Source organism: Podarcis muralis, chromosome 13 (assembly GCF_964188315.1).
Source record: "Podarcis muralis chromosome 13, rPodMur119.hap1.1, whole genome shotgun sequence".
NCBI lineage: Eukaryota > Metazoa > Chordata > Lepidosauria > Squamata > Lacertidae > Podarcis > Podarcis muralis.
The window spans coordinates 51,718,522-51,790,610 of NC_135667.1; positions in this window are offsets into that span (position 1 = coordinate 51,718,522).

Consider the following 72,089-nt stretch of genomic DNA (forward strand, 5'->3'; position numbering starts at 1 on the left):
TGAGAAATGATTGATGCCAGCAGACCAGTTCTATGTATGGGATTAAGAAAATTGTACTTCTTTGATGTTTGGAACATTTGTGGATTGGAAGATAAGAAGCCTAATAACTAGCTAGCTTCTTGCAATGGCATTCAGATCAGGGAGGATCTTGGGGGAAAAGATCATACACCATGTTGGCAGCTGAAGGGAGAGCTGCAAATCTGAAGTAAGATCCTTGAATTTTACTGTTAGGAACCATTTATTTAGAACTAAAATGAATATATTTATCCTACTTTATTATCTGTACTCTGTTGCACCTTTGGGGATTGGTTTGTGTGCATGTAACCATTCATTTGTTAACACATTCTTTTCCTTTTTTTTTAATCTGTTTAAGCAAATTTTAAATCTTGGTTCATAAAACCATGTGGTCTCTATTATTTTACCTGCCCCACACTTAAGAGCCAAACCCCACACTACCTCAAGGAAAACCCAAGGGAGTTTAGACCATTTGGTGACAAAACAAAAACATTCACCTGGTGGCAGTGAGACTTCCATGGGAAAGGAAAGAAAAGCAGAGGGGAACACTCTGTTTGGCCTGGAGCCCCTTCCTCCTATGGGCCAGGTTGTAGCTGGGGTGCCATGACACTTACAAATGGAGAGCCTTCACTCAATGGACTGTGTACATCACCAATCCTTATGACAGGCTCTTTGCTTATGCAATACCACTGTTGATCAATTGGTTCTCTATCTCCAGGGGCGTACAAAGTGGGGGACAGAGGGGGCGGGTCACCCTGGATGCCACTCGGGGGGGGGGGTGACAAGATGGCCCCTGCTTTCCCCCAACTGTAGAGCAGCTGAGGGCACATGCAGTCCATATGGGCTGCCTCTCGCACAGCGACCGTTTGGGATGCTGCACATGTGCACTCCGTACAGGCTGCTGCTTGCACGGCGTCCGTACGGGCTGCCCCACCCCGGGTGCCAGAGAGGGTTCCTCCACCACTGTCTATCTCAGCCACATTCTGTCCCAGACATACAGTATGCGTATATTTTAAAGTATACTAAAGGGGGAAAAACCTTTCAGGAAAATACCCATGACCACAGCAACAACAAAAAACTACACTAGACTTGGTTATTGGGGTATAAAATGGCACAGAGGATACTATTAAAATGTGATGGCCTGGGATTCGGACTCTGAGGCTGAACCTGAGGAATCCCAGCCTGCACAGGATTCCCCGCCTCCAGAACCAGCTGAGCTGGAGCTGGGGCATCAGCCTGAAGGGTCCTCACCTGTGCTGGATCCTCAGGTGCAGGCACCAGCTGAGTCTGCTCGGGCTCCTGAGCTGATGGAGGACCCATTGCCTGCAGGTGCTCCACTCTCAGCCCCGTCAGGGGGAGCTGAGGTTGCCTCTGGGTCCGGTAACCCTCCAGCCTCTCCTGAGCTGCAGAGGCTCAGGGCAGAGAGGCGGAGGGAACTAAGTTCCTGCAGGAGGAGTGCTCACCTCCAGGCCAGGAGAGGCGAGTCACCTGTGGACCGGGGCCGCCCTATGCCTCGGGGCAGATAAAAACCAGTCAGCCCCAGTCCCAAGTTGCGGGAGCAACATTGTTGGAAGCCAGTTCCTGCCTGAACCCTGTCCTGCTTTCCTGCCGGTGCTCCTGACCTCACCCGACTCCCTGCCCTGCACTCAGCTTTGACGGACTGCCTCCATCCTGCACCTTCGACCTTGGACTGGACTCAGACCTCGCCTCACGGTTAACCCATGGGACCAGCAGATAAAATGACCTTCAAAATGTATCAGCATTGTTATTATCACCACTGCTTTATTAATTGTCTTGTGAACACGTATCTCAAGGCCACTTACACATACAGTGGTACCTCTGGTTACGAACGCTTCGGGTTACGAACTCTGCCAACCCGGAAGTAGCTCTGGTTGCAAACTTTGCCCCAAGATGCGAGTGAAAATCAGGCCAGAGGCGTCTGTGCAGCAGGAGGCCCCATTAGCAAAAGTGCACCTCAGGATAAGAACGGTTTCAGCTTAAGAACGGACCTCCGGAACAAAATAAGTTCTTAATCAGAAGTACCACTGTATTAGGTCTATAAATTACCATATAGCATATATTCAACACAAAAAACAATTTGTTGTTGACAAAGGACAGCTGGACATATAAAGGGCCCCATTACCTTCGTAACCAGAAGTACCGCTGTAAAGATGATGAAAAGCAGCTAAAAACATACAGTGGTACTTCAAGTTACAAATGCCACAGGTTACAAACGCTTCAGGTTACAAACTCTGCTAATCTGGAAGAGTTACCTCGAGTTGAGAACTTTGCCTCAGGATGAGAACGGAAATCGTGTGCCAGCGGCACAGCAGCAGCAAGAGGCCTCATTAGCGAAAGCACGCCTCTAGTTAAGAACAGTTTCAGGTTAAGAACGGACCTCCGAAATGAATTAAGTTCGTAACTAGAGGTACCACTGTACATATAAAACATCTGTCTGTTAAACAGAACCACACAAAGGAGAGAAGAACATGCAACAAATAATACAAATATCAAACAATCCAGTCATTTACCTTTATTGAGAAGTTAATTAAAGGACAAATGAACAGGATGCTGTGACTTTTAATTAACTTGGTCTGTGCAATTTTGTACCCTAGCTCCTGAGTGCATTGTAAAATTAAAAGGCTGCCTAATTAGTTTTGCCCCTGCTGTGTATGGGCCCAAACATCAGAAATGTCAGGATAATCTCGAAGATCTGGTGTGAATTTGGGACATCCTTCCAAAATCAGTAAAACATACCTAGAGTTTGACCTGGTACATTGTCTGATTAGATTTGACACTGAACTTTAACCAGTTATATATACAGGGCAGGCATGGATCAAGGCCAATATGACCTGAGAGCAGTGTTGGTGAGTGTATTCCTGTTCGCAAAATTCCCTCCTCCCAAATCTCTGAAATGCCTGGTTCACTTTAGGCTTTTTAATTTTTCTCAGTGCTTTCTCTCTCCGTTTTTTAGGAGAAAAAGGTACCGGTACTCACCATGAAGTTGTTGAAATAAGTGTCACGCTTTTAACGTTTGAAGAGAAAGAAAGTGCCCCCAGGGAAGAAAAGCATTGTTTATACCCCAAATGATCTCCTGGTTAGACTACTGTAATGTGCTCTACATGAAGCTGCTCTTGAAAAACATTCAGAAATTTGAACCGCTGTAAAATGTTGCTGTCAGGTTAGTGGCTGGGGTCAGGCATTCAATATCACACTTGTCTTGTTAGATCTGCAGTAGTTGCTGGTTATTTCCTGGCTTTAATTCAAAGTGTTGCTTTCGACCTTTAAAGCCCTAAATGGATTGGGTAACTTCAGGGCCACCTCTCTTCATGTCTTCCTCCCTGCATATTCTGCTCAACACCTGAGGTCTTGCTCCAGATACCTTGGTGAAATGAGATGGGCCTGGGAAAAGCACCTTTTCAGTAGCAGAACTCACTTTGCAAATGCCCTCCTTATTCTTTGAGACATCAAAGGATTAGGCTGTTCCAGAAGGCTTTTAATTGACTATGGCTTTGCTATTTTACAGAAACTATATCCATAACTGATGCTTATTTTATCTTCATTTTCCTCTTTTTGTACTTTTGGAAAGTGGATCTTTTGGACTGGATCTATCATTATTGTGTGGTGTTTTTCTTTAATAGTTTTTTTTTTTTTTGCAAGGTACATGGAATTCACTTGGGGGGGTACATTTTCAAGAATTCATATTTATTTTCCATTTTTGTACATAAACTTGAGCACCTTTCGGCTGGAAATCAGCTTGATGGTAATGTCCCCAATTCCGAATTACTAACATTTCAATCTCATTGGTAACAATATACTTGCTGGAATATAGTCTTGCCATAAGGCTATTTTTGGCATGCTATTAAGAAAATGTCATCTCTGATGCAGCTGATAAGGACTGTGCAGCTGGATTCCGATATTGATTGTAACGGATAATTGGTTTTTAAGATCAGAGGGATGTTGCTTCCCCTAGTAAACCTTCTCCTGGCCTTCCTCCAACCACTGAAGCTCAGGTAGGAAGAGAATTTGCACAAAGCGGAGATATCCTGGAATGCTTCTGCCTTCTCCCATGTTTGGCACGGCGTTAGAAAGACTGGGTGGGAGCAGAGTTCTGTCACAGAAGTAGTGGTGATGAGGCATCTGATCAAGACCTGCATTTTAAAATGAGCTTAAAAAATATATTTGCAAATGCTTGTTTCATGCCAGGCATAAAGCAGCTGGCTGGGTGCTTTGGCAGTTGTTTGTCTTCCTGCTCAGGGGCCCCACTGATTTATAGCAGTACTTCAAAGTTGTAAAAGGAAATTACAGGCTGGGAGCAAAGGTCATACTGACCATACAAATTACAGAATACAATCAAGCTGCAAAAACACTAATTAAGAGTTGGTAAGTAGTAAGAATTATTGTGCCTCCCATCAGACTCGAGTCACATCTTCCTAAGGTTAAAGGGCAAGAGCTAATGGAAACAGCAGCTGGCTGGGAAAACCGAAGAGGCTTCTCTCTGAAGTTGCTTTTGGAAAGTGTTTTTACTAAGTTCCTTTTTACTTTGAAAAGGCCTTTCCTTTCCTTCTAAAAAGCTATATATGTTAATGTATGAAATATATTGGCTTAAATGTAAGTATGCAAAGGATTTAGAAAGTAAGAAATGTTAGATTCTTATGTTAGATTCTTATTTCATTGATGGTGTGTGAGAAGGTGAACCCAAGATCTCTGTTTAAGATAAAAATTAAAAACCATGCGCCATCTGTTTTAGCCATCTGTTTTGGAGTGAATAGGGCAATAGGGCAAAGATGATCTGGTAATTAAGGTGCCTTGTCGAGGCAAATGTAAGATATATGGCTACTTGTCTGCCATTTATGGATAGAAGGAAATATAGCTCTTTGTCTCCCATAAAAGGTAATAGGAAATGGGTGTATCTTTTATTATTGGTTCTAGCAAACAGCCAATAGGAATTTCAACCAGGCTGATTGGACAGAGGCAGCCAAAGGAGGAGCAAGGGGGCTGGGCTGAGGAAATATAAGTGCTGGCCATCAGGGCTGGAGTGGACAGAGCTTTTGGTAACCATATACCACTGTGCCTATCATTTATTTGTCTGACAAATAAATTATTATTTTAATTTCTCTATTGCTGCGTTGAATATTTCATTCCAGCTAAGCGTTAACCACCAGCAGGGTGCTACAGTGACTTATATAATAAGTTCAAGGTGCAGATTTTGGTATATAAAGCCATATACAGCTTGGGACCAGGATACCTTGAAAGCACCTCATCCCTTATATACCCAATCAATCACTGCACTCTGCAGGTGAGGGCCTCCTGCAAATGGGGGTCCATATAATGCAGGGATTAGGCCTGTAGTACTTGTGGTGGCCAGGGTCACGGGTGGCGCTATGGTCTAAACCACTGAGCTTCTTGGGCTTGCTGACCATAAGATCAGCGGTCTGAATCACCGTGACGGGGTGAGCTCCCGTTGCTCGGTCCCAGTTCCTGCCAACCTAGCAGTTTGAAAGCACGCCTAGAAGTGCAAGTAGATAAATAGGTACCACTCCGGCAAGAAGGTAAATGGCGTTTCCATGCGCTGCTCTGGTTTCGGTGTTCCGTTGTGCCAGAAGCGGCTTAGTCATGCTGGGCACATGACCTGGAAAAACAAACTGCGGACAAATGTCAGCAGTTGGCCAATAAAGCGAGATGAGCACCGCAACCCCAGAGTCGTTTGCGACCGGACTTAACTGTCAGGGGTCCTTTACCTTTTCCTTTTTACTTCAGCCAATAAGCCTTACAGACACTAATTAGATTAGATTGGCAGAAATGAAAAGCATTTTTTAAAGAATATGATTAAGAAACACACAATGCATAAATGAATGATACTTTTCATCTGACACTGAAAGGACATCAAACTCATTCCAGAGAAAGCTCCCCAGTCAGGTCATTTTTGAGTAGGGCTATCATATCTCAGAAAGCCCCTTGGTCATTATCCACCTCACCCTCTGAAGGTGGGGTACCTGGAAAAAAAGTGTATACACTTTAGTGGTGCTAGTGTGATCTTAAACTAATATACTACTATTATGCAATTAGGCCTCCTTTCTGCAGCTGAACAAGTTCATTGAACTTTCACAACAAGCAAAGCAGACGTATTTTACTTTATTTTTAAAATATATTACAAACTCATCAAGGGAGAGAAATATGCTATAAAGATGATCAAAGGAAAACCTAGATTCTTAAAAGGAAATGGAAATAGCTGCTAATCAGCGACATGCTTCTGCCCTCTAATTAGCATACTTTCAGAATGCAGGTAGCAGGGTGTTTCTAGATAAAGGAAATCTTTGGAAAATGTGACGGATGGCTGATAAAAAGGATCTGCAGAATATACTCGTGCCCATTGCTCCTTTTAATGGTACATATTTTAGACTAAATAAGTCTGGAGAACAAGATAGGACTCCTTTTGATCATTGGGAAATATTATCATAACTCATGCAAAATGCAAGACATAAGCACTCAGGTAATGTATGCTAGGAAAGAATGTGCTTTCATTAAAGAGAGCACTCCTGTGGCTCCACTTCCAAGACACTTCAAACACACACACACACACACACACACACACACACACACACACACTCCTCCTAAATAACTTTAGGCAGCCTTCAGAAAATCATATCAAAGAACTCCTAAAAGGTTCAAAGGAACTTTGCTTGTGCGTTTTAGGGTGGCTGAGCTGAACCGAAACACTTCATTGATCTAAGATGCAGCCAAAGATAATAAAAAATGTCATTTTAAAGATCCTTGATGTTAAGGAAATGAATGGATAAGCTGAATTCATTTCAGTCTTAACAAACAATGACTTTTTAGAAATCTGTCTGGCATGAACATAGACTGCAAACAAGAAAAATGGGCAGGTGTGGCTTGATTTATTCTGTTTCTGACAAAGCTGTTTGTCTTTTGTTACTTCTTAAATGTAAAAAGCTAGACTTCTGCTGTGAGTACCAAACAGATATGACATGGGAGAATTGTAGTAATTCAATATATTTACGAACTTGCCTTTAAAAACTAAGGATATGCAGATAGGGTGGGGAAGCCATCTCTTCACTGGAGAAATGTTGTGTGGTGGAGAAGGTTTAGCTTTTTCTGCCTGCTGTTTCCCTATCTAAACTTTCCTGATGTTAAGTATACTTGGTTGAATTGACACTGACTGGCTAATTGTCTACTGGTGAAAAGGTTTTAACATGGGGATTTTCCATGGGAATATATTAAAAGCAAACTGAGCTGTCTCTGAGCTTTAACTAGTTGATAACTATTGTTGTTTCCTGCTAGCAAACACATGGGTGTTGTAACCTTAGATCAGGTGACAAAGGCATCGAGTTGCAAATTCGCCATCTTGGAAGGGTGGTGGCCAGAATTCTTTGGTCTGAAGACTCTGTGGAGTTAAAATGTACACAAAGCTATCTAGGAAAACAGCTCCAGGCAAAATGGATGCTGAAGGAGAGAGACCTTGCTCTTGGTCTGTTTGGATTATTTCATATTTTCTAAGATGCTGATCCTGTGCTGGACAGCACAAAATATTGTTTGGATATTTTTAATGTATCTTTGATGTTTTTGTTGTGTTTTAAAGAAAGTTCTGCAAAGCGTGTTCTCACTAAAGGAGAGCACGTGTTGCGGATGGGACCAGGCAAAGCACCCCATAGTTGCCAGGCAGGATAGATTGAAGGGGCCTGGCTTGGATTGGTGGTTGGTGTTGCTGGGGTAAATTTGATGTTGCCAATTTGGGGGTGGGAACAGAGGTTATTTAAACAAGGTTCACAGCAAGCTGCTTTCTCTTTCGCTGTGGGCACCGGATCACCCGCCTGCCCTCCCTTGTTTGGGCTTGTGCTTTGACCTTGCTATGCCTGTCATGGGGTCGTCCGCCTTGGTGCGGGGGCCTGGTAGGAATTTTTCCATTTGGCTGATTAGTGTGCACCATTTGGTTTTTGCCTACTGCATAGCAAATCGTCACAACTTGTAAGGTTGGCGGTTAGGCATTGATTTAAACTGGTTGGTTGAGGGGCATGGATTGGCTGTGCCTGCCCCTCCAATGCTGCTGCTGCACGGGAATTCCGTTAAAGGAATTCAGGGGCTTACCATCCTTTCGTCCAAACCCCTGGAATCGGGTTTGGGCTGTGTAAGCCCCTGGGAGCATGCGGGGAGAAGCTGAGGGTCTGTGCCGCAGCTCCAGTTATCCCTGATCTTGTTCCTCCACACTGGCTTTCACTGGAATTCGGGAGTCAGTGCTGTCCCCTAAGGTGTGGGGGGGACGGGGACGACAGATAGTCATAACCAATGCCTAAGCAACCACTCACAATTTGTATGTTTAATAAAGTTGTGGCCAAAATTATGCCAAAAACCTTAAACAAAAATTTATGAGTGATGTGTGAGTTATTGGGGTAGGGGTGTTTTGGGGGACCTCAGCACGCAAGTAAAATTTTGAATAATAACTTATGGGTCTGGACAATGCTTCATTCCAGAAGGAGCAGGTTTTTTTAAATGCATCCACTCACTTCAAATTGTGCAATATTGATATCTGTAATACCTGAAACTACTAATAGAAGGAGGAAGGGGATTTTGGTGCCTCCCAGTATTAGAAACTCGGCTATATAAGCTAATTGACCAGTGGCACTTTAAACTTAGGTTACGTTCACAACAATGGAATGTCTAAGTGTCATTATTACTATTATTAGAATTATAGAATCTTAGAGCTGGAAGGAACCCAAGGGTCATCTAGTCCAACCCCCTGCATTGCAGGAATCTCAGCTAAAGCATCCATGACAGATGGCATCCAACCTCTGCTTAAAAACCTCCAAGGAAGGAGAGTCCACCACCTCTGATGGAAGTCTGCTCCACTGCCGAGCAGCTCTTACTGTCAGAATGTTTTTCCAAATGTTTAGTCGGAATCTCCTTTCTTGCAACTTGAAGCCATTGGTTTGAGTCCTACCCTCCAGAGAAGGAGAAAACAAGCTTGCTTCCTCCTCCATGTGACAGCCCTTAAGATATTTGAAGGTGGCTATCATATCTACTCACAGTCTCCTCTTTTTCAGGCTAAACATACTCCGCTCCTTCAAGCGCTCCTCATAAGGTTTGGTTTCCGGACCCTTGAACATCTTGCTTGCCCTCCTCTGCGCACATTCCAGCTGGTCAGCATTCTTCTTAAATTGTGGTGCCCAGAATTGGACACAGTATTCCAAGTGTGGTGTGACTAAAGCATAATAAAGGTAAAGGTAAAGGGACCCCTGACCATTAGGTCCCGTCGTGGCCGACTCTGGGGTTGCGGCGCTCATCTCGCTTTATTGGCCAAGGGAGCCGGCGTACAGCTTCTGGGTCATGTGGCCAGCATGACAAAGCCGCTTCTGGCGAACCAGAGCAGCACACGGAAACGCCGTTTACCTTCCCACCGGAGCGGTACCTATTTATCTACTTGCACTTTGACGTGCTTTCGAACTGCTAGGTTGGCAGGAGCAGGGGGAGAAAAGAAGAGACTGCCTCCTGCAGGGTAAATGATGGAGACATCACTCACAGTTTCCAGAAGCAGGGGAAGAACAACAGTAAAGTATAATCCTGGCTGCATTATAGTTAATACCCCCATTATTATTGTTGGAAAGGGAATTTTGATTTATTAATACCCTAGTTGGAGATGAGAGCAAAAATTAAGGTGAATGTTTCCTGCTGAGTAACTCTCTTCCTCTGTTGCTATCTTTAAAGCCTCCAGCTGTTTATTCAGAAGCATTAAATTAACCTCCAGGTGCCCTAAGATGAGTCGGCTTAAGGAAAAGTTGAAGCTTCCTCTTCGGCATTGATCTAACTCGCCTCATCTCAGCCCTCCTCACAAACTAATCAATTGACATGTAGGCATGGTTCTTGTGGTTATTCAGTAAAAGAGAATGACCTGGCTATCTTTTAAACTCAATATTTTTAAAACACAACAACTTTGTATGCCAGCCTATAGATAAATATAGATATAGATACATACTGTATTTTTCGCCCCATAGGACACACTTTTTCCCCTCCAAAAATGAAGGGGAAATGTGTGTGCGTCCTATGGGGCAAATGCAGGCTTTTGCTGAAGCCTGGAGAGCGAGAGGGGTTGGTGCGCACCGACCCCTCTCGCTCTCCAGGCTTCGCACAGCTCTCCGCAAGGCGCGGGAGCCCAGCGCTGGCATAAAAAGTTGTTGTGTTGCGGAGAGTTGCCTGTTCTGGGGGCTGGGGTCGGGGGAAGCTCGGGTTTTCCCCGCCCCAGCCCCACGCCTGGGGAAAAAATAATTCCCCCCCCCCTTTATTCCCCCCCCCAAAAAAAAACTAGGTTCGCCTTATGGGACGGTGCGTCCTATAGGGCAAAAAATACGGTAATATTATGCATTTTCTTAAGGCAATGTAGAGGGCTCAATTTCAAAAGCGTCCTCTTGGTTAAATCCATTTAATTGCTTCAGTCCTGCAAAATTTATGTGAAGAATTTCAATTAGAAAGTCGCTGAGTTGGGCTTCTGGTTGCATGTAGCTTTTTTGGTGTTTTAGTATAAAACACCAAAAATATAGTATATTTGCCTATTGACTTCCTTCACTCCCTGATTGACAGCATAATCCTATGCACCTTTACTCAGCATTATTATTATTATTATTATTATTATTATTATTATTAAAATTGTTATACCACCCTTCATCCAAAAATCACAGGGCAGTTTACAAAATAAAAACACAAAAATATATAGCATAATAGCAAACAAAACTTTTAATTATTTATATCCTGCTTTTCCTCAAAGGAGCACAAAGAAGAATACATGACTCCCAACTTTCCAATTTTATCTTCATAACAACCTGGCGATGTTACATACAAGAAATTGTGACTGGTCCAAGGTCGTCCAGTGAGCCTCATGACTGGGATTTTAAATATGAACTTCCTCAGTTCTCGTTTGGCACCCCAGTATATTCATGACCATGCCAAGGCTTACTCTCAAGGACCTCCCAGCCTTAGGCACATCTACCTGAGATTAAATCCCATTAAATATGATGGGACTTACTTCTGAGGTAATATGCATAGGACTGAGTAGGTCAAGATGTGAGAGCTAGAGGTCTGGAGATGCTACACCACACATCTGGGCCTACTGACATTTCCTTGTAACCTCAGAGGTGACAGGGGTAGACTTTGGTAATATTTTGTAAAAGAGAACCCTGTGTGAGGCCAAAATTTGGTTCCCCCATAAATGGGATTCTCCTTATTGAGGGTCCTGGTTGCGCGCGGGCCCCTAGGACTCCCCACAGGGTTAAATTTGTTAAGGGTGTAGCCCAAGCCCTAGCTTTGGCCTCGAGATCACGCCAGGCTGTTTGGGCCAATCGCGTGAGGTGGCGTGATCCCAGGGTCTATAAATACGGCAGCGTGAAACAATTTGGGGCACTTGCTTCGTGCTGCCGAACACCCGCCCTCCCTCCCTATTGTTAGGCAGTGCTGCTCTGGCCTTGCTTTGGGTTGGGTCACCTGTTTTGGAACAGGGGCTGGGTAGGATTTTTTTCCATTTGGCAGATTGGCTATAGCCACTTGGTTTTTGCCTACCCCTTCTGCAATCGTCACAACTTGTAAGGTTTGGCGGTTAGGCACTGGCTTGTTGAAATGTGGGGGAGGGGAGGTGCAGCCATCACCTGCCCCTCCAGGAACAGGGTATTCCAGTAAGGAATCTGGGGGTCCTGGACCTTGTCTGAAGCCCGCTTGAGAGGCTAGGGCCATGCCCATAGCAGTCAATGTTTTTTTCCTTTTTTTAAAAGGGAAATTCCCTTATTCCGAATAGGATTCCTCGCAAGAAAAGGGAAAAGTTGAGAGCTATGGCTATGCCAGGACCACAGGAACCCTGAGGTGAACTTCGGTTGGTCTTCATCGATGTTGCTCCCTCGTTTGGTGTTTACCCTTTCAGACTACCAGCCAGAGAGGTGTGGAGTCAGTTATAGTCTGTTGTCAATGCCTAAGCCAATATCGCTCACTTTTCTGTATTTCAATAAAGTTGTGGCCTAAAAATTTGCCCAATAACTTAAACTAAAATAAGTGTCCGTGTGAAGTTATTTCAGGGGGGTTCTTGGGGGCCTCAAAGCGCAAATGGATCTTTTCAATTATGGATCTTCTCAATGTTGTGCCTCCTCGTCTTGACGCCATGTGCAGGGCAACTACTCACACTGCCCTAAATCCGGCTCTGGAGGTGACCTCAGGCCCGCTGTCTTATAGGTGCAGCAGGGTTGCTGGAGGAAGAGAGGTCACACAAATATCATCGGAACTTTAAGGTGAACTAATATTTTGACAACTGGCAAATATGTTGAGAATTTGCATTCACCAAATTTGCAGAAGAGGGTTTAGTTGTCTTCAGTGCATTGTTTATGTATAAAAGGAGTTGTGTGTTAAAACTTCTCTCGGTGCACTAAACTGGATCCTTCTCCTTATCTTACAATATGAAGTTTCATGCATGCTGATGGAGTTTTTAAAATCTGGGTGATAATAATTATTTTCCTCTATTGTTAGCACAGCTACTCTGGGGAAATTCTGTTACAATATATTATTAATCAACAAGGTAAATTTTGGTTTGGCTATTTGTTTTAATACTCCATGTCTGAGGTTATATTTTGGAAATATGCTAATACAAAATTGTAGTAGTAGGTGAAAAAAAATGACACCATGTGGATGACACCATCACCCATCTTTTGACAAAACAACTCTTGTTCTGTTTCCTTTCAGATAAACAGAAATTAACTTCAAATCATCATTGCTCCCATTAAGTTTACATCACACATTCAGTAATGGTGGTGCTTTGGGAACTAAACTGTGAAGTTTCAATGTGAAAATTAAATTCTGGCACCTTGGAGAATTAACATCTCGTTGAGATCCCAAAGCTACAGCTAAATTATAAGAAAACAAAACAGGAAATTTATGTCAGCGCAATATCGTATTTGCTCCTTTCAGAGCAAACATAAAATGAGCATGGACTCTTTCCAGTAAAAACACTGCCAAGTCCAGGCCTGGAAATATGAGTGTCATTAGACTTGTAATACTCATCTTAGAAAAGGGTTGCTGGCAGTGCTAGTAAATGCATTTGGGAAATGGGACAGAGGAAAGCTGAGGAGTGGAGGAAGTGGGACATTCTGAGAAGTTATCTTATTCCCAAAGCCAAACTGGCTTACAAATGAACTTATTTCTTGATTTTTAGAAAGTAGTTCAGTTTCGTTGCAAGCCTAATATGCTGCTTGCCAATATGTGTTGTTGGCTGGAGAAGTTGCCCATCTCTACTTTCCTGTAAAAAATAACCCCCAACCCATATCGCCTGTGTGGTCCATATGCATTGTATATGCCAGTCACCTTCAACCTCTTGAGACAGGCATAGGCAAACTCCAGCCCTCCAGATGTTTCGGACTACAATTTCCATCATCCCTAGCTAACAGGGCCAGTGGTCAGGAATGAAGGGAATTGTAGTCCCAAACATCTGGAGGGTCGGAGTTTGCCTATGCCTGTCTTGAGACCTGGAACTCACTTTTAGTCCTCTTGGTGCTGAATTATATGCAGCAACTATCAACTGCAGGATAGCCAACTGTTGAGAGCCTAGGTGGACAATGACACCCCAGGATTCAGAAAACCTTTACTGCTTAGGGAAATGCTTCAACTTTGTAGCCCCAAGTGGTTACAATATGTGTATAGTGTTAAGTTGTGGGTGGAACATATCAGACGACACAGCGATTCTTCAAACAGCTCTTGTTTATTCACAGGCCAGAACAGAACTGGGCTGAAAGGTTCAGCCAACCTGCTTATATAGAGTTCAACTACAAAGAAACAGTAACAACTTTCTGTAACTAACCAATCACTGAACGTCACTTTCAATTCCTTATTTGCATGTGTGGACCTGAGTGAAAACTATCTACAGTATTCCCCTGCTCGCCCAGGGTGAGAACTTCAGTACATAACATAAAGCTCTGAGTTCTTGATTCCAGGAGCAGATCTACACTCACGTTCTTAACATTAAGAAAGGGTTTAAGGAAGAGTTATAGTAACATAGGTGGACATATGACTCACTGCCTTTAGTGTTCATAATGTGTTATTAAAATGTGACACCAGAGGGTGTGGCAGAGCAACCAGCAGTGTTTGGATGGAAATAAACCAACAAAAAGGTAAGAAAAATGCTTTAAATTACAAGTATGGCCTGTGATGTTTTAGAACGATATATCTAATATTGTTCCAATAATGAACATTCACACTTTACACTTTGGGTGCACTTTGCGGGATCGCACGCGGCGCTTTGGACCCCAGGGAACTTACCGGTTGTATGGACTGGCCTGCCTCTCAGTGTTATTCTTTGGAGGTTCACGCCCAGCCTCAGTTAGTCAACTTACACTGCTGGGAGGTGGGGCCAGTCCCATAAATAGGGGGAGGAGCCGGCAGCGGCCAAGCAGTTGGCTCTGGAGCTTCACCCACCCAACCCTCCCTTTGTTTAATGTTTCTTGTTTTCAGGTTAACCTTTTTCTTTCTGTGTAGCGGGTGCTGCTACAGTCTTTTGACTGGTTGCTGTTGAAGAGCCGGGAAGAACTTACTAGTAGCAATTCATCACAACTTTGCCAGTTTAAGGCCTTGGGTGGAATCCTTTAGTCTTTTCTTCCTTAAAATGGAGCGTGTGTGTGAAGTGGTGACTCACCACCCTGCCCTGCGGTGACGATTCCAGGGTCCCCTCTTAAAAGGGGTTATATATGGGTGTCAGTCAGTGAACTACCCTGCGTGTGGGGATATGGGCTGGGCTGCCTGCTACACTTACATCTTGCAGAGCACCCCCATATCCCATTTACCCTGATGAGCCCCAGTTCCCCTGGCTGGGAGGGATACATGCCCAATGCCTAAGACAACGTCTTCCTACATTTGAGAGTTTAATAAAGCTGTGGCCAAATTTTAATCCCATAACACGTTGTCATGAGTCATCATTCATTTCTGGTGATCCCTGAGGGCTGGGGCAGTCGCCGCCTGGTCACACAATGTTAAACAGATCAGTGTAGATCCAGCCCAGGGATCAGACATGTCAGGATGAGAACAGAAGACACAAGGTTCCCATATGAAGTGGAATGTGACACAGTGGTGTAGAATGGGTTGCAGGCACCCGGGGCTGTGCAGAGGGAAGGAGAGAAATGGGTGGAGTATGTAGGCACATTCAACTGCCTAATGGCATCTATGTCACCCATAACACAGCTGCAGATATAAGAAAAGAAGAGCTGTTCCATTGTGTAGAAAGGTCACTTTCTGGTTTGCATGGAGAAGCTGTTTTCAACACAACGGAGGTGTGCCGCTGTATTGAGGCAGCACTGGCTGTTAAAATTTTGCGCTCAGAACAATTTTGTGCCCAGAACAACCTCCTACCTCTGCCAACTGCTCCTACAGCTCCTTTCTCCCTCCCCACTTGCAGTGACTCTTGTGGTGTGCACGCTCCCAGCATTGATCTGTGTGCACACTCCCAGCACATGCCCACACTGTCATTGCTTTGTGGCACTTTAAAAACACAGTTTTGAAATTCCTTTAAACATCTGATTTGAAGAAATTGTGTTCAATTAAAGTAATTCGGCTTGATTTGTGATAATTTGGAAAATTAATAAAAATGATTTGATTAAACATCTAAAAGAAAGTAGATGCACACAAGGGGTATATCTGCTCCAGGCGATTGATGGCACAGTAATGGGGGCGGAGGCAGGTTCAACCTGGGAACAACACCAGCCTGTTTTTATCCTCTTCCACTACCACTGTGGCAGGGCCAGCCCAATACATTTTTGCACTTGAACCATAAAATGGTGGGCCCTGCCATGGTAGGGAAGAAGGGGTGAGTGAAGATCTACATCAGGAACAAGGGGGAAAATAAAGATCTTCAAGGTCCTTGAAGCCCAGGTCTGCTGCCCCAGTGAATCCTGCCACCCAAGGTGATTGCCTCACCTTGCCTCATGTGCCTTGCTCTGTGATGTGAAGGGCTCACAACAGCAACACCAAATGCAGCCGTCCTGGAGCAAGGCCAACTTACCCCATAGCAAGGTCAGGGCTGTGAGTCTCCTAGGCTGGGATTTAGCTTGGTATGCAATTCCCTCCTTCGTGGCAGTAGAGACACATGCCTGTGTGCCCGCTGGCAGCATTTCTGTGCTTTCATGTTCTCCAGGCCATGACCGGTCAGGCGAGTGTCAAATTGGATTTGCGCTGCACCGAACACCTTGCCCACATTTCACAAAACTCTTTTCCGGCACTTTCGCCAGAAAGCAGGGCAGCGGGGAGAGTCTGTGAAATATCCACAGGGGCTTAACTATTCTTGCTTTTACCTTTTGAAAACTTTACGAGGTTGGCTGAGTGATTTGTGTTCTTGCTTTACCTTTGTATATTATATTTGCACTGCACTCCGGACCTCCTCTACCTTGTGCACTCCCTGAAATGACTCTGAGAGGATGTAATCCTGTATGGGGGAATTTTTTATTTTTTTATTTTTTAGTGTATAAGCTTTTACCTTTAAAACAACAACAGTGCTCTCCCACAGGCAGCCTTCAAACTTGTGCTGTTGTTGTTTTTTTGTAAATAATTTTAATTTGATTTTACAAATGTAATATGCATTTTCAACTGCATATTATTTCACCATCCATATTTTAAGTCTCTCCCTATTGTCCAATGTATTTGTGACATTACAAGCCTTATTAAAATCCTGCTAACGTTTTCATTTGCTTACAGTGGTCTCTTAAATACATTATAAATCTTTCCCATTCTTTCTTAAAACTTTTGTCTTCTTGCTTCCTGAGCCTTCTGGTCAGTTTTGCCATTTCAGCATAGTTCAACAGTTTAGTATGCCATTTTTCTTTGGTCGGGACTTTATCTTCTTTCCATCACTGCGCTGGTAGCATCCGTGCAGCCGTCATTGCATACATAAAAAGTCTTTTCTGCTCCTTTGGAATCTCTGTACCTACAATTCCTAATAAAAAAGCTTCTGGTTTCTTTATAAAGGCTATTTTAAACATATTTTTTTCATTTCATTATATATCATTTCCCAGAATGCTTTTGTTACCTTACACTTCCACCACATATGATAAAAGGTACCTTCTTGTTCTTTACATTGTGTGACCAGGCGCAACAGCCCCAGCCCCCAGGGATCATAAGAAAGGAATAAAGACTCTGACAACATTATGGAATTAAAAATTAGGCCACAACTTTATTAAACTTCTGAATGTAAGAAGACCTTGGCTTAGGCCTTGGGCATGTATCCCTCCCAGCCCCCCAGCTGGAATGGGGGAGAACTGGGGCTCATCAGGGTAAATGGGATATGGGGGTGCTCTGCGAGACGTAAGTGTAGCAGGCAGCCCAGCCCATATCCCTGCACGCAGGGTAGTTCACTGACGACCTTTCAGTGTATGGCCACTGACACCCATATATATAACCCCTTTAAGAGGGGGACCCTGGAATCGCCACTGCAGGGGGGTGACTCACCACTTCACCCCCCCCCCAATTATAGGGAAGAAAAGACTAAAGGATTCCACCCAAGGCCATAACTGCCAAAGTTGTGATGAATTGCTACGGGGAAGAAAAAACCTTCCAATGCAGGAAAATTTCTTCCCTGTCCTTCAACAGCAACCAGTCAAAGACCGTAGCAGAGCCCGCTAAACAGAAAGAAAAAGTTAACTTGCAAACAAGAAGCATTAAACAAAGGGAGGGTAGGGAGGGTGAATCTCCAGAGCCTACTGCCTGGCTATCATCGGCTCTGCCCCCTATTTATAAATGGGGCTGGCCCCACCTCCCAGGAAGAAACTTGATTACTGAGGCTGGGCGTGAACCTTCAAAAATTAACACTGAGAGGCAAGCCAGCCCCTCTTTGCCAGTAAGCTCCCTGGGAACTGTAGCACCACGCACAATCCCGCAAAGTGAACCCACATTTTAAAGTGTGAGTGCTCATCTCTAACAAATATTTGTAATTGTCTTATACATTTTTGCTAATTTAGTAGGAGTCAGATACCAACTACACATTATTTTCCAAGCTTGTAACTTTCCAAGCTATGGTTTTCCCAGTAGTGAAGTATGGAAGTGAGAGCTGGATCATAAAGAAGGCTGATCGCTGAAGAATTTATGCTTTTGAATTATGGTGCTGGAGGAGACTCTTGAGAGTCCCATGGACTGCAAGAAGAACAAACCTCTCCATTCTGAAGGAAATCAGCCCTGAGTGCTCACTGGAAGGACAGATCCTGAAGCTGAGGCTCCAATACTTTGGCCACCTCATGAGAAAAGAAGACACCCTGGAAAAGACCCTGATGTTGGGAAAGATGGAGGGCACAAGGAGAAGGGGACGACAGAGGACGAGATAGCTGGACAGTGCTCTCAACACTACCAGCATGAGTTTGACCAAACTGCGGGAGGCAGTGGAAGACAGGAGTGCCTGGTGTGCTCTGGTCCATGGGGTCACGAAGAGTCGGACACGACTAAACGACTAAACAACAACAACAACCTTCCAACAGTGTGACTTCACCCCCAAAGGCTCACTCCTCCATTGTCTCCCGAGGCAGACAGATGCCAACAGTGGGAACTGAAGGGGTCTGAGTAGATGGGAAAGAGGGTTACAGGACTCATAGGCGAAAGAATTTGGGGCATCAAATTCAGTTTGGCTTGGAAACAAAACAAGCCATGTCCCACTTTTAAAGAGGGAGAAGGGAGAGATTCGTGCATCACTAATTCCTGATGGCTCCTAAAAGCGACACCCTGGAAGTTATTCCCAGCCACAGTCCCTTTCCTGCTGCCTTCCCTTCTGTGCTGTCCCCCAAATTGTGACGATCACACACATCCCCAAACAATACACGCCATTCCTATTTAAAAACAACATCCATCATTTAATTGGCCTGCCCTGTATGATTTATTGTATATTGGAAATTGATTTATATGTTGACTGTGCTCTCAGCCTTTTTTTTAGCTGCTGACAACCATGGAAAAAGCAGATGATCTAATGTTTTCCTATGAGATAATGAATCATCAGAATGGGGGAGAGAGAGAAAAAAAACTCTTAATGAACATAAATTAAGATGAAGCCATAACATCTCTGGTTCATTGCTTTGTTAATTAGATTATTAGGCTGCAAAAAATTTTTTATTTTTTTTTTAATGTGGTTGCTAGAAATGGAAACTTAACCTATCCATGCCCACTGCATTCATTAGTGTTTAGTTGCGTGGGGAGCATGGCGGATGGGGAGAAACCAGCAACAATTCCTTTGAGGACCTTCAGCAGAATTGCCTGCACAAAACATTATGCAAAACTGTAAATAAATAAATAAACAAATAACTAAGCAAAAAAAAAAAAAAAAAAAAGGGACGCGGGTTGCGCTGTGGGTAAAACCTCAGTGCCTAGGACTTGCTGATCGTAAGGTCAGCGGTTCGAATCCCTGCGGCAAGGCGAGCTCCCGCCGTTCGGTCCCAGCTCCTGCCCACCTAGCAGTTTGAAAGCACCCCTAAGTGCAAGTAGATAAATAGGGACCACTTACTTAGCGGGAAGGTAAACGGCATTTCCATGTGCAGCGCTGGTGCTGGCTCGCCAGAGCAGCTTCGTCACGCTGGCAACGTGACCCGGAAGTGTCTTCAGACAACGCCGGCTCCCGGCCTCTAGAGCGAGATGAGCACGCAAACCCTAGAGTCGGTCACGACTGGCCCGTATAGGCAGGGGTACCTTTACCTTTAAGCAAAAAATATTTATGGAGCTAGTGAAGTTTTTCAGGCAGTTATGTCACATTCCTGTCCACAGGAAGTCATTGGACCATAGAGCTGGAGGATTCTTGTAGACCATCTATCCCAAATCCTTTCTTAGTGTAGGAAATCCAGAGCTAGAGCATTCTCATGAGATATCTGTCCACCCTTTGCTTGAAGACCTCCTGCAAGGAAGACTCCACTTGGTTTCATAGTTAAGCCGCTCTTGCCATCAAAAGGTTTCTCTGAACGTTCCACTGCAAGCTTTCCTCCTAGAACTTAAATGTGTTAGAAGTAGCTCTGCCCTCTTATTGTATCCTATTTTCTGAAACGAAAATATGGGGAAGCCACGAAAGAGAACAAATGAGAAATTCTATTCATCTCTCATTTTGATAAAGGCATAATTGCAAGATTCTATGGCCTTTGGTTAGGGACGCGGGTGGCGATGTGGGTAAAAGCCTCAGCGCCTAGGGCTTGCCGATCGAAAGGTCGGCGGTTCGAATCCCCATGGCGGGGTGCGCTCCCGTTGCTTGGTCCCAGCGCCTGCCAACCTAGCAGTTCGAAAGCAGCCCTGGGTGCAAGTAGATAAATAGGGACCGCTTACTGGCGGGAAGGTAAACGGCATTTCCGTGTGCTGTGCTGGCTCGCCAGATGCAGCTTGTCACGCTGGCCACGTGACCCGGAAGTGTCTGCGGACAGCGCTGGCTCCCGGCCTCTAGAGTGAAATGAGCGCACAACCCTAGAGTCTGGCAAGACTGGCCCGTACGGGCAGGGGTACCTTTACCTTTATGGCCTTTGGTTAAACTTGGACCATAGCCTGGATACAAATATGAGAAAATGGGTGAGAGATTTGGACCAGGACACAATGGAACTAGATTTAGGATAACTTCCATTCTAATATAATTGCAACGGAGCTAAAGGAGAACCATTTTAAAACTCTATTTATGGTACTTAATGCCTTATAAAATGAATTTAATATATATGCTAGGATTGGGTAAATGTTAGAGATGTGGATTAAAGAAAGCAAATGACATACATATCTTTCGGAATTGTTCTCAAATAGAAATATTCTGGAAATCAGTTCAGACTAATATTTCTGATATCTATGGTTTAAGCTGACATTATAAAAGAACACATATAAACCAGCCTAACAAGTTTATGGGGAAAATGGCGGGTTTAAAAATTCTTTTGGTACAAGTTCAATGATAACGTCAAACCTTATTCTACTTTCAACCTGCTGTAACAGTATTTCTTTATGCTCTTTATCTTCGGTTTTTTTTGTTTATAAATAATAAAATAAAATAAAATAGGAAGGAAGGAAGAAGGAGTAGCTCTGCTCTCTGAAGCAGCAGTCAAGTCTTCAACATGGCAATAATTCAAGTATTTGAAGAGTACCCCCTCAACACAGAGACTAAAAATACCCAGTTCCTTAAACATATCCTCATAGGACTCGACTGACCATCTTTGTTGCCATTCTCTGAACCCATTCCCATGTATCATTCTTAAATGTGGTGCGCAGCACTCTAGATAAGCTCTGACTACTATGGAATAAATAGAAGAATAAATAGAAGAATAAACAGAAGTGCTTCTGACTCATCTTCAGGTTTTGATCAAGTGCAGTCTCAAGATCCTTGTTCTCAGGAACTCATTTAGATGGTCCGTGCAAGTCAACTGCTTAGAGAACCATCGGGTAGCCTATTGAGAGACCAGGACCAGTGAAGAAATTGCCACTAAACCCAAACTTACCTCAATTCATGCTTCTTTTCATGAGTGTTGAAAGCTGTTTCCTGTTCTCAGCTAATGTTGTTTTTCTGATACGGCTGGTTCCAGTGTCACTTTCCTGCTGTTTAATAGGATTGCTGTTGTGTCCAACATGATTTTGTCAATTACATCACAAATGACTGTCTGACAGGATGATGTTAAGGATCAACCTGAAATGGCAAACGGGGTGCCTCAGGGTTCGGTCCTGAGCCTGGTGTTGTTCAGCAGCTTCATTCATGACTTGCACAAAAGGAAATTGATCAGCAGTTTGCAAACTGCATTCTATGGGCTACAATATAAGAAATAAGATAAGCAATAAAAAAACCAATTAAAAACCATCATTGCTACAAGATGCCAGGGGGCGGGGGATTATTAAGTGATCTGCCAAGGCTCACAGCAATTTTCAAATAGTCTGTGGGACAATTTTTTTGAGAACCACTGATCTAGCCGTTTTAGTTGACTAAACATGTCAGCAGTACAATGCAGTGGCATAAAAGACTACAGTGGTACCCTGGGTTACAGACGCTTCAGGTTACAGACGCTTCAGGTTACAGACTCCGCTAACCCAGAAATAGTACCTTGGGTTAAGAACTTTGCTTCAGGATGAGAACAGAAATCGCGCAGTGGCAGCAGGAGGCCCCATTAGCTAAAGTGGCACCTCAGGTTAAGAACAGTCTCAGGTTAAGAATGGACCTCCAGAACAAATTAAATTCTTAACCAGAGGTACCACTGTAATGCAATTCTAGGTTGCCTCAACAGAAGTATAGGTCAGATCACAAGAAATAATAATACCACTCTGTTTCCTTGAGTGGTATTATTCCTTGACCTGGAGCACTCTGTCTAGTGCTGGGTGCCACAGTTTAAGAGGGTATCAACAAATGTAAACATGTCCAGAGGGGATGATGAAGATGTTGAGGGGCCTACAGGAGACCAGATCCCATGGGAAAATGTTGATGGACTCAGGTATGTTTGGTCTGGAGGAGAAAGAATATATGATAGGCATCTTCATGTATTTGAACAGCTGTTTCCTTTCTGTTTCTGCTGCTCCAGAAGTAGGATGCAAATCAGTGGGTTCAAACAGTAGAACCGAGTTTAGACTGAACTTTAGGAAAAACTTCCTACAGTGGAAACAAACTGCCTGAGAAAGTGGTAAACTCTCCTTTGTCACTGATTTTTAAGCGGAGACTGAATGGCCACCTATGAAGGATGCTACATTTATTTTTAAAATTTGTAAACCATTTAATTGTTGAAATTTGCTGCGTTGGCAGGTGGTCGGACCACATACCTTTGTGGTCACTCCCAGCTTTATTAGGATTCTATGTTTATGAACCAAAGTTATGTGGTTTGCCACCATTAAAGCCCCATCTGCACTGTTTGTTTAAAGTACCATCATACCAGTCCTTAAACTGCCATGGCTCTCCCTGCAAGAATCCTGGAAACTGTGGTTTTTTTAAAGGGCATTGAGACTTGTTAGCAGACCACTTCCTTTCCCAGAGCTACAGTCCCCACAGCACTTAAACAATCAATCCCTCTTCCCAGGCAACTCTGGGAATTGTAACTCTGTGAGACGAATGGGGGCTCCTAACAACAACCCTCAACAACCTTTAACAAACCACAGTTTCCAGGGTTATTTGTGGGAAGACATGTTTTAAATGGTAGGATGCTGTGTTAAATGTACAGTGCAACAGAGGCTTACCTGACACTGAAAAGAAGCAAAAGAGAAAAGGACAGAATTAGAATGTTTCATGAGGTGAAATTTTGTTATTGGGGTGAATTTGCCCAGTGGCATGAATTCTGTCACTTTTGAGGTAAATACTGACATTAGAGACTCTTCAGAGCAATTATAGATGGGACGGGCTGTTTTGCTTCAACACTTGATCTTAGGTAAACGGTGGAGACGCAATTGTATAGTACGTTAATAATGTCATCGGTTATGAATAATCATATATGTATTAGGACAATAATATTATTTATATAGTCATATAATAATGTATGCAAATGTAACAGATTATAGATTTACTAAGCTGTTTCTTTCTTAATGTATTTTTCGTGCATTAATGTATTCTTCCATCACTTCATTTTCTATAACTGGAATTCTTTTAATAAAATATTAATTTAAAAAGAGGAAGCTGTTTTGCTTACCTCTGGAGGTAAGGCAGATTATTTGAGAGGAAGGGAATCAGAGCATCTTCCGCCCCAACAAAGGTCCTGTCCTGAGGTGTGTTTAAATTTTGGGAAATTCAGAATGACTGCCACCATACAGATTGGCTGCCTCCTTTACTGCTCACTGTGGGTTGCCATTATGGTAGGCACGAGTGGAGTATATATTAGAGAATCATTTCTTCTCATTTGACTTGAAACTTGCAGTGTTGAATGCCCCTCCAAAGAAAAGACAGCGATTGATGTAGAGTTGTTAAATACTGTATGTAAAGTCACAGCGTACCTTTCAAAGTAACTATTTTTTAAACCAGAAGCACCAAAACACTTTAGAAAGATTAAAAATAAAAATAATTAAACAATGACGTCTTATAGCAGACCCAAAGAATCTCATGTTCTCCCAACTGCAGCTTACTCCTAAGTAAATGTGCTGACGAATCAGCAACGTGATTTGGTGAAGCAAAGTTGGCGACTGTTTCCCCTTGAATTACTAGGTCGTTCTCATGATTGCTTTTTTAATTATTGAATCACCGTTTCTCGACAGTCCTTGACTACAACCCTCCGTCATTAAATCGTTGCTCTTGCAATCTTTCAACTGCATTCATTGTAAACAGAAAATAAAACAGAAAACAAAATGTTTTAGAAAAGGGACATCTTTTTTAAAATGTGCAAAATTTTCTAAAGAAATGCATTGAAGTCGGTTCTTTTTTTTCCCTTTTTTTCTTTTTTTGCCGCAGAACTGGCCCACTTCCAAGCAGCAGTTATCACAGTAGGATAGACGATAACTTGTACTTTAATAACATCTCTACTGGCATGATAAATGGATCTGTGATTGGACCAATTGGGATTTCATGGTCTGAAGCTTTATGAATTTGTCAGTTCTGTTCAATTGTTTCCAGCAAAGTGACTCGATCATATTGTTCATGTTATCTGGAGGAGGGAGGGTGGGCTGGGGGGAGAGAATCTAAAATTAGATTGTGTACAGACTCTGGGCAATTGGTCCTTGTCCAGAATCATTTTCCTATCTGTTGATAGATTCATGCGGTAATAGTCGCAAACTCATTTGCGGCTAGTCACAGCCCATTAACCATCTGTTCCTCTATTAAGCAACCTTCTTTATATAATGTAAGTATTTAATTTTAATAAACTTTATCTACCACGCATTTATCTTAGACATAATAAGGAACTATTGAGAGCATGGTCAATGGGCTATGTAAAAACCATCATATTTTTGATAGAATAGCTTCTGTGTAAGGCAAGGGGGGGGGGGGGAAATCTACCCCAAGAGTAGTTCTCAAATAGCTTTAAGAAAAAAATAGTATTTTCTTAACTTCAGAATGAACAAAAGGTGGGGGGGAGGCCATATTCTGAGATAATTAATGCTAAAATGCAGAATGGCACTGGAGAAGTCTTGCTTTTTGCTATGAAGATCAGCACAGTGATCAATTTAGATTGCATTTCAGAGACACCAAATCTCACATCTTCTTGGCAGTACTTAGTGATGGCTATTCCCCCACCCACAAGAGCTTTGTCAGCCGGTCTTATGAATTGTACACCATCCAAGCATAGCAGATACTGCAGCACTATAGTTAAACATTCTAAAGTGACTTGAAATCAATTGGAAGCCTCGCTTTATACAGATATCATCCAAATTCACAGCAGAGCCCTTCAAGTGGGTATATTAGCCAAAGAAGGAAGAAGAAAAGATTTTGACTTTTGTATATCTACACAGCTTTGGATGTGATGAGGTTTTTGCATTAGGCACCTAGGTTCAGCCATCCTGCTAGTGTATGTTATTATTAATAGTACTATTAACAATGGCGATGCATATAATTGCAGCATTTTTCCTCTTGTAGGAGGGCCAGCAGTAGGGAACTCCTGCACGGAGTATCATAAAGAGGAGTGGGAGAAAAGGATGGGGTGCTTTACTGTATTATATTATAGTTTCCAAATGTATATGAAGTTGTAATACAAGCAAAAGCAATACTCCCAGAAAGGCCGCTATTTCAAGGAGCTTACATCTAATTCAACTTATTTTTGGCAGATGGGCAGAAATAGAATTAGTAGCATAAGTATTGGTATTATTATAATATTTATATTTATACCCCTCCTTTTTCCCCTGACAAGGATTCAAGATGGCTTACAGGTAAAAATAAGAACAGCCAAAAACATTGAGAGAAAAAGCAGAATAATTTAAAAACATATATATAATTAAAACACACACACACACACGATCTATTAAAAAGAGACAGATAATTACAAGTAACAAACAGTACAGAACCAGCCCTTTCATTAAAAGCAGTCAGTTCCCAGAAGCCTGTTGGACAGGAAGGCTTCTCTAGGGAGGGAGTTCCAAAGTTGTCTGGAAGTAGCCACCACCAAGAAGACCGTGTCCTGTTTCCCTACCCAATGGACTTGTGAAGGTGTGGGACTGAGGGAAGGCCCTCTTCTGAAGTTCTCAGAACCCAGGCAGGTTTGTATGAGGGAATATGGTATTTCAGATATACCATGTTCCCACCTGTGAGATGGATCAGGCCAAGAAATGATGGGTAGCTGAACATCAACCAGGGAGCGTCATAATTAAAAGAGGCTTATACTGAGTCTCTACTTCAGCATGGCATGTATTGCACATGCACACCACACTGGCTCTTATTTGTCAGAATCAACTGCTGAGTACTCTCTCTTTCAATGTACCAGTCACTTCCCTGTGGCACAATCCCATGCGCATGTATGGGGTGTCAGTTGAGGAGTACAGTGGTGCCTTGGTTCTCAATGCCTTGGTACTCAAACAACTTGGAACCAAAACACTGCAAACCCAGAAGTAAGTGTTTTGGTTTTGGTGTTTTGGTTTGCGAACTTTTTTCAGAAGTCGAATGTGCTCCGTTTTGAGTATTACACTTCTGTTTTGAGTGTTACGCTTCCGTTTTGAGTGTTACGCTGAGGTCTGTCTGTTTTTGCTATTTCTTTTGCATTTTTGTTTTGGCGGCTCTTTTTTGTTTTGTTTTTGTGACAGTGTGGTACCCAGTTCAGCTACTGATTGATTGATTGATTGTGTGACTGCAGTACATTGTTTATTGCTTTCATTTCATGGATCAATGGCCTTGTTAGATAGTAAAATTCATGTTAAATTGTTGTTTTAGGGGTTGTTTTTAAAAGTCTGGAACGGATCAATCCATTTTCCATTACTTTCTATGGGAAAGCGCACCTTGGTTTTGGAACGCTTTGGTTTTGGAACGGACTTCCAGAACTGATTAAGTTTGAGAACCAAGATACCACTGTAGTACCTCTGGGGGCTAAACATGCTTCTTCTCAGGTGGCTTGTCTACCTTTGGTCCGCACCCTGCATCCAGCACCCAGACACGTGTGCCAACTCTAGGTGCCCCAGTGGCACATGATGCGCGAACATGATGTCACACGTGGTGCTCAGTGCAGCTTCAGTGGCCGGCTCCTCCAGAGTGCTTGGCCTTCTTCAGAGGAAGTAGCATCATGACACATGTCTTGTTGGGATACTGCCAGGGAGACAAAGTCCATCATGGCCCCACGTCGCCTCCGGACGTCCATCGATCCCCCGTAGACACGCAGTATCAGCAATTAGCGACACGAGCTCCAGAAATAGCTTGCCACATTCCAGAGCTTATGCACGCTCTTATCAGCAGATAATGCACAGCGAAAGATGCACACAGGAGAACATTATTTATAAGTTTATTCTGTGTTAGTCAGAAAAAACATGACCGCCTGCTTCAGCGTTCAGACACCGAGAGAGAGAAAATGAAAGCAATAGAAAACATAAACTTCCTGTGAACAGGAAATGCGCAGACTCTGTGACTCACAAAGCCTGCTCCCTTTTAAGGTGGAACGGAAATATCCCAACATGTCACACGCATGATGTCACATATGCAAGACACGTGACAGGCCCCCTCAATCTTGGGAGCAGCCTGGCAGCTCTGCTCCCAGAAGCTGTCAACATGTGACAAAGGCCAGACTCCAGGAATGTCTTCAACTGGCGAGGAAAGCCAATGGGTCTCAAACCCTTGGTGAGCTAGGGACTTTCTGTGCATGAGAAGACACGCTCTGGTGGATCAAGCAAACAAGACCAATCGTGGGTCCAGTAAGAAAGAAGCGAGATTCTGCACATGCTGTAGAGGGAAGAAGAAGAAGAAGAAGAAGAAGAAGAAGAAGAAGAAGAAGAAGAAGAAGAAGAAGAAGAAGAAGAAGAAGAAGAAGAAGAAGAGTAGTAGTAGTAGTAGTAGTAGTAGTAGTAGTAGTAGTAGTTTGGATTTGATATCCTGCTTTATCACTACCCAAAGGAGTCTCAAAGCGGCTAACATTCTCCTTTCCCTTCCTCCCCCACAACCAACACTCTGTGAGGTGAGTGAGGCTGAGAGACTTCAGAGAGAAGTGTGACTAGCCCAAGGTCACCCAGCAGCTGCATCTGGAGGAGCGGAGACGCGAACCTGGTTCCCCAGATTATGAGACTACCGCTCTTAACCACTACCCCACGCTGGAAGTGAGGGGCAGGTGAGGCTCATCCACCCGACAAGGTAGTTCATCTAGGACAGGGGTCAGCAACCCGCAGCTCCGGAGCCGCATGTGGCTCTTTTACACCTTTGCCGTGGCTCCGGGGCGGATACTAGCGAGGGGAGGAGGCGCATTGTGCGCCCCGACACTCCCCACTGTGGCAGGTGCTGTACTGGCTGTGACGTCGCATGGGGGCGGTGCGTGCGTTAGTCACGCACCGTCCCGACGTCACCTTCCCGCGCGCTACATTGTAAGGGGCATGTACGCTGGTCACTGCATTAAAAGGGGGCATGTACGCTGGTCACTGTTTTGAAGGGGAGTGAAGAACACACACACAAAAAAAAGGTAACTTGTTAATTTAACATTTATTTCTATGAGGAGGAGTAATTCTGAGGGGTCAAACAAAGAAATAATAAAAAAGTGACAAAAAAGTTATTTTTATAATGACGAGTTTTGCGGGTCCCAGTTGTTTTTTCTTCGGAAACGGGTCCAAGTGGCTCTTTTTGTCTTAAAGGTTGCTGACCCCTAATCTAGGAGAAGGAAAACTCTGATCCTAAACCTCCACTGCCTTGCAGGACATCTTTGGGAGAAGAAAAGGCTCGGCAGTAAACCCTACACAAATCCAGAATGGAGTCCCTCCTCCTTTTGGTAACTCCTGCAGCCAAGCTGGCGCCAAATGTATTGCTCTGCTTACCTTCGGACCACATCAGAGAGGCCAAGAGGGAGGTCTTGTCATTTGGACAGCTCAGAACCTCCATACACACTGCACAGGCCTGTGTCCCAGGGAGGTCACTCTGGTGATGCTAACACAGTGGTCTGACTTTGCCCCTTAGAGGTGCACTCCATTGTCCCTTGAAATAGACAGATAATAATAATAACAATAATTTATTATTTATACCCCACCCATCTGGTTGGGTTTCCCCAGCCACTCTGGGTGGCTTCCACCTAAATATTAAAAACAATACAACATCAGACACTGAAAACTTCCCTAAACAGGGCTGCCTTCAGTTGTCTTTTAAAAGTAAATTAGTTGTTTATTGCCTTGACATCTGCTGGGAGGGCATTCCACAGTGCAGGCACCACATTAAAAACTTCCCTATATAGGGCTGCCTTCAGATGTATTCTGAAAGTCAGATAGTTGTTTATTTCCTTGACATCTGGTGGGAGGGCGTTCCACAGGGTGGGTGCCACTACCGAGAAAGCCCTCTGCCTGGTTCCCTGTAACCTCACTTCTCGCAGCGAGGGAACCACCAGAAGGCCCTCGGCACTGGACCTCAGGGTCCGGGCTGAATGATGGGGGTGGAGACGCTCCTTCAGGTATACTGGGCTGAGGCCATTTAGGGCTTTCAAGGTCAGCACCAACACTTTGAATTGTGCTCGGAAACGTATTGGGAGCCAATATAGGTCTTTCAGGACCGGTGTTATATGGTCTCAACGGCTGCCCCCAGTCACCAGTCTAGCTGCCTCATTCTGGATTAGTTGTAGTTTCTGTGTCACCTTCAAAGGTAGCCCCACATAGAGCGCATTGCAGTAGTCCAAGCAGGAGATAACTAGAGCATGCACCACTCTGCAAGACAGTCCATGGGCAACAATAACAGTCCCATGTGTCTGCAACAAAGTCGATTGCTATTCAGTCACCATGAGGTTGAAAATATCCACATGACAGGCCCCACCAGTGGTCCTTTGCCCCTACCCACCCAGTGGCATGGGTGCTGCTTCCCTGCAGAGGGATCCCTGCTACTGCTGCGCTGGGTGCTGTCAGAAAGAAGGAGATTCTTAGGTGCAATGCTTGGGATTCACTGAGGCAGCATTGACTGCGGCAAAAAATATTACTTTCCAGTGCTGCAGGTCTTCCTCAAATCAGACACATAATGGCAAAACAGATGATTTTCATAGACGATGGGGTTATTTTATCAGTTAAAACATGTTGTCTTTCTCCTGAAGGTTAGCAAGAAGTATTTCGTGGGAGTTGCCATAGGAACCTTGCACACACAAAACTGAATGTAAAAAGAAATTTTATGGTGAGCTGAAAGGAACGGCAGATGAAGGAAGGGAGGTTACAAACCCTCTCTGTAAATCATTTACAGAACATTTAAAATGGGGCAATAAAACTGACAGACTTTTTTTCCTTTTGATCTTGGGCCTTCTGTTGAGCAAAATGTTCAAGATAGATTTGACCTTGTGTTAACAACGAGTTACTTCTCACAAAACTTTTGCAAAATCTGTGTGCCTCTTGGCAATTATGAAAGGCATATATATATAAACTGCCACTTTTCTTAGCGAAGCTACAGTATTTTTTTGCATATCTTATTGAGTCTGGTTATTTCTCTAGAAGGGAAACAAATGAATTACATTGCATAAAAATAACAGAGTCTGATGGTTTCTAAACATGTGCCCCCCCCAAAAAAAAAACAAAGGTCCATGGAGCAAAATGTGGTGGTTCCATCCATTTCTAATGGACATTGTGATGGAAAAAACCAGACTCAGCAGAGGCACATAGCTCCTCTGCTTTTGACAGAAGAAACTCTAGCCCTCAATGAATAGCTGTTCTCTCTCTTGCATCATGGCTATACTTCCATGGGTTGGTAGGGAGTCCTTTTTATGGGAGATTCTATTTTAAAAGGGACGCGGGTGGCACTGTGGTCTAAACCACAGAGCCTAGGGCTTGCCGATCAGAAGGTCGGCGGTTCGAATCCCCACGATGGGGTGAGCTCCCGTTGCTCAGTCCCTGCTCCTGCCAATCTAGCAGTTTGAAAGCACGTCAAAGTGCAAGTAGATAAATAGGTACCACTTCGGCGGGAAGGTAAACGGCATTTCCGTGCGCTGCTCTGGTTTGTCATAAGTGGCTTAGTCATGCTGGCCACATGACCCGGAAGCTGTACGCCGGCTCCCTCGGCCAGTAAAGCGAGATGAGCACCACAACCCCAGAGTCGGTCACGACCGGACCTAACGGTCAGGGGTCCCTTTACCTTTTACCTCTTTAAAAAGATGGAGTGATTTAACACTTGGGTTTTGACTGCTCTAAGTAATAACGGAGCAGCCTTTGCTTTCTCATAAGGTCTGCCATGCTTTTATCCTTTATACACACCAGATTAATTTATTCTAGCCCTCCATATGCTAATCAGCTCCTGATGTGGCACTGAGGAGAAGCAAAACATGAATCTTTTAGCATGCAGATGGCTTTCACTCAGACATGTTTTGGAGTAAGCGTGGGCTGGGAGCATGGCTACGACTCCTGCCAACAGCAAAGCAAGGTTCAAAATGATCTGGTTACAGGTTGCTTATCCACAAACATCCCCACGGAACCTATAAACATTTTTTTTTCCTGCCCCTTAGTTTGCTCGTCATAAAATACCCAGGGAGTGTAACTCTGCCAGTGTTGCTTGCTATCAATCTGCAGCAAAGCAGCTGCAGGCACTAAGAGAGAGAGAGAGAGAATATACTTGCAGACTGGATCATTTCAACATGTTGCCACATAATATTTTGTGGAGTACTTAGTGAGAACCATTTTCTCAATGAGAGCATTAATATATCTGGGAACTTTCGCTATCTTCTCTAATGCCGCCTCTCTCTTCTGCGGAGAGAAGTACCTCTGGATGCGAATAGGATCCGTTCCGGAGCACCGTTCGCATCCTGAGCAGAACGCAACCAGCGTCTGCGCATGCATGGGTCACGAGTCACTGCTTCTGCGCATGCACGTGATGTCATTTTGAGTGTCTGCGCATGCGCAAGTGGTGAAACCCAGAAGTAACGCGTTCTGTTACTTCCGTTCGGGTCACCGCGGAGCCTAACCTGAAAACGCTCAACCTGAAGCGACTTTAACCCGAGGTATGACTGTATTATCTGTATAGAAATGGCTCTTTCAGAGCTGATTCTCCTTTGACAGAGAATCATAGAATTTTAGAGTTGGAAGGGACCACGAACCTCATCTAGTCCAACTCCCTGCAATGCAGGAATCTTTTCGCCCAACGTGGGGTTCAAACCCACGACCCTGAGATTAAAAGTCTCATGCGCTACCGACTGAGCTATCCCAAGAATGTTTGCTGTTTGGAATAGCAGATATAATGAAGAGAGAGACAGAGAGAAGCAGTCTTCTATGGAAGCAGAAGCCCAGGTTATACAAGAACAGAATCATTTTTTAAAACTTCCTTTGGAGTGAATCGTTTCAGGTCACAAGTATGGTTTGTCTCATGTTTGAATATTCCCACATGGGGTTGGGAATCCCTGCAAATAGATAAACATCTGGTGAGGAGGAAGGTTAGGCAGAACCTATCTCCCTAAGATACTAGTATCCTTAGCACGGCATGGGTTGTTTGTTTGTTTGTTTGTTTGTTTGTTTGTTTGTTTTAAAAAGGAAAGTAGAGATTCTGCAGTCCCCATGTACAGCCTGAATGGTATAGGCCAGGCATAGGCAAACTCGGCCCTCCAGATGTTTTGGGACTACAACTCCCATCATCCCTGACCACTGGTCCTGTTAGCTAGGGATGATGGGAGTTGTAGTCCCAAAACATCTGGAGGGCTGAGTTTGCCTATGCCTCATATAGGCCAAAGTTAGCGTTACCACTTGATTTGGATAAACTGGTCCACAGAGAGCTAGGAGAGGGAAATGAGAGACCTGATGAAGGCATGCTTTTGAGGTGAGAGCAGGAGATCAAGGAGGTGAAAATTGAAGTGCTGGTAAAAGCCTGGATCAGAAATGAAACTAGGGCACTGGAAACTCTGCACTTCTTTTGTGCATAGACTGACTTCGTACATTTCAAGAGAAGCTATAGTTAGTGGAGAAACATAGTTGCTGAATTATAAATAGCGCAAAGGTTTAAAGCTCAGCCTCGTCAGGCTTATATGTTTGTTTGTTTTTTCTTAATTCTTTACAGACATTATATTTTATTTAGTTTGCCTCATACCCTTCTTTCCAAAAGAGTTCAGAGTGGCAAACCTCATAATGTAACACTGGGTAGTATTCAGCTAAGTTGAGCAGACCCACAGAAATTAATGGGCATGGCTTCGTTGTGCTCATTAGCTTCAATGGGTCTACTCTAAAACTTACCTGAATGCCATTTAAAATAAGATAAAGACATGCCTAAAAGCATTTAAATAATGAGCTTTTTATTGGAGCGAATACTTAACTCTTTGGTGCATCATTAAAAAATAATAATAATTAAAGTGTCACATGTCCGAACTTCAGTTTTGGGGGGAAATTGACCATTTTCTCTTCATTAGACATTGTTGGAAAATACAGTGTGTATGTGTGTGTGTGTGGACAAAGGGGGAAGTGGTATTTGCAATCTTGGTATGCGCTCACCCACAGCATCATTGGGCAGATGTGGATACATCATCTATTACCGGCACTGCTTTTAAAAGGGCACACTATGGGTCAAGGCAGAATCAATCTTCAATGAGCTTCTATTTCAGAAATGGAACACGCTTCTCAAGAAGTGCTTTACAGGGGCAAAAAGATCTACTAGATCAGGCTTCCTCAACATTGGCCCTCCAGATGTTTTGGCCTACAACTCCCATGATCCCTAGCTAGCAGGACCAGTGGTTAGGGATGATGGGAATTGTAGTCTTAAAACATCTGGAGGGCCGAGGTTGAGGAAGCCAGTTACTAGATACTATTCTAGATTGTGTGTGGACTATTGTAGAGAGGAAAAGTGCTGAGTTTGCATTGATTCTAGAATTAAATGTCATTTGTCTGTGACACCTGTCAACCACAGAAAGACAATCCAACAAAATTAAACCAAAACAATCAAACTCAGTTTGAGGCTGATCTTCTAGCATGGCTTTTTATCATCAAAATGAACATGCCTGCATTTCTGTGTAGCGATGGATAGTGCCCTTCAGCTGGTTAGAAACTGGAGTGTAATTATATTGTTATGAGTGTGTGAGTGCCAGACCCCTTTAATCCCTGGACCCAGTAAGGGTCAGAACTTAATCAAGGCTTGGGGTGTTAAAATGGGGGCCAGACAATTGTAACCCCTGGTTCCAACAACTGTTCAAAGCTAAATAAGCCAGGCTAGTTTCCGGTGTTGAGGTGATCGCCTGGGTGAGGGACTATTATGGGGGCGGGGAGAGAAGGTGATGGGCCAATAAGAGAGCAAATAAAAGGGGGCTCTGTGCCAGATGACAAATGGGTGGGGCCCCTCCTCCAGCTCTTAAATAGTGAGGACAAAAGCCAGCATTTAGAGTTGAAAGGGTGTGTGAGGTAACTTCGAGGGGAAAGTGGCAGGCTGGAAAAAAGCAGAGAGTGAGCAAGCCATGACAGATCTTTGCTTGAATTCAAGGCTGCAGCTATGAGAGAAGGAGACCCTTTTGGTGTGTTGTTGCTGTGAACCCCTCCATCATAGGCCCAGCTTCTTGTTATTGTTTAGTCGTTTAGTTGTGTGCGACTCTTTGTGACCCCATGGACCAGAGCAAGCCAGGCACTTCTGTCTTCCACTGCCTCCCGCAGTTTGGTCAAACTCATGCTGGTAGCTTTGAGAACACTGTCCAACCATCTCATCCTCTGTCGTCCCCTTCTCCTTGTGCCCTCCATCTTTCCCAACATCAGGGTCTTTTCCAGGGAGTCTTCTCTTCTCATGAGGTGGCCAAAGTATTGGAGCCTCAGCTTCAGGATCTGTCCTTCCAGTGAGCACTCAGGGCTGATTTCCTTCAGAATAGATAGGTTTGATCTTCTTGCAGTCCATGGGACTCTCCAGAGTCTCCTCCAGCACCATAATTCCAAAGCATCAATTCTTCGGCGATCAGCCTTCTTTATGGTCCAGCTTTCAATTTCACTACTGGGAAAGCCATAGCTTTTAGTATACAGACCTTTGTTGGCAAGGTGATGTCTCTGCTTTTTAAGATGCTGTCTAGGCCCAGCTTCTATATATGTGTAAATAAACCTTATATCCTAAAGACACCACAATCTCTGCAGAGCATCATTTCAAAAAGGCAACATGGACCCTGAGTGAGTGCCTAGAACTCCTGGAATCTCACAGCGCTTGGAGACTGGAGTGGCGTACCACAATATTTTAAGCAAAAGAGACTTTGGGCAGGACCTGACGCTTAGTCTGAGTTGCTTCCACAGTTTCTCAAGCCAATTGGCTCGAAACAGTAAATTTAAGGTTTCTCCAGAAGGACCAAACCCCTGCTCTGGTAAGATTTATGGTGGCCCCACAAACAAACCTCCCTCCTCTATCAGAAGCAAAGCCTCGTTCTACCCCTCCCTGTGTCTTATGTCTATCTCTTCTCCAGTGGAAATGGGGAAGCAGAAAGGAGGTCCACTTTCCACTCTGCAAGCAAGCAAGCAAGCAAGATGGGGGACACCTGGCTTGAGAGCAGTACATGTGAAAAGGATCTAGGAGTCTTGGTTGACCACAAACTTGACATGAGCCAACAGTGTGACACGGCAGCTAAAAAAGCCAATGCAATTCTGGGCTGCATCAATAGGAGTATAGCATCTAGATCAAGGGAAGTAATAGTGCCACTGTATTCTGCTCTGGTCAGACCTCACCTGGAGTACTGTGTCCAGTTCTGGGCACCACAGTTCAAGAAGGACACTGACAAACTGGAACGTGTCCAGAGGAGGGCAACCAAAATGGTCAAAGGCCTGGAAACGATGCCTTATGAGGAACGGCTAAGGGAGCTGGGCATGTTTAGTCTGGAGAAGAAGAGGTTAAGGGGTGATATGATAGCCATGTTCAAATATATAAAAGGATGTCATATAGAGGAGGGAGAAAGGTTGTTTTCTGCTGCTCCAGAGAAGCGGACACGGAGCAATGGATCCAAACTACAAGAAAGAAGATTCCACCTAAACATTAGGAAGAACTTCCTGACAGTAAGAGCTGTTCGACCGTGGAATTTGCTGCCAAGGAGTGTGGTGGAGTCTCCTTCTTTGGAGGTCTTTAAGCAGAGGCTTGACAACCATATGTCAGGAGTGCTCTGATGGTGTTTCCTGCTTGGCAGGGGGTTGGACTCGATGGCCCTTGTGGTCTCTTCCAACCCTATGATTCTATGATTCTAAGCAAGCAAACATAAACGCTGGATCCCCCTCCCCATCAAATGGCAATGATTTTTCTGGTGCCATCATAACTGAAGAAAATGCAAACAAAAGCCCACGTAGCAGTCAGTCGATTGGGTTTGTAGCCTGCTTTTCTTTTTCAGTTTTCCCGGGATTGAAGAAATCTGAATCACTGTACACAAAAAAAAGGGCTGGTGGTTTCTGAATAAGGGCAATATCGTATGAATGATGCCCAGAAATATTGGACGCAAACAGCCTCAAAGTCCCAGTATGGAAAAGCCCTTAGGAGCGGCTCTCTTCCCTGTCAGGTCTGGAGTTTTACAATTTAGAGCAGAGTTTGCATCTTTTTCTCAGAAATGCAAGAAGCTCCCTAAAGGCCTGTGCTAATATAAACTGATGCAACAGCCTTGCCAGCTTGCCTCTGCCAGCCAGTTTTTAGCAATAATAATTTATTATGTCACGATCTTGAAAGGCTAAAAGGGATTTGTGCACTGTAAATATCATGTTGTTATATCTCCTATGTTTTTAATCATTTATGTGCTTGTATTCTAAGCGCTGGCTGGTTTCTCTTGCTAGCTTGTACTTCTATAGGAATATAAATCTTTCACCACATACTATTTCTGTTCCGCCGCTTAGAAGAAAAATCCCTGTGTTAATTATGCACAACCTACATAGAGAGACAGCCAAGAGCTGTGTTTGTTAAAAGGTGAAGAGTTTAGGGACAGGACGAATTTTTCACCCTGACTCAAATTAAGGGAGAAGAAGCTGGGGCAGCCTCACTCGGAAGTCCCAGGGCCACATTAGCATCCTGAAGCCTCTGGCGCAGGGAACAAGTTCTTGAGAAAAGGCTTAGCCCAGTGCAGTCCATAAACATTCCTCGGCTCGTGAAGCCCTTGTCTTGTGGCATCTGGCCTTATGAGTCCCATTAATGCCAGCTTGCTCACTCAAAGCCTCAGAGGAAACATAACAAAGCTTTCTATGCCCATTCAGAGTGAAGTAAATCCATTCTAGATGCTACAATCCATTCCTTATGTTGGGAGTGGCAGAAAGCATTTTTTGCACTATCCACCAAAACATTTTGGTGAAGGGCCTACGCATACCCTCCAACATTCCTCAGGTGAAAAGAGGGACATTTTTCACTTCCCCTGACCCTCCACAACACCCCATTTTTGTCTCCCCCTCCTTCACAGAACAGGGTGGTGCATGCTCCAGTTGGACACAGTGTTGCAACCCCCTGAGCAGAGAACTGGCGGGGACATGGCTGGCGCATGTCCTGGGGGTGTAGCACACCACCCGCGGGGGTGTGGCTAATTGGCGCTGGGGTGTGGTGTGCCAACACGGGGGTTTGGCGCATCGGTGTGGCACATCAGTGCGGGGTGTGACGCTTGTCCAGGGTTGCGTGGCGTGCAGCCCAGGAGGGCTCAGCATGTGCTGTGCATCCTGAGGGGTGGCAGCAATGCCACCCTTTCCCGAAATGGTGCCCAGAGCAGTGCACTCCCCCGCCCTCCCCTCGTACACCAGTGCTTGGACTACTGCAATGCACTCTACATGGGGCTACCTTTGAAGGTGACCCGGAAACTACAACTAATTGTGAATGCAGCAGCTAGACTGGTGACTGGGAGTGGCTGCCGAGACCATATAACACCAGTCCTGAAAGACCTACATTGGCTCCCAGTATGTTTCCGAGCACAATTCAAAGTGTTGGTGCCGACCTTTAAATCCCTAAACAACCTCGGCCCAGTGTACCTGAAGGAGCATCTCCACCCCCATCGTTCAGCCCAGACACTGAGGTTCGGCTTCTGGTGGTTCTCTCACTGCGAGATGTGAAGTTACAGGGAACCAGGCAGAGGGCCTTCTCGGTAGTGGCACCCACCATGTAGAACGCCCTCCCACCAGATGTCAAGGAAATAAACAACTATCTGACTTTCAGAATACATCTGAAGGCAGCCCTATATAGGGAAGTTTTTAATGTTTGATGTTTTGTTGTGTTTTTAATATTCTGTTGGGAGCCGCCTAGAGTGGCTGGGGAAACTCAGCCAGATGGGCTAGGTTTAAGTAATAATATATTATTATTATTATTATTATTATTATTATTATTATTATTATTATTATTTCATTTCCTGTCAGAAAAAGGGCGAGTGCCACCACCATTATTTCACCCTCCATCATCCTGAGAAAAACCCTTAATCCTGATTTTATTTTATTCCTTGGTAGATTTACAAAAAGAAAAAAGAAACATACCAATAAATAAATTTTAGAAAGGGGCAAGATTACATATGGACGCACAAAGCATTATTTGTTTTAAAAAATCAAGACTCCTTGCGCTCTGCTCCCCCTTTCTTCCTGCCCAAGTCAGCCCTGTCCTCTGCCTGCTCCTCAGAGATGGAACATCACACCGGGCTAGTTCTTGTTGGTGGTAACCTCTCTTCCTCCTCGCCCGCTCTCCAGCAGCCACTACAAGCTGCCCAAGGGAGGAGGCCAGCAGCAGAGGTGATGGAGAGGCAATGGGAGGCTTCCTCACAGCAGCCACTACCGCCATCACTCGGGACAAGCGCCCGCTCATCCTCCTCCCTGAGCTCAGCAGTGGGGGCACTGGAAATAGAGATATTCTGAGATCAAATCAGAAGCTGGGATGGCTTCCAGAATTCTGGGACTGACCCTGGAAAATCAAGACACTTGGAGGGCATGTTATAGGGTTGCAGGAGTATCGGATTGGATTTCTGGGTGCACCACACTCCCTGCCCCACTTCCAATTAACTGGCACCAATTGCTTTTCCTTTCTGCAGCTGTCTCGCTAATTTATTTTGTTAGTGTGGCTTAAGGCTTGCCCTGGGCTTTTCCCTAGGAAAACCCTCAGTGTAGCACTGAATGGGAACAAATAGAGCTTTTTGAGATCACCATTTGTTCTGAATTAGTGCTAAGGGTGGGTTTTCCCAGGGGAAAGCAGTGGGGCAAAGAAAAAACCACTCAGACCTGTGCCTAGAAAGCATGGGGCAAGCAGAAAACTGCCTGGACCAGCGCTTTCTGGGTACGGTGCAAGCAGAAGTGTGAGCAAGCCCTCGCCTGAGATGTCATTCCACAGTGTTCTTCAGCCTTGCGCTTGCCCTTGAAATATAGGTACTTGGAGTCCTGTAGTTATTTCATCCTCTTTATTGCAGCTTGTAAAACAGTGATTGACTTGCCCCCCCCCCCCGCCAACCTCAGGCTTTTATATACATTATTTACACAATGAGTCCTGTCTGATTGGCTGATTCTGCTTCCCTCCTGGAGCCTGATTGGTCTTTTCCTGCAGGAAAATCAGTTGATGCATTCTACGATCCTACCAACCTAATAGGCTGATTAACTTCCTCCTGGAGCCTGATTGGTCTTTTCCTGCAGGCCAATCAGTTGTTGCATTCTAGGATCCTACTTGCCTATTGTTCTAGGATCCAAGCTTAGTACATAACAGCCCTGAAAATGAATTGGGCCCTTAGGCATTCCATTTGACTGATGCTTTCAATTTCCACTGGGGATTACGGGGGTTGCAATTTCACGCTTATGCTCCCCGTGGGAAAAGCCGATGCCAATGTCACAATGCTGGCACTGCCTTCACTTTGCAAACAGTTAAGGGAAATAAGTGATTTTCAAAAGAGGAGGGAAATCCCCTCCCTGATCCCGACCGACTTTCTTTCTTTCTTTCTTTCTTTCTTTCTTTCTTTCTTTCTTTCTTTCTTTCTTACACATCTGCTGTTTGTAAATTCGTCATACCTGTTTTGACAGTCATTTTTGTTTTTCTTGATGCACTCCAACTCAAACGGCATCAGCTATTTGGGAGATTACATAACAGATGTGTTGACACTATGTAGTCAATCAGACTATTTAAATAAAAAAAATGAAGTGCATTCAGAATGAAGGCAGGTCACATGGACAATCTTAGCCAATCAGGGATTGCAAATTCCAAGTACACTTGCAGCTTTTTTGAGATGATGATGATTATATCACTAAGAGTAGGTTAAAGATAAAGGTACCCCTGACTGTTAGGTCCAGTTGTGGACGACTCCGGAGTTGCGCGTTCATCTCGCTCTATAGGCCGAGGGAGCTGGCGTTTGTCCACAGACAGCTTCCGGGTCATGTGGCCAGCATGACTAAGGCGCTTCTGGTGAACCAGAGCAGCATGGAAACACCGTTTACCTTCCCACCAGAGTGGTACCTATTTATCTACTTGCACTTTGACATGCTTTTGAACTGCTAGGTGGGCAGGAGCTGGGACCGAGCAACGGGAGCTCACCCTGTCACGGGGATTCGAACCGCTGATCTTATGGTCAGCAAGCCCAAGAAGCTCGGTGGTTGTTTTTTTCCCCATGGTTCTGACCCATTGTGAGGTTTGGACCCGAACACCCATTGCTGAGGAAATGAATGCAGCACTCTGCAGAGCAAGCAGAGCCTATGGCAGGGGTCAGCAAACTTTTTCAGCAGGGAGCCAGTCCCTGCTGTGGGGGGGGGGGGGGGCGGACTATATTTTGAAAAAATAAATGAATGAATTCCTATGCTCCACAAATAACCCAGAGATGCATTTTAAATAAAAGGACACATTCTACTCATGTAAAAACATGCTCATTCCCGAACTGTCCGTGGGCCGGATTTAGAAGGCGATTGGGCTGGATCCGGCCCCTGGGCCTTAGTTTGCCTACCCATGGCCTATGGCAGTGGCTGTGTAGAGAAGACTTTGGCTGCTTTCCTTAGTACAATGGCATTTATAAGCATGCCTTATTCTCATCTGTGAAATATGGGAAGATGTTCAGTTAAAGACTAAGGAAAATACAAAAGGGAGGGTTGTAAATTCTCTTCAAAATGGAAGGGATGTTTGGGTTGTTGGGGCTTGGAGATAGCCAAGGCTTGCCATCAGCTGCAGTTCTGATGTGATGGCAGCTCTTTATTTTACTTTGAAGAAAAACATTTGCAGGGCAGCTGCCAGTTGTGCTCCCTGAATGCTCCAGACATACAATTTTCAGGGAGAACTCTAGAAAGAGGCAGTGGTGGCTGCCAGTCAGAGGCTGCCCAGTGGAGCTCTGTTGCTGCATGTCCATATATTAAGAGAAATGTACAGGAAGATGCATACATGCTTATGTGCAGAGTTTTAAATAAAGAGAATCACAAATTGATGCAGAAATGGGGTATACTGACCTAAAGTTGGGAAAAATGAGAAACTGAAAGAAGCCAAAACTGACTGATTTGCCCATTCCTAGGTGATGAAGCTGATCTTCGCGTAGTGACTGCCCAATTCACTGGTTTCAGGCTTCTAGTCAGAATGTATTGAATTATATTGACAGTTTCTTTTCTAGCATGTAAACAAATGCATAATAATAATAATAATAATAATAATAATAATAATAATAAATTTTATTTATATCCCGCCCTCCCCAGCCGAAGCCGGGCTCAGGGCGGCTAACAACAGTCAAGTAGTCAAACAGTCAAATTATAATAACTATTTGTATTTGTTTTCCACCAAAATCCACCTTTCTATATCAGAAAAGTAAGGACACAATACATTTTTTTAAAAAAAGTTTGTGGAATCTGCATTTCAGATTTTGACCCAGTATTGTTCACTGGCAATAAAATAAAAATAAAATAAACAGCAAACAGCAAATCATAAAACCTGCCTTTAACTAGAATAATTGATCTAAGTGTGTGGAACATGAAAACTCCCACAGCTTGTTAGTCTTTATGATGTTGTTTTAATTAAAAAGCATTATACAGGAAAAAAATAAATATTTTATAAACCATCAACTTTCATTTTGCTAAAAGGGAAATTTCAGTCACTGAAAGTATGTTGTTCTGGAATGCAGAATGGGGCATGACGCATGATGCCTTCTTATTCCTTCGTCTTACATTCCAAAAGTTCTTCACAACTTAATCATATAGGTTCATGCATTGGTACCTTCACAGAAGCTCATTTCCGGCTCAGGGGTCCAGTTCACAGCAGTGGCCTCAGCAGTCGCTTCCCCCAGGACTTCTTGGATCATTCTTTGTCTAGCTCCTTCCCTTTGACCTTACCGCCTTGGGTGACCCTGCTGGGACTACAAGATTCCTGACGGCTTCGCTTACAAGGGTCATAGGAATGTGCAAGCCCATTCACCACAACAAGGTGGTGATCCAGCGAGTGAGAGAGGAAGAAGAAAGAAAGAAAGAAAGAAAGAAAGAAAGAAAGAAAGAAAGAAAGAAAGAAAGAAAGAAAGAAGATGGGGTGCAGTATTCTATGATTATTTATTACTTATTCAGTTTCTACACTGCTCTTCACCTGAGGATTATAGAGTGGTTTGCAATATAAAAGCATAAAAATACAGAACATGATAACAAACAAAACAATACCCCCCTCCAGTTAAAAAGGGCATAGATCAGCCAAAGGCCTGGGAGAAGAGGGACCTTTTTTGCCCGGCCCCTAAAGATGCATAATGAAGGCACCAGGTGAGACTTGTTGTGGAGAAGGTAGAAAAAGAAGGGCCTGAGATGATGATGGCAGGAACCAGGTCAGTTCCTATGGGGAGAGGCGGTCCTTGAGGTATTGCAGTCCTGTGTTGGAGAGCCAGTGTGGTGTAGTGGTTAAGAGCGGTAGACTCGTAATCTGGTGAACCGGGTTCGCTTCCCCGCTCGTCCACATGCAGCTGCTGGGTGACCTTGGGCCAGTCACACTTCTTTGAAGTCTCTCAGCCCCACTCACCTCACAGAGTGTTTGTTGTGGGGGAGGAAGGGAAAGGAGAATGTTAGCCGCTTTGAGACTCCCTCGGGTAGTGATAAAGCGGGGTATCAAATCCGAACTTTTCTTTGAGGCTTTTTAGGTCAAAACCAGCATTTTGAATTGGGCCCAGAAACTAACTGGAAGCCAGTGAAGTTGAGCCAGGATTGCTGTTATGTGTTCACACTGTCTTGCCACAGGGAGCAACCTGGCTACTGAATTCTGCACCAGGTGAACTTTCCAAACCCTCTTCAGAGGCAAAAAGGTAAAAGACCCCTGAATGGTTAAGTCCAGTCAAAGGCGACTATGGGGTTGCAGCTCTCATCTCACTTCAGGCTGAGGGAACCTGCATTTGTCCCTGGACAAATTGTTCCGAGTTGTGGTGAGCATGACTAAACTGCTTCTGGTGCAACAGGACACCATGACGGAAACCAGAGAGCACAGAAATGCCATTTGTGTGTTCAGACCTTTAAACCGCCCCTTAAATAAATTCACACAAGACACAAATTTTGCTTTGGTTTTTGGCAGAATTTAGGCCACAACTTTGTTGATTACAGCAAGTGGTTGGTTGCATAGGCTCAGGTTCGACTAGCTCCCTGCACCGTTGCAGGTAGCGCTGACCCAGGGCACCAGCATAGGTCAGCCTAGGGTGAACACCTGGATAGGCAGAAAGCCGGGAACAGACTATGTCTACCACCCTGATGTCCCCTGGACTCTGGCACGGGCTCAACCTCCTCACAGGGCTGACCAAACCATCGAGTCCCTGGATTCCTTTAATGGAATACCCTTCACATAGGGATGGTGAGAGCATTCTCCCATCCCTATCACCTGAACCAGAGCATATCCACAACCTTACAAGTTGTAATGATTTGCTACGCGGCAGGCGAAACCCAAATGGCAACAGCCAATCAACCAAGTGGGGAAATTCCTGCTGTGCCCCTGTCCCAATGACAGATGACACATGACGGCATAGCAAGGTCAATAGCACAAAGCCCTAAAAGTAGGGAGAGGTGGGCAGGTGTTCCGATGCGCGAGCCAATAGAGGAAGTTCTGGGTCACGTGCATAGGTATATATAGGTCCCTTGATTTGTTTAGCCTGCATCCCATTGGCCTGATTGAATCCTGCATCCAGGGACCTACAAATTGGGTGTTCTGGCTGTCAATCATACCCATCCACAACACAATACCCATCCTTCTTTAAGGGAGGACACGATTTACCTTCCCGCTGCAGCGATATCTATTTATCTACTTGCGATGGTGTCCTTTTGAACTGCTAAATTGCCAGGAGCTGGGACCGAGCAAGGGGAGCTCACCCCATCGCAGGGATTCGAAATGCCGACCTTCTGATCGGCAAGTCCTAGGCTCTGTGGTTTGGACCACAGCACCACCCGCATCTTCAGAGGCAGCCCCATGTATAAGGTGTTGCAGTGATCTAGACAGGCGGGGTGAGCAAACACACAACCCTCTTTCATGTGATTATAATCGCTCGCTTTTGAATGTTCAAATAGGGCAAATGTGTTGCCCTTAATCCAACTAGGCACCACACAGATCCAGGAGCATTCTGTAACTGGATGGGGAATTACACCTGCAGATGCCTGCTGTGTCCTTGAGTCCACTGCCCAATACACCAGATTCAGTTTCACATGCCTGTACCCAGAAATACCGTAAGTTCTGATTATGCTTATTAGCTATTTGGGACAGGGAGTATTAACTAAGGATATATGCAATAGGAAATGAGGCAAAATGTGTAGTATCAACCATTCTGAAGTTATAGCCTGGGGATATACTCAACCATTTTATTGTTCTAAAAATACACAGTGTAATCTTCCAGTCTCTCATGAGTATCTGTGATCCTGATAGTTTGTGTATGAAAAATTCTGTTTCAAATATTGTGCTTGCTTATTTATGAAACTAGTTGCTAAAAAAGCCAATGAATGCTTCATGCAATGATGAAATGGAGACAGTCTTTATTAATTCTAAAGAGTTTTGAGGGGCCTATGGCAATGCATACTCACATACAACACACAGTGGTACCTTGGTTCTCAAACCTAATCCATTCTGGAAGTCCATTCCAAAACCAAAGCGTTCCAAAACCAAGGCACGCTTTCCCATAGAAAGTAATGCAAAATGGATTACTCTGTTCCAGACTTTTAGAAACAATCCCTAAAATAGCAATTTAACCTGAATTTTACTATCTAATGAGACCATTGATCCATAAAATTAAAGCAATAATCAATGTACTGCATTATAAAATAAATAAGACAGTATTGTAGATGATAAAAATAAAATTTATTTATTTTTCTTATCTGTACTGATGATTGTCATTGTTTGGATGGGGGGCTTCTCTCCATTTCTGCAGTCACACAATCAATCAATCCATCAATCCAGCAGTAGCTGAACTGGGTTCCACACAGTCACAAAAACAAATTAACTGAAAAAGCCTCAAAAACAAAAACGCAAAATAAATAGCAAAAACAAAAGTGCCAAACTTAATCCGTTGTGGAAATCAGTTTGACTTCTGAAATCTTTGAAAACCAAGGTGCAGCTTCTAATTGGTGCAGGTGCCCCGGAAACAATAACCGATAGCCGCATTGGACGTTCGGCTTCCAAAAAATGTTCGAAAACCGGAACACTTACTTCCAGGTTTTCAGCGTTTGACAACCAAGGCATTTGAGAACCAAGGTACCACTGTACAGTGGTACCTCAGGTTACATACGCTTCAGGTTACATACGCTTCAGGTTACAGACTCCGCTAACCCAGAAATAGTGCTTCAGGTTAAGAACTTTGCTTCCGGATGAGAACAGAAATCGTGCTCTGGTGGCGCGGCGGCAGCAGGAGGCCCCATTAGCTAAAGTGGTGCTTCAGATTAAGAACAGTTTCAGGTTAAGAACGGACCTCCGGAACGAATTTAGTACTTAACCCGAGGTACCACTGTATACATATATGAGGACCAAAGTTTATTGGGTGAATTGCACTCCTTTGTATATGAAGGGGGAATGACATGAGAATCTACTGTTAGGCTTCAATAATTACACACACTCAAGACCAACTACATTACACTGCTAAAATGAAGGAAAATAACCAAGACTGGACTTCTGTGTGGAAGGGCTATGAGTTCAGCTAATTTCTGGTACTAAAAACAAATTCTTAGGCTTAGAATGTGCTCTGAGACACCATGTTCTTTCGTTCTAACTGTATATCCTTTGCAAGTGGTTGTGGATCTTAAGGTCCTAGTTTTTGTTTGTTTGTTTGTTTTTTTAAAAAAGTAGATCCGAGAAGCCTGAACTCTTCCCACCCTTTGGAAGCATCGCTTGATATAATTTGAAGATTGGCACATTTAGAATGGTGGGTAGCACAATGATGTGCAAGCCTTTCTCCATTTGTCTGCAGGTGAGTTTCAATTCAAGTGCTGAACAATCCCACTCATGTTTCCTAAGGGTGCTCTTTGGTGACCCCAGTTGTGTGATAGTAGCAGCTCTGCATTGAGAAGTAGGCATTGGTTGTGTGAAACACTGATTCCTTTCCATTGCAATCCATCTTCCACCAAATCCTACATTGTTCATCCTGTTGTCCATTGTGATGAAATTATGTCCCCTACGCAAATCACCCCATTCATTTCAATGCCAAGGAAACTCAATGCAAAGAGGAAACGTAGCAAATTGTGTATAATTTGTGAACTCAAAGCAACAGCAGCAGTGAATATCAATTGTATTTGCTGGATTTATTTCTGTTCTGGACATAGAACATTTAAGCAAACATTGCCAATATCTTGCTCCCATTTCTGTTGTCATTTGAATTCTCCAACATCCCTAGACAAAGGTCACTCTCAAAGCCAGGGACCTATAAGGCTGTGGCTTACCATCAAGACATAATCCCGATGATTTAGGACTGGTTTTCTGGCTCCAGTCAGCCCTAGTCCTACTGTTTTACCTATCAACCCTTTGGTTTGTGCACGAGGCTGTGTTCCATGTGGCAAATCTACATTCTTCTTTTCCAGGGGGTTGGGCATCATAACTAGTTTTAAAACTAGATCCAAAGGCATTACGCCTCCTAGCTGAAGGAGCAGATTAAAAGGGGATGCATCAATATTTCAGCTCACTTTGTCCCATACGGTTGCTGAGAGAGAGAGAGGGAAGAGTGATGATGCATTGTATTAAAGTCAAGACTGGATGGAGTGGAGTAGAGGGATAGGGGATTGTGCATCATGTACCCAGACTGAAGGTTTGGCCCGAGCAATTAATTAGACTATTGATGGATATTGGAGGACTTTTAACTATACATTTCATCATTAGCATGCTGGTATAGATTGCATCTTGACCTATGTGGCCAACTCAGACGCAAAAAGAGATTAAGGAGCTCTGAGAAATGAGCGAGTAGGAATAAACAATGGCTGTTATGGATGGCATTTGTCCTTATCGTCAATGTGCAAGGACACGCCTTGTGATCAGCAAGAGAGGATTCTCAGGAACATATTAATAGCAAAGGACAGATCCGGCAGATCTTGCCAGGGAATGACTCTGCAAACTATATGCGTTCTTGGCTGCTCACAGAGCCTCCCCCTCCCCATCCAAAACAGAGTCAAGGATTTGAAAGGGGCATCACAGTCACCACATCTCAACATTCTCTTGACCTTGAGGCCTTGACAACAGGTAACACTGGCATGTGTTCAGAGGTGTTCACTGGCTCCCAGACCAGGTTCAGAGTGTTGCTATTAGTATATAAAGCCCCTTAACACTTGGGACCAGTTTTCCTATGAAATCAACTTACTCCACATTTGCCCATTCAATCACTTTGTTTGGTAGAATTGGCATGAGCACAGGTGCCACATAATACCTGTTCTGCAGTTCTAAGAATTTGATTGTTTACACTTATTGTTTGTTCTCTCCCCTCCTCATGAAATTTTATTAAGTTTTTTTTATAAGGTAAAGGGACCTCTGACCATTAGGTCCAGTTGTGACCAACTCTGGGGTTGCGGCACTCATTTCGCTTTATTGGCCGAGGGAGCCGGCGTACAGCTTCCGGGTCATGTGGCCAGCATGACGAAGTCGCTTCTGGCAAACAAGAGCAGCGCACAGAAAGGCCGTTTACCTTCCCGCCAGAGCAGTACCTATTTATCTACTTGCACTTTGACGTGCTTTTGAACTGCTAGGTTGGCAGGAGCTGGGACAGAGCAACGGGAGCTCACCCCGTTGCGGGGATTCGAACTGTCGACCTTCTGATCAGCAAGTCCTAGGCTCTGTGGTTTAACCCACAGCGCCACCCATGTCCCTCCTTTTTTCCCATAACACAATACAATTAAAAACAAACTAATCTAAAGAAAAACAGGAAAAGGAAAAGGAAAATAAAATGCAGTGTCCTCAACTAATACTCTTTGGAACTCCCTGCCTATTGAGACTGAGCTGGTGCCTTCATTGTACTCTGTTTGGCATCTGCTAAAAGCATTCCTGTTTGGACAAGCCTGCCCAGATGCTTAGAAAGTTGAGGTAATTTTAATCTGTTTTAGCATTTCAACTTTTGTATGTTTTAAAGTAGTGCTGTAAATCTTTCTCGATTTTACTGTTTTATCTTTTGTAATCTGCTTTGAAGTATTTTACAACCAAGCGCACTCTCTCTCTCCACACACACACACACACACACAGTGTTACTGATGTACTACCTTAATTTATTCTAACAGGGAGTCTTAAGGTGGGCCTAATTTCTGGCTTCCCAGGTGATATGGAAGCACACTATTGTGGAGATTATTTCATCTCCCATTTTCCTTAGTTTAGGGATGAGGAGGCACTATTCCCTCAAGAGGAATCTTCTGGAAGCAGCTCGCCAAGGGCTTGGTCAGAGGGAAGAGTAGGCAGATCAGTTGATGACTTGTACCTTTATATTGTAGGCTACATTCCAGCCACATAAAGATGAAAAAAGACCCATTCTCAGACTTTTCTAGTAAATGATGCATCTTGGACTTTCAGCTTCCTAATGCATGTAAAATTTCCCAAGCAATTTTGACAATGAGAATGGATGAAGTCTTAATTCTGGCTGCTAGTGGAAGCCCAAAATGCCCTTGATCAGCATCCAGAATTAAGACTTGATATACTGTGGCGTGGGATAAATTTCCAAAGAGACCTTAAACTTTGAGACCTTAAAATTTGGAGATATAGATCCTGTTATAGAAACTGGGGTGTGGAAGTAGACTGTGTGCCAAGACCCTTGTAACCCCTGGATCTAGCAAGTGTTAAAATATAAGCCATGCTTTCTTCCTTATGAGGCGATCACCTGGGTGATGGTCCATTAAGGGGAACAAAGGAAAGGGGCTCTGTGGGAGACGGCATGTGAGTGGGGAGGTGGGACCCCTCCTTTGTTAGAAAGAAAGAGCCAGCACTGAGAGCAGAGAGTGAAGTCGTGTGACCCGGAAGGCAAAAGCAGCAATCTGGGAACTGCGAGAGACACAGCAATGCTTGATTTCTGTTTGAATCCAGGGCTACACCTATGGGTGAAACAAGGGCCTCTTGGGGTGTTGATGCTGTGAACCCCTCCATTGTAGACTCAGGTTAGGGGCACAGGTGGCGCTGTGGTCTAAACCACTGAGCCTCCTGGGTTTGCCGATCAGAAGGTCAGTGGTTCGAATCCCTGTGATGGGGTGAGCTCCCATTGCTCGGTCCCAGCTCCTGCAAACCTAGCAGTTTGAAAGCATGCCAGTGCAAGTAGATAAATAGGTACCTCTGTGGCAGGAAGGTAAACGGCATTTCTGTGCGCTCTGGTTTCTGTCATGGTGTCCCATTGCACTAGAAGAAGTTTAGTCATGCTGGCTACATGACCCGGAAAGCTGTCTGCGGACAAACGCCAGCTGAAGCAAGATGAGCACTGCACCCCATAGTCGCCTTCAACTGGACTTAACCGTCCAGGGGTCCTTTACCTTTTTCAACCTTTTAGTCTCAGGCTGTATATATGTGTAAGCAAACCATATATCATAAAGACACCAGCAGGCTCCATTGTGCCTCATTTCAAGAGGAAACATGAATGCTGGGTAAGCGTCAGGAACCCCTGAAATCTCACACCACTCAGAGATTGGAGTGGTGTGCAACGATGCAATCAGTTCTAACTTAGCCCAAGGAGCATATATTAGGGTCATTTTTTATGCCTCACAAAAGATGAAGGTGCTTCTGAGTTATAATCGTATGTAGTCTAAAAACAGGAGGACATCCTGCCTAGCCTCTCTAAATGGAACCTCGGGGGGGGGGGCAATGACATCTGCAGAATATCTTGCCAAGCAACTGGCTCCCTAACTAATTTCCATGGGTAGAAATGTGAATAAACCCCTTCCCAGCGAAAAGTTATAAGCATTACGTGAATTATTTCTTGCTATTCCCAACATTAGGGACGCAGGTGGCGCTGTGGGTAAAACCTCAGTGCCTAGGACTTGCCGATCGCATGGTCGGCGGTTCGAATCCCCGTGGCGCGGTGCGCTCCCGTCTTTCGGTCCCAGCTCCTGCCCACCTAGCAGTTCGAAAACACCCCTAAGTGCAAGTAGATAAATAGGTACCGCTTTATAGCGGGAAGGTAAATGGCGTTTCCGTGTGCTGCGCTGGTGCTGGCTTGCCAGAGCAGCTTCATCATGCTGGCCACGTGACCCAGAAGTGTCTGCGGACAGCGCTGGCTCCCGGCCTCTTAAGTGAGATGAGCGCACAACCCTAGAGTCGGACACGACTGGCCCGTACGGGCAGGGGTACCTTTACCTTTACCTTATTCCCAACATTCCCTGAATATTTCATGTGAGCAGGAGCCCAGAATTCCAACTCCAAAGTTTCACGCAGTGCAAAAAAATTGAGGCATTCCATTAATAAAGGGGCCTTTTATCAATACATGTTGCACATGAATGTTGCCTCATTAAGGAAAGGATGGGAAGCAAGTCACCACCCCCTCTGCATCTTTGCTGCAATTCTCTCCTGAATAATTCCAATCACCCATATATATTTCTGCTTTCTGTCAGGGCAGGCAGTAAGAGAGTGTATTCCAAATGAGGTTTTTGCAATAAATGGGAGATTAATTTGATGATCCAGATGATACAATGTGAGCCAAAGGTGAAAAGAAGTGCTCCATTAGCAGGCCTTGAGTCTCCAGCGGGGGCTGAGAAATTGCCGCTGATGAATTAATGAATGCAAATCACTGGATCTTACACCTTTTACATAATGATCCATACAAGGTGGTGTCCTCGCTCATAAAACAATGCGTTGCAAAAGGAAAGAGTGTTTGGCACTCATGCTAGCAATGTAAGAAATAAGTAACAAAAACAGGATCGAAAGAGCGCGCAAGAAAAACTCTAACAGAGTGCATAACAAAGACAAGATGACCTTCATCTAGATACGTTGGGCAACAGTGGAAGAAGATTGGAAGAAATTTAAAATATATCTTAAAAATTGTTGTAACATTGAGGAGTGCTGAGATGCTACGGTGTTAAGAAACAGAGAATTGCAGCTGTATATCATAAATTTAAGGGAATTATAATGAAGATGAGTTAATTAATTAAATGGAGGGTTGCTGTCAAAAGGGAAAAATAAGGATGCAGAAAAAGGGAGGTATGGGGAAGTCCGGGAAATAAGGTGAAGGAAAATGAGTTCATGAAATTATACATGTTTATTTGTGTGTATGTTTTGTTTTGTTTTATTGTTTGTTTTTATTACATGTTTGGAAAATTAATAAAAATTATTTAATAAAAAAAATAGATACGTTGGGCAAGACATACACTCTACACACACACACAAACAAACAAACAAACAAACAAACACAAACACACATTTTTAAAACTAAGGTTTCTCAATGTTTGCCTTCTTCATCATGAGGTCTGTGATAAGGGTAAGTTACAGATTAAAAAGGCATACCATTTTATTTAAAAATATAAAGAATCTAATCCACTATATGCTCCAACATTATTTATTTATTTGTCTATTTTTATTATGTTTTGTAAATTCAGCCGCGTTTTATCAATTCAGGGAGTTGTGGCCTTGATTTTTCATAGTATCCAGGTTAGAGAGAGTTTAGGAGGAGGCTGAGATCACCTGAAGTCAAACACATTTTGGTTTCCAGTTTAATAGCTGCTGCAAAGAAAATGGGGGTCTAGGAAATCTGTTTGACTATATCTGCTTGGAACTTAAAACTAGAAATTGTTATTGCAAGGATAAGACTTAGAAATCTACCTCAAGTTCTTTGTTAATGGATTAACGTTGATGAATTAACGCTTGCATCACGCAGCAGGGCTAAACATAAATAAATCACAAAATCAACAGAACAATAAGCCCAGATAGAAGCAACAAAAATAAGGCTTCTCCACGTAAAACTCCTCAGCTCAACAGGTCAGATCATAGAAACTTAGAAATGTAGAGTTGGAAGCACCCTTAAGGGTCATCTAGTCCAACCCCTGCAATGCAGGAATCTCAACTAAAACATCCGTGACAGATGACATCCAACTTCTGTTGGAAGGAGAGTCCACAGATGCCGGATATATGCAGTGGTACCTCAGGTTACAGACACTTCAGGTTACAGACTCCACTAACCCAGAAATAGTACCTCGGGTTAAGAACTTTGGTTCAGGATGAGAACAGAAATCGTGCTCTGGCGGCGTGGCAGCAGCAGGAGGCCCCATTAGCTAAAGTGGCGCTTCAGTTTAAGAACAGTTTCAGGTTAAGAATGGACCTCCGGAACGAATTAAGTACTTAACCCGAGGTACCGCTGTATTGGGGAATAATCAGGAGCTCATCACGTTAGTGGCTAAATATCTTTATCTGGTTTTTTTGTACCACTGTACTAGAATATTTCTGACACTAAAAGAAAAGGGAGCTCAAAAATTATTATCGCATTAGCAATGACACCAAGATGCCTTTAAATCATGATATAGAATACAGTTATCCAACAGATCTGAAATTTATGCCTGTGAGCATCAATAATGTATATTTATAACATGGATTAAATTAAATTACCATAATCCAATGTCGTTGTTTCAGTGAATGGAAGCAGCTCAGAGGTATTTTATCTGAAAAGAGGAACAAGACAGCTTGCCCTTTAAGTTCATTACAGCTTGCATTATCTGTTGCAACCCTTGCAAAAGCCATTGTATCTCAGACCCAGATAACACATTTGATGTGGTAGTTGAGATAACTGAAGAATTTAGTAAAGTATCAGGTTAGAGGATTAACCATATAAAATCAGAATCATTAGCCTTTAGCATAGATAAATTATCCATTGGGAAAAAATGTACATATATCTTGGAAAGTCTCCCCAGTTAAATACTTGGGTATATGAATAATACTGGACTCACTAGCAAAAATTTCAAAATAAGATCATGAAAAATTATTAGCAGAAGCTAAAGAGAAACTGCTGCCAACCTAGCAGTTTGAAAGCACTCCCGGGTGCAAGTAGATAAATAGGGACCGCTTACAAGCAGGAAGGTAAACGGCGTTTCCGTGTGCGGCTCTGGCTCGCCAGATACAGCTTTGTCACGCTGGCCACGTGACCCGGAAGTGTCTCCGGACAGCGCTGGCCCCCGGCCTCTTGAGTGTGATGGGCGCACAACCCCAGAGTCTGTCAAGACTGGCCCGTACGAGCAGGGGTACCTTTACCTTTTAAAGAGAAACTAAAGCAATCGTCACAGCTGCAGACATCATGGTTTAGAAAAACATCAGTCCTGAAAAGGGTACTGCCGACTAAGATCTTGTTCTTAAATTTACAATTAAAGGTTCCTAGACCATTGGCTATATATATATATATATATATATATGAGTTTCTTTGGCAGTAGAAAAGGCTGAGAGCAGTTTTAAGAACCTTATTCAATAGTTTAAACCAAGGCAGACATATTTCCCTCAGTTAATAAATATTACGATGCTGCTATGCTAACCTATCTAAGAAATTGGTTCCATCCCGACAGATCCATAATTCTTGAGCAGGAGACTCTATCAACAAACTTAAAAAATATTTTATGGGATTATACTAGATCTGATAGACTAAACTCTTGTCCTTCTGCTGTATTTGATATCCAACATAAATATAAACAAAAAAATTGGCCCAGGACTATTGCCACTCATAGCTCCATGTTATAATAAAGAGATGGAGAAAACTTTCGGGAAATTTATGGAAAATGTGTGGCTTTACTGAACTGAAAAACTATTTATGGATGGCACCTTTAAGACCTATTAAGCGATAAAAGTAGAGATACAACAGCACTGAACACAGCTTTCCAGTACCTGCAGTTCTGAAATATTGTTAACAAACTGGCTAACAAATACGGAACTTTTCAAACATCTACTAAAATTGAAAAGTTAACGTCAAATGAACATTCAGTAAAATTTCAATAAAATAATTGACTCAGGCTTATTTCACATATACAACCATCACATAATTCTAAGTTTAAATGATGAAGTGATTTTGGCTGAGAATGTTGCCAAATAAACTCCTCTTTCGTAGGAATGTGCCAACCACAAGATTGTTTGGTCACATAAATTAGAAATTGTCCCAAAGCAGAAATAAAGTCAGAGGGGTCTGCATCACCCCTGGTGGAATGTATTTTATGAATCAGTTTTTTCGGAAACGGCAATGAACACGATTCTTAAAACCATCGATCCTTGCTTGAGAGATCACTAGAGAGTGGCAACCAACAGATAGAGAATTAATTGTTGAGAATTACAATGGTGCCATGGTAATAACATCACCCTCACCATCAAGATATACAACTGAATTACTTGGTTGGATAAAAACTCCTCCTTGAGAGCATAAGTATGAAAACAGGCCATCAATATATCTACAAGTCCTACAATATCAGACCTCAAGTTCGTCCTTCATTTAGTACTGGCAACAACCATTTTGCACAGGGGTTGCGTTCCTCCGTCACCCCATTACACCTCACCCCCTTTTCCAGCAATTTCCAGGTTGTGGTAGTGTCCTTGTGCATAAAAGCTGTCTTTGCCTGTGTATGGATGTGATGGGGGCGTTTTTTGGTGTAGAATTAATCAGGACCACCTGCTTCCAGTGAGCTGACAGTTACTCCTGTATCATACATACAAATGACTGTGAAGTATGGCATCCCAGTCTAGGACCAGTATTCCCCAATCGTGTATGTGTTCATCTTCCACTGGAAAGCAGAACATAAACTCTGTACTGTATGCTGTTGTACTGGAAATAAATTCCGCAGAGGTTTTGCAGGTCAGAAGAATTAATTCCACATTCTATGTCAATTACTGAGGAAATTAGTTTTTAAGAGATTATAGGACTCTTCAGCAATCATCATACAGGATCCTCATGATTCCTCTCAGTTGCATTAATTTTAGCTGGCTTAATAATTTATTCAAGCACAACATAGGAAGGCATCTTCTCACTAAGCGATGAAAGCAATATTATTGATCATGTCCTAATTCCTACACATCTGGCCCAGTATAATTGCCTATATTGCTCTCCTTCAACACACATTTTAGGCTCCAAACAGTTCCAGTTTGCACAACACCTCTCCCCTTTTATAAGAAAGAAGAAGAGGAATGGGAATCAGACTGCTATGCTGTTGGGGTTTCAAATGGTACTGTCCAGTTTACGTAATCTCCCATAAAAGGAATAGTGCCACCCCAAGTATACGTGTTCGGTGAACCACCATGTTTTTTAGAGCTTGAAACAAAGCAGGGATCAAATCAGTCACCATTATGAATTTAAGTCAAGGCTCATCGTACTTGTGATGGACAGAGGGTATGAGACAGAAAGATAAGATGTTCCATTTTTGCCTTTGCCCTGGCCATGTTTCAATAAAACCTTTTCCACATGTGCTCCCAGACAAACTCATTTAAGCACCTAGCTTTGGTCGCATGATTGACACCTGCTCCTCTGAAGAAGATAAAGGGTGATAAGACACAGTGATGGCCTGGAGCGGACCAAATGGGTGGGTGGGGAAACCACTTCAGTGCCAGGGGGCGTTCTGTGTGGATATGGGAAATGGCAGATCTGTATGTTGCGGGTGCTTTGGTTGGAGAAAGGCCTCAGATGATAATTGCAGGGTCTGGGGGGACATGGGTGGTGCTGTAGTCTAAACCACTGAGCCTCTTGGGCTTGCTGATCAGAAGGTCAGTGGTTCAAATCCCCACAACAGGGTGAGCTCCTGTTGCTCAGTCCCTGGTCCTGCCAACCTAGCAGTTCAAAAGCACAGCAGTACAAGTAGATAAATAGGTACCACTGTGGTGGGAAGGTAATCGGCGTTTCCGTGTGCTCTGGTTTCCATCATGGTGTTCTGTTGCACCAGAAGCAGTTTATTCCTGCTGGCCACATGACCCGGAAAGCTGTCTGTGGACAAACTCCAGCTCCCTCGGCCTGAAAGCAAGATGAGCACCGCAACCCCATAGTTGCCTTTGACTGGACTTAACTGTCCAGGGGTCCTTTACCTTTACTGGGTCAGTTTCATATGAGAAGAGGTGGACCTTGAGGCGTTGTGGTCCTGAACTGTTTAAGACTTTACAGAACTGTATTCAGAGGCAGCCCCATGTATAAAGCATTGCAGTAATTTAACCTAGAGGTTGCCACAGCATAGACAACAGGAATTTGGCTATCCCTTTCCAGAGAGTGGCAAGGCTGGGCCACCAGCTGAAGCTGATGGAAGACAGTCTGCACTGCTGAGGCCACCTGAGCCTCAAGCAACAGCAAAGGATCCAGGAGTACTCCCAAGCTATGTTCCTGCTCCTTCAGAGGGAGTGTAACCCATGAAGAGCAGGCAACCTCCCATCCATCCAGACTAAGGAGCCACCAGCTAACAGAACCTCAGTTTTATCTGGATTGAGCTTCACCTTGTAGTTGTCATTTTTTTAAATCACTTTATGCAACTACTTTATTATGTCCCTGTGCACATTTGTATTTCAACAAAGGCCTATCTTTCCACATGGAGCCTCCATCCTTTTCTTTCGATTTACTAGGAGGGGTACCTCCAGTACAGGAAATCCTTTTAAATTTATTCAACATCTCCACCAACCTAATGCTCATCCAGATCTTCTGGACCACTGGATTTCATATGTCGTTGTCCCAATCCTAGCCACACCCCACGAACAAAAGAGAAAAGGAGCTGGAGGGGGTCAGAAAACCTTTGACCAATGCAGTTTCTGAATCCTGGATTTTAAACAACTGCCTTTTTTTTTAGCAGGAGTTCGCTGATGCCTCTTAATAACTGCAGCCTAGCCAGCATCAGATAGCAAGCATGTTGTTTCAGAAAAGATTATGTAAAATCCCTTGCAAAGCTCTGGAATAATTCAGTTTACACCTATGGCAGCAAATTAACATGCCGTCAGAGATGCTGTCATGGAGGTAGCTGTTGCTATCAAAACAAATTTGCATTAATTTATTTGAATGCTGACGATAAACCTTGACAATCCGGGTTGGTAGCTGTTTTGCTGCTAAATCAAATCAGTGGAACCGGAATACATCAACCACTTACTGCAGTACACAAAACTAAATCAAGGTGCCATTGATCAAAGAACCTAAGGGTAGCCATGATCTTAAAAACCTTCAGCTACATTTCAACGTCAATAGATCTGTTCCCCTTAAGCTTACTGATAGTAGCTCATGAATGCCCACGAGAAAATATCATTAAGCTACAAAAAAAGGGAGGAATGTCAGGCATGATACATCCATTCCTGTAGGTGCAGTTCTGTGCCAATGAAGAGTCCTCAAACGACCCTTTCCCAATTGCTTTTGTTGTTCCTCGTCACTCTGGATTATTCAGCGGTGCCCAGTTATTTGTATGGAAAAACCAACCAGTGGTGGCAGTAACTCCCAACCATTCTAGGTTCTTATCAACCGGTCTTCCTAACACAAGGAAACAAATTAACAGAGAATAAAAAAGGAAATTCATAACAGATCAGCCAGGATACAGTGGATTGGAAGAGAAAATCTCCAAACCAGATGTGGTGTGGAAGCAGCACTCATTCCTAATTTTGTTCATCAAGGTTACCTACACGAACAAGTATTGATGAAACACAGTGCGAAAAGGAGTCTTGATGCCATATTGGGCATGATCATACCAAAATTTATTCTTCCACGCACACAAGTGGCTGCGTACACACTGGTTATCTAGAACTGTCAGTGGAATTTTTGTGATTGATGTCCCCACTATCCGACAAGGCTATAATAAAAACTAGGTTGTGGGACATTGAACACCAGGAACTAACAGCAGCAGCAGAGAAAACATGTTCCCCGCTTTCAACTTTCTTGGGCACATGAAATTAACCACAATTATTTTGAATTTTTGCTTAGTCCTCAAGAAAGAAGGGCATTTTCGCCAGCCAGGTTTAATTCAAATCCTTCAAAGCTCCTATGGGGAAGGTTCTTGGGAATGGTGGAAGGAGAAAGAATTTGCCCATGTGAAGACCATCAAGTGGAAACTCTTACACATATGGTTCTTGAATGCAAACTATATGTTGATCTCTGCCAGCAGTTCCTAGATCAACTCTACATCCCCAAATGGAAACCAGAGTTAAAGGTCATACATTTTCTATCACAGTGGTACCTTGGGTTACGTACGCTTCAGGTTACATACGCTTCAGGTTACAGACTCCGCTAACCCAGAAATATTACCTCGGGATAAGAACTTTGCTTCAGGATGAGAACAGAAATTGTGCAGCAGCGGCACAGAGGCAGCAGGAGGCCCCATTAGCTAAAGTGGTGCTTCAGGTTAAGCACAGTTTCAGGTTAAGAACAGACCTCCAGAATGAATTAAGTTCTTAACCCGAGGTACCGCTGTATTGGGGAATAATCAGGAGCTCATCAAGTTAGTGGCTAAATATCTTTATCTGGTTTTTTGTCATCGAAACACATTGCAGACGTATGATCTCCCTGGAAACCTAGAGATGGTAATGTTAGACTGCTTTGCCTCTTTCATTTGACAAATGTTTTGTGTCACTGGGAAGGCGGTAATTCTGTATTGATTTGCTATGGATGTTTGTATGTGATGCCAATAAAAGGTTTGATGATGGTGGTTATCTAGAAGAGGGAAAGATGTACATGAATAAAAGGAACAGAAGGATGCAAGAAACGACATGCTCCAGTTCTGGAGTTAATTTTAGAAACTCTCCAAAGTTAAACCCAGAAGGCATTATGGGCAAAGTGTGGAGCATAGCCAATTCATGGAACAACAGCAGATTGGAACTGGGGAAATCTGCTCATCGCTAATTTGATTCATGTGCTGCAGAGGTGGGTCCTGTATTATTACTAAATCAACCGGCTTTTTGTAAGAAAGAAGTACCTTCAAATGAGCCATTTCCTGATTGCAAAACTACTGTAATCTGGCAACTGAGTCTTACTGCATGGAAATGCAGCTGTCATATTTAGCTTTAAATGTAGGAATAATTAAAAATGATTGCTGCAGTTGGAAAACCAGCTGCATGGCTTGCCCCCTCCAAGATGAGTCATCTATTTTACAGAACACCAGAACAGACTACCAAATATCCTACAGCAATTTCTGAACTAGAAACAACTAGAAACAAGGAGGGAGAAACTTTTCCTTTTGCTCTAAAACTAACACTTCTAATCTTATTTATAACCCAGTGATGCTAGGTCTGTCTGTCTGTCTGTCTGTCTGTCTCTCTCTCTCTCTCTCTCTCTATCTATCTATCTATCTATCTATCTATCATCTATCTATCTATCTATCTATCTACCGTATCTATCTATCTATCATCTATCTATCTATCATCTATCTATCTATCATCTATATCTATCTATAGATCTATCTTGATCTATCATCTATCTATCTATCTATCTATCTATCAATTATCTATCTATCTATCTATCTATCTATCTATCTATCTATCTATCATCTATCATCTATCATCTATCATCTATATCTATCTATCTATCATCTATCTATCTATACTCAAAAATCCTACCCAAACTGCCATTTTTAAATAATTGCTGGTGTATGCTGTTTCTTCCAAGATTTTGCATTTATAATTTGTATTGTAACTGGTATTTTCCCCATAATATTAAAACACCTATGAGTTCTGTTTCCAATTTGTAACTTTAGATTTCCCCCCATTACTTCAATTCTTATATGTTTACAATTCCTCCAAACATTGCAAATTTCACTCCATTTTGCTGCTCAGGGCAGCAGGTAGCTTTCAGACTTTTGTTTGCGTGTTTGCTTCTGAGGTGTATGAGAGCTGAAGTTTCCAGTGCATCCTTGTACAGTGAATTAGGCCTGGGAGCAAACAGTAAAAAACAAAACAAACCCAATTCATATGCACCCAAGTGGTAAGCTCAGCGAGCATGCTCAGGCCATGTGGATAAGGCTTATAACCAACTCCCTTCTCTTGCGGGAGCCCAATTAGTGCCAGTGCCTTCCGTTAAGAGTTTGGGTGTAATCCTTGACGCCTCCCTTTCAATGGAGGTGCAGGTTACAGCAACAGCCAAGGAGACATTTTTCCACCTTCGCCGCATCAAGCAGTTGGTCCCTTAACTTTTGCGCCCCAACCTGGCCACAGTGATCCATGTGACGGTCACCTCCAGGTTTGACTACTGTAATTCACTCTATGTGGGGCTGCCCTTGAAGCTGTCCCAGAAACTCCAGCGGGTGCAGAATGCTGCAGCGAGGCTCCTCACAGGGTCTCTGCCATGGGAGCATATTCACCCAGTGCTTTTCCAGCTGCACTGGCTCCCGGTGGAGTACAGGGTCAGATTTAAGGTGCTGGTTTTGACCTTTAAAGCCCTTCACGGCCTAGGACCCTCATACCTATGGGGACGCCTCTCCCGTTATGCCCCATGGAGGACCTTAAGGTCCACAAATAGCAGCACCCTAGAGGAAGTTAGATTAACCTCAACCAGAGCCAGGGCCTTTTCAACGCTGGCTCCAGTTTGGTGGAACGCTCTGTCTCATGAGACCAGGGCCCTGCAGTAATTTTGCAGGGCCTGTAAGACAGAGTTGTTCCGCCTGGTCTTTGGCTTGGAATCAATTTGATTCCCCCCCCCCCCTTTCTTTTTTCCTTTCTCCTTCTGTGTTGGAACTCCTATTTGGGGACTTTCCTGGCTTTTTTCTGGCCCGTGTTGGACCAGGCTGGATAGTTAGCCTTGGTGAAGACTTGATGTTTTCATCCCCAAAAAAGTTGATTGAGTTTCCACTGAAATGAGGTTGCATTTTAATGCATTTTAATGTTTTAATGTTGTATTTTAATCTTGTTTTAAGCTGTATTTCAATCAATTGTTTTTATATTTGGTGTTAGCCGCCCTGAGCCCAGTCTTGGCTGGGGAGGGCAGGGTATAAATTGTTGTTGTTGTTGTTGTTGTTGTTGTTGTTGTTGTTGTAACGTCTCAGCAATTGACAGCCAGTTATCTGAGCTGCCAATTCCAGTCACAACAGATACTTCCGTTAGGGAAGTGGGGTGCTAAAATTATAAGTTTAATGTGCATAAAATGTTATATATTTGAAATGTGTTGTATTCGGAAACTTATGTACAGGCATGCATTTTGCAAAACGAGTTAGCAGCATGGGCTTGCCCCTGCGACCGCAGGTGCCCAGAGCCATGCGCCATCACCGGGGTGCATGCACATTATGTCATCGCACCCCCGTCATGCTGATGTCACTCTCACACATAGCAGGGCGTGGTGATGTAGCATGTGCGTGCCAGTGGGTGTGATGGCACAGTGTGTGCATGCCCCCCCCAGCGTGCATGCATGGCTGTGCCACATTTTGTGGGTGCCCCTTCCTTTAAAATATTGTGGTAGCCAGGGCACCCAGGAACTCAGTGCCTATGAAGCGAGTTGTGCATTAAAGGAGGTTGTGCATTAAAGTTCTTGTTGCCAAAGGTTAGTTGGACATATAAAGGGCCCCATTACCTCCAGTAGCTTAGGTAAAGGTAAAGGGACCCCTGATCATTAGGTCCAGTCGTGGCTGACTCTGGGGTTGCGGCACTCATCTCGCTTTACTGGCCGAGGGAGCCGGTGTACATCATGTGGCCAGCATGACTAAGGCGCTTCTGACAAACCAGAACAGCGCATGGAAACGCCGTTTACCTTCCCGCCAGAGCGGTACCTATTTATCTACTTGCACTGCTAGGTTGGCAGGAGCAGGGACCGAGTAACGGGAGCTCACCCCATCACGGGGATTCAAACTGCTGACCTTCTGATTGGCAAGTCCTAGGCTTTGTGGTTTAACCCACAGCACCACCTGCATCCCTCTCCAGTAACTTAGGGCCTCATCAAAACTAAATCTGGCCCTGGGTGAGTGGCAGGAAGCTCCCCCAACTGTGCCAACATTCTGAGACTTTTTTCCTCAGGAAAAAAAAAAAAGTTTTTAAACTGAGTTTTCTCTTCTTCTTCTTCTTCTTCTTCTTCTTCTTCTTCTTCTTCTGTCTGGGAAAGCTCAGAAAACCATCGTAATTATGACTCAGGCCACAGGAACTTGTCTCTCAGTAGCGAACTAGCAGTATTCAGCATCTCGGATTGTGCCTGGAAAAGAATGTTCCTCTACTGCAGATGCTGGAATACAATTGCAGGGATCTATGTATATCAGAATATCTTTACTCAATGCCCTTGATGATAAATTGATAATTGTCTTGGGCATTAACAGAGTGTTTAATCAAATACAACTGCAAAGATTTTTGAAATGCCAAAAGGAGAAATGATACTTTCTTTTAGGGATTTCTGCCAATAAGGAGGACATTTGAAAAAGCAACTTTCAAGGTCCCATGCTGCAATTGGTTATTTCCCCTTCCCCATCAGCCCCACTGAAATGTCATACTGATGATAAATTACACATAACAATGTCATTACATTGGCAGAGATGACAACAGGGACTTGTTTGAACTTTTAAAAACTTTAAATATCTAAAATAAATGACTGCATTAAAGATTTTGCTAGGAACAGAAGAAGACGAAAACCCCTCACTCATTAGCCAGGATGCATCCGCCCACCATATATTTTGGAAAATTAGAATTTTGTTCTTTCTGAAGAATAGTCTTTCTGATTTACACTGTAAGCTTAACAGAGTGAAGGAAACAACATTTAATATCCCAGGGACTCATTAGTTTATTTTATTTTTCTATTCCACTTCCACTCCTTACATTTGTTTATGTATTGAAACATTTCAGTATATGAAATGCAGAAGCCATTAAATTTTTCAAAAATAACCTTCACTGGAGCAGGAAAAACCCGGCACTTTGGGGATTAGGTTGATCAAAGTACTCCAGGAATCTGGACAGAGAATGGCACACTCAGCAAAAGATGCTGAAAATTACCAAAACAACAACAACAGCCCAACTGAATTCACTTTCTTTCCTCTTTGGATAAGGTAGCAAAACCTCGACATGCCCTTACATCATGATTTCATGGATTTCCCCACTTCTGGCAGCGGGTGACGTGCAGCAGGTTTGGGGAAATTCACTGTGTCCCAATCGCAGGAGGAGAGCTGTCAGAGACATGGCCCACAGAGGCACCCTGGAAGAATGGCAGATGAAGGTGATGGACTATATGGAACTGGCAGAAATGACCGGCAGAATCCGAGACCAGGGAGAAGAAGATTGGAAGAAATTTAAAGACTATCTACAGAAATATTGTAAAATTAATGAATGTTAGAATGATGTTGGATAAAAAGTTAAGTGGTTTTTAGCTATAACGCTATAAGGAATATGAAAAAATGGATTATTAACAGGTAAAAATTTAATGTTACAATATTTTAAGATTAAAGACTAGGATAAACAAAGAGGGAAAGGATTTGCTGAACTAACAAATTGAATTGGAATACAAAAAGGGAGGTGTGAGGAGGTCCGGGAAACAAGCAAATGAAAGATAAGTGATGGAAAGATGGAATTGTTTTTTAACTCTTTTTACTTTGTATTTTTCTTTTTTCTTTTTTCTTTTTTCATTTTGTAATATTTTGAAAATTTTAATAAATATATTAAAAAAAAAAAAAAAAAAGACATGGCCCACAGAGGAATCAGCAGAGGGGGAGGAAGAGGCAGAGGTAAACAGAAGGCTGCCTTTCAGGGCCATCTAAAGCATATCCGGTGCAAAGCTCCCTCCGGTGCCACCCCTCCCCCCATTTCCCAGAGTTTTTTTTAGGGAGGATGGCACTGCCAGCGAGGCTGGAGGAGGCGGGCAATGGCTGGAGGGCAGCTCCTCTTTTGGAGAAGAGGCTGAGGCTGGACATGGCACCTCCCGGCTCAGCTGGCCACTTTATACCATGGTGGCCATGGCAGACGGAGGCTCTGGGCGCGGCGCTGCTTTGGCGCGGCATGGCGGAGGCGGGCGAGGGCAGCAAGCTGATGCCAGGAGGTGCTTCATCCAGCCTCCATCTCTTCCCTGGTGCCCTCCAGAAATTGGCGCCCTGGCGCCCCACGCCACTAGCCTCTATGGGTAAGATGACCCTGCTGACTGTCACTTCTCAAAGCAACACTGAGATGCTGGAGCAGGAGGCAGGTAGTAGGAAGGCGTTGGATTCAACTACAGAGGAAGAGGAATTGGCTGCACCTGAGTCTCCCAGGTGCAAAATATGGTCTGAAGCTCAACATCAAAAAAACGAAGATCATGGCCACTGGTCCCATCACCTCCTGGCAAATAGAAGGGGAAGAAATGGAGGCAGTGAGAGATTTTACTTTCTTGGGCTCCATGATCACTGCAGATGGTGACAGCAGCCACGAAATTAAAAGACTCCTGCTTCTTGGGAGAAGGGCAATGACAGGCCTAGACAGCATCTTGAGAAGTAGAGACATCACCTTGCCAACAAAGGTCCGTATAGTTAAAGCCATGGTTTTCCCAGCAGTGATGTATGGAAGTGAGAGCTGGACCATAAAGAAGGCTGATCGCCAAAGAATTGCTGCTTTTGAATTATGGTGCTGGAGAAGACTCTTGAGAGTCCCATGGACTGCAAGAAGATCAAACACATCCATTCTTAAGGAAATCAGCCCTGAGTGCTCACTAGAAGGACAGATCATGAAGCTGAGGCTCCAGTACTTTGGCCACCTCATGAGAAGAGAAGACTCCCTGGAGAAGACACTGATGCTGGGAAAGATGGAGGGCACAAGGAGAAGGGGGCGACAGAGGACGAGATGGTTGGATAGTGTTTTCGAGGTTACCAGCATGAGTTTAACCAAAGTGCGGGAGGTAGTGGAGGACAGAGGTGCCTGGCGTGCTCTGGTCCATGGGGTCACGAAGAGTCGGACACGACTAAACGACTAAACAACAAACAACGAGTCTCCCAGAAATAGGAGGTGGAGCAAGCGGTTACAGCAAAGGAAGACCAGCTGGAAGCGAGGGCTGGCTCAGCACATATCTTGCCTTCGAAGGGGCCGGAGGCCAGTTGTGTCAACTGACTCCGATAGTGAAGAATGAGCTGTGGGAGGCTCTGTTTGCTGTAAGCCTGTAATTGCCAAATAAAGCTAAAGGAGTTAGACTGCCCGCTTGCCGTGTTGTGTGTGAGAGATGCGCTGAACCTAACAAGAGCCATTTTAAACGTTGAAACAAAAATTACATCTGGAGAAAGTTCAGTTTTGATTTTGTGACGCTGGTCGGGGGACTGTTTACAAGTGGTGGCAATGCTTCAGCTTCTGGCAGGCAGCAGCCACTCCCTGCCCCCACCCTGAAATTCTCCTCTTCATAACACTATATCATCTATCGCATTGCATTAGAATCATAAAAGTGTAGATTTGGAAGGGACCTGGAAAGTTGTTTATTGCAGCTTACTCCAATGCATTATTCTAGGCATGTCCAACTCCCAAGAGGCTGTGATCTACAAACATTATAAAATACTGGCTGTGATCTGGGGGGAGAGAGAGATATACCACAATCTATCTACCACAGAAGTCCAGTGATTTACCGGTAGATCACGATCTACCTGTTGGACGTGCCTGCATTATTCCAAGGTGGATTGCAGAGGCATTCAACTGGTGTGAGGAGCAAGGCCCCAATTTCAGCTTTCCCCACCCACAAAAATCCTTAAAAATGCTACGCACAAATTTTGCACCTGTCTCCATTGTAGGGGCTTGAGGGACACAAGGTGGGACTGGATGCAGACTTCATCCAGGGGCCTAGAAACAGATGAGAATGTGGGGGAAAGGGAATGAGCAAGAAAGGGAACTTTAAAAGGCAGAGGCTTGCTTGACATTGTCATGGTAAGGATGGTACCAGAACTCAAACCAGGACTCATCTCATTCCACATTCTTGTTCCTAACTGTACTCTACGGGTGAATCACAAGGATGGCCTTAGGCAAGTATATATTTATGGTGCTTGCAAAAGTGAAATCTCTGCCACCCAATGGCTGAACTGGTTGTGGCCTTTGATGGTACAGAGTGTTTATGAACATTCAAACTTCTCAGGCAATAAATCAGTCTTCTTTTTCACAGTCTACCTTCTCTGACAAGAGACAAAGTTAGTTTCACTGTGAATCAAAAGTTTTTCAGAAGGGGGATTCCGCCTGTCATTACTACTACTTTTGCAATAGAGCATTGCGTTGTACAAACTCTAACGATGACAAAGAAGACTGCAGTTGGCCCAGGAAGAGGGAGAGAGAGAACTGAACAGTGATGTGAACTAAGGGCTCACCCACACTTCCGTTTGTGCTGCGATTTGTACACACTGGCCTGTGATTTCCAGGCAGAGGTCCAAGTGGGGTGCTTTGTTTGTTTGTTTTGTCCTACCACTTTCCTCTGGAAAACCCACTGTTTACCAATGAATAATTGGTAAACAAATGTCAATCAGGAGCAAATGTCAATCAGGTTTTCTACAGATTGCCATTTGTTCTGATTCAGTGGTAAAGCAGTGGGACCAACAAACAAACAAACAAACAAACAAACAAACAAACAAACAAACAAACTAACTAACCCCATTTGCACCCATCATGTCTGGAAACTACTGACCTGTGCCTACAAACTGTGGTAGAAACAGAATCATGGATGAACCCTATGTATAAAATTTCTTGTTTGCAGGATTTTAGTTAGTTGGTGTTTCCTCCTCCTCCTCTTCCTCCTCCTCCTTTTTTTTTTTAAAAAAAACCCTGCTTTAAGATAGAAGCAATCTGAGGAGAAAAGGAATATCTGAATAAGCCCTTCCATGGACATTACATGAAAGCTGCTGTTCCACTGTAATCACCAGAATAACATTACCGCTCTAATACTACTTTTCCTCTCATAAAATCCACACCTGGTGTTGAAGCAATCCTGGAAATTACGGCCAAAGTGCCTCAAATAATAGCCAAACATCATCAAAGGGCTGTCATTTTGCTAACATATTAGAGCACATGCCATCAGAGAAACTCTATGAGCAATGTCTGGCAGGGAAAGGCCTATTTTGTTGCATGTGCAAATAGTATTTCATATTTTTGTCCTTCTGATGGGCTGTGGAAATTCCGCTGTTTACCAGAGTGCCTCTCCAAGAAAGACTATAGCTACCAAGAGGCTAAAGACATAATTACCAAATCTGCCTCATGTCTAATGCCAGATACACAGATTTGTTTATGTGAGAGTGAGACATTTAATTCATTAAAAAAGAAAACAGAGTGCAATCTGGTGGCTGATTCATGTACTGACTGCCTGGTTCACAAGTCACCTAAGCCATAAACTCATTTGGTGGTGGCAAGCAGAGGTGTTTGTGTGTGTATATTAGGCTTGCCACCTTTGTTCTGGCACAATAAAGTACAGGGTGGGTGGGGCGATTGGGGGTGATTTTTCTTTTCATCTGGTGCTGAAGTGACTTCAAAGCAATCCATTACAATCTATTGCAGCCTAGCAGAATGTTCCTTCTGGAATTTGTCACACACGCACACACAGATATAAAAGAATTTGTAAATCTGTCTGTGCTTGGCTAAAGGTAAAGGTAAAGGACCCCTGACAGTTAAGTCCAGTCACGAAGGACTCTGGGGTTGCGGTGCTCATCTCACTTTACTGGCTGAGGGAGCCGACGTTTGTTCGCAGAGAGTTTTTCCAGGTCATGTGGCCAGCATGACTAAGCCGCTTCTGGCGAAACCAGAGCAGCGCACGGAAACGCCATTTACCTTCCCACCAGAGCAGTACCTATTTATCTACTTGCACTGCCGTGCTTTCGAACTGCTAGGTTGGCAGGAGCTGGGACCGAGCAACAGGCGCTCACCCCGTCGCAGGGATTCGAACCGCCGACCTTCTGATCAGCAAGCCCTAGGCTCAGTGATTTAGACCACAGCACCACCTGCATATGCTCATTTTTAAAGTGGCTTTATACTTCACTGAATGTTCCCACCAAACCCATGCATAAATCAATGCAAGCACTCTGTTAATAAGGTGAGATGGGACAATCTTAATATGTCAGAAACCAGCCGTTCATGTCATTGCTGCTGTGAGTTCCCCAACAGCAATTTTTAGTCGTTAAGGTAGCACTGATGAATAAATCACCAGTGTGTGTTTTACAGAGCAGAGGCAGAAACGATACAGATGAAGTGGTTAAAAAATGCCTTGTTAATTGCCCATCAATTAATGGAACATATGCAGATGTCACACCAGCGATATCGGATGCCCCTACTGGGACAAAAAGGAGAGGGTGAATATTGCAGGAAAGTTCCATCACTTGCATAGTTATACAAATATAGTCCAAATTAAGAAAGATGAGAATAACAATGAGAAAGCTAAAATGCAACTTGTTAGGTCAATTAGTGTTCCCCAAAAATATGTAGAGCCATGGCTCTCTGTGATTTTACATCATGGGTAGGCAAACTAAGGCCCAGGGTCCGGATCTGGCCCAATCACTTTCCAAATCTGGCCTGCAGCTGGTTCGGGAATCAGTGTGTTTTTACATGAGTAGAATGTGTGCTTTTATTTAAAATGCATATCTGGGGTAGTTGTGGGGCATAGGAATTTGTTCATTTTTTAATGAATGAATAAAAAAATATGAGGGACAGCGGACAACCCCCCTCTGAAAAAGTTTGCTGACCCCGTCTTACGTGAAGGTCTTTCCAGTATCAATAAACTCATGTTCCTGACCTAAAGGAACAACACCATGGCATTCCCATAACTACAGAAGGAGCCCTTCTGAAAGCAGGGTGTGAACAACTCACCACAGAGTTTTATCTCAAAAGAAGGGGAATTGGGAGGTTTCAAATGACATTCATATATGCACATTTCTCTGTTACTTTAAATAGTCCAAACACTTATAGATTGTCGTGTTTGCCACAATCAACCCTTGCGGTGTTTCACACAGAAAATACAGAGGCTTCAAAACAATTCATATAAGCAGCAATCCATTTAAAACACAAAAGGGTTTAAAATAATTTTTGACAGAAAGTCAAGTTTATTAAAAAAAATAAACAGCCACAGCACTCCATCAAGTTAAAAAACAACACACACCACACATTTAAAATTTAGAGACTATAAAGATCAAGTTTAACTATACTTAAATGCAAGGATACTCGGGTCACTACATATTTTCCATGGGTACCTGTGACCTTCACACACACACACACACACACACACACACCGTTTATTTTATTTAATGTTTAGAATATTGCACCAGATAAAAAAAGGAAAGAAAGCTTAGAATACGTAAAATAGAATAAAATGATATAACACAGTGTTGCTCCTGAAGTATAATGATGACACGCTGAATTATAATCTATTAAACAACCTGAAGCTCTTGCAAATGTGGAACACAGGAAAAGAGCGAAGCAGGTAACAATTTGCGCCTCTTGTTTTGCTCTTCCCCTTGGTGAGATTGCCTTTTCATTTTAAACTTCAAACGAGCATTTCTAACAGGTATCCTTGGAGAAAACAAGAAGCAGAGATGTTGATCATCTGATGCGTGCCACTCCTGTAATCACAGCCAGCGGTTTTAATAAATAGCTGTTCCACTTCACCTCTGATTCAGAGTCCTCACTATTGCCCAACAAGTTCACAAGAGCTTTTCATAATCGTCAAAGGAGATGGGCTGGAGAGCTCTTGTAACGGCGCTATGCTAACAAAGCACCTGTTTCTCGTGCCAATTGGCCCAAGATCCTGGAACATTACCTAATTACAAGGAGGCAGAGTGCAAAGCACATCAAGAACGAGAGGTTTGTCGAAGCTTTTTTTTTAAAAAAAAGGAAAAAAGGAAAAGAAATACCACCAGTGCTGAGCTTGATTGTAATTATCCAGGTTTAGCCGGGGGTGGGGGTGGGGGGGAGAAATCAATTTAACTCGGTGAGTTAAAATTACAATATGCAAATCTAAAGAGGATGCAACAATTTCCTTTTCTCTCTCTCTTATATACCTCTTATCTACAATCCTGCATGAAATCTGGTCTGGTCTCCACATTCTGCAAAATAGGAATGAGTCTTCTTGGTTCTGGGGAAGTAAAAAAAGGTAAAGGTAAAGGACCCCTGAAAGTTAAGTCCTGTTGCGACCAACTCTGGGGTCGCAGTGCTCATCTCGCTTTACTGGCTGAGGGAGCCAGCGTTTGTCTGCAGACAGTTTTTCTGGGACATGAGGCCAGCATGACTAAGCTGCTTCTGGCGAAACCAGAGCAGCGCACGGAAACACCCTTTACCTTCCCGCTGCAGCAGTACCTATTTATCTACTTGTACTTTGACGTGCTTTTGAACTGTTGGGTTGGCAGGAGCAGGGACTGAACAACTGGACGGGCAGCGGATCACCTACCCTCCTCTCCCTTTAGTTAGGTTTCTTCTTCTGACCTTGCTATGCCTGTCATGGGGTCGTTTGTTTTGGAGCAGGGGCCCAGTAGGAATTTTGCCATTTGGCTGATTGGCTGGTGCCACTTGGTTTTTGCCTTCTGTGTAGCAAATCGTCACAACTTTGTAAGGTTGGCAGATAGGCATTGGTTCAATGTTTTGCAGAGGGGACATGGTTGGCTGTGCCTGCCCCTCCATTGCTGCTGCTAGGGAATTCCGTTAAAGGAATCCAGGGGCTCGCCTTGCTTTTGTCCAAACCCTGTCAAGGGGCTAGGGCCACGCCAGAGCCCCTGGGAGCATCTGGGGTGAGCTGTGAGATCGAAAGAGTCCTCACTCCCCCAGGATGCTTTCCCTTACTGACATACGGTGGTGCCCAGTGTCAGTCCTGTTCCCGCCACTTCGCAGGCTCAGGTAGTCAGGAACCAATGCCTAAGCAACCACTCACATGCGGCAATCAATAAAGTTGTGGCCTAAATTAATGCCAAAAACCTTAACACTAAATTCTGTGTCTATTGTGTCTTTATTTTGGGGAGGTGGTTTTGGGGGTCTTCACACACAAAGTTGATCTCTTAGCCCCCATTCAAAGATACCACGGCCATTCCAACCGGGCCTTGACATGGGGGCACTCAACTTACATGTCGTTTCCTTCATGAGGCAATTCTACACGGGGGGGAATTTAAACTTGGGCTGATTGGATTTGCAGCAGAGCATCTACCAGTTTTCAGGGGGGTGGGGAGAAGGTGAAATTCTGAAGCAAAATGGGTGGGGGCAGCCCACTTTCAGGGCGTGGGAAATGCTAGTTAGCTTTATGAGGTGATTCGAGGGCTTGTTCTTCATTATTCCTTTTGCTATTTTCTTTTTTAGAAACTTATTTAAAGCTAAAAGCTGCATCGAACGGCTAGAAAGTGCATCTGCTACCTCGTGCTTTTTAAGTGGGGTTTGGAATAGTGTATATTTCAGGAGCCATATTTCCCAACCACTCGGTGAAGCTTTTACCTTTGTAGGCAATTTTTCCCCCCCAAAAGAAGCAGCAGAAGAAGAAATAATGGAGAAAAAGCCTCCAGGCCCCCTCATAAAAGTAAGGTTAATAAGTAATCTCCCACACCCGGAAGTCAAATGACTCCCTCTACCCTCCGCTCTGAATGTCTCCTCTTGCTTTGAAAACAAAGATCTGGTGAAGATGGCTGGGGGTCGTCAGGATCTTTATGCAGCTCCCCTTGAAAACTATAAACTAGGCTTTGAAAATATTGTCTCTTGAACAAAATTGCATCTTCTTTGGGCCAAACTGAATGTGATACTTATGAATTTAGAAGCTTGCCCTGTTTGCACATAAACTGGTGGTGGAGCCCTGCTTTTACACTTCAAAGAGTGAGGTGATGGAAATTGGGGAAGGTAGAGAGATTCTTCTCTTCTCACCCATCTACCCCTTTTGAAGGTAAAGCTACACACCCATGATGTCTTTGTAAATAGGGTGGGCACATGATCATTTTTTTTAAGTGTACCCAGAAAACCCTCCAAGTTTCCCTAAGCCACCCCTGTTTCTGATTTGATCCTGGAATGTCCCACTTTTCCTTAGGATGTTCCTATTTTCATTGCAGAAATGTTGGATGGTATGGAGTTA